The 72,089-nt window shown below is 39.3% G+C and overlaps 3 protein-coding genes across 4 annotated transcripts; 1 reads left to right on the top strand and 2 right to left on the bottom strand.

Moving 5' to 3' along the window:
- Nucleotides 1-17,481: 17,481 nt before the first annotated feature.
- On the bottom strand, nucleotides 17,482-43,432 carry nipal4 (NIPA like domain containing 4). Of its 2 annotated transcripts, XM_038707657.1 has the most exons (11): nucleotides 43,228-43,432; nucleotides 40,078-40,182; nucleotides 32,662-32,718; nucleotides 31,783-31,920; nucleotides 30,975-31,031; nucleotides 29,339-29,429; nucleotides 28,977-29,137; nucleotides 24,561-24,728; nucleotides 21,963-22,042; nucleotides 21,563-21,775; nucleotides 17,482-19,907 (listed from the first exon to the last, which is right to left on the bottom strand). In XM_038707657.1, exons 1-11 carry the CDS (start codon nucleotides 43,325-43,327, stop codon nucleotides 19,701-19,703), a joined length of 1,377 nt encoding a protein of 458 aa, XP_038563585.1. In that variant the 5' UTR covers nucleotides 43,328-43,432; the 3' UTR covers nucleotides 17,482-19,700. The 2 variants fall into 2 exon arrangements, with proteins under 2 accessions (XP_038563585.1, XP_038563586.1); XM_038707658.1 differs by lacking the exon at nucleotides 32,662-32,718 and having other exon boundaries at nucleotides 43,228-43,431.
- Nucleotides 43,433-45,175: 1,743 nt separating this feature from the next.
- ins (preproinsulin) lies at nucleotides 45,176-46,330 on the bottom strand. Its single transcript, XM_038707667.1, has 3 exons — nucleotides 46,193-46,330; nucleotides 45,720-45,912; nucleotides 45,176-45,531 (listed from the first exon to the last, which is right to left on the bottom strand). The coding sequence occupies exons 1-3, from the start codon at nucleotides 46,313-46,315 to the stop codon at nucleotides 45,365-45,367; spliced, it is 483 nt and encodes a 160-aa protein (XP_038563595.1). The 5' UTR covers nucleotides 46,316-46,330; the 3' UTR covers nucleotides 45,176-45,364.
- A 20,649-nt stretch (nucleotides 46,331-66,979) lies between these two features.
- On the top strand, nucleotides 66,980-69,246 carry LOC119894942 (complement C1q-like protein 4). Its single transcript, XM_038707663.1, has 4 exons — nucleotides 66,980-67,188; nucleotides 67,626-67,697; nucleotides 68,435-68,566; nucleotides 68,668-69,246. The coding sequence occupies exons 1-4, from the start codon at nucleotides 67,017-67,019 to the stop codon at nucleotides 68,949-68,951; spliced, it is 660 nt and encodes a 219-aa protein (XP_038563591.1). The 5' UTR covers nucleotides 66,980-67,016; the 3' UTR covers nucleotides 68,952-69,246.
- Nucleotides 69,247-72,089: the final 2,843 nt, after the last annotated feature.

Genomic DNA, 72,089 nt, shown 5'->3' with positions numbered 1-72,089 from the left:
GCAGTCTGAGTAGTTGGAAGCCACAGTTCATTTACCTACTGTGAGTGAATACTGAAGATGGAGATTTTAATTAAAAGGTTTCTTTGGTTTGGGGGAAATTACAAAGTAAACGAAGCAGATTTTGTGTGTGAATGTTTTATAGTTACAGACAAACTGGAGACTTTGTGGAGTACATGAGACATTTTCAAATGATTTGTTTCATGCTAGAAGGTTCAATACAATGAACATCTTTGTCTTTGCCTCCAGAGTCAGCTCAGTCCCCTATGGCTCTTTCACCTTTTCCTCTTTTTTATAGATCTTTCCTTCATCGATCCGTCTCTTGGTGCATTGGCTTAATTTCCGCTTCTGTCGGAAACTTCTGCTTCTTTCCTGCACACAGAGCCTTATTGCATTTGTCTTTATCGCACTTAAACCCCTTATCTTTCTACACCATTCTCTCTTATGACTTCGTCTTTTCGTCCTTGTTTCTCTTCATTAGCTTTTGCTCTTTTCCAAGCTCCCCGGACCTTTCATTGAATGGTTTGGTGTCCCGAGGGGGACATCATATCATGTAACGCCTCATTACTCCCCCGGCTGTGAGGGAGGACAGAGACAGACGCGGCCGAAACAAAGCCGACAATTAGCCCCAGAAAGGGCCTGATTAGGAGTTTGTGGCCCATTACCTTCCACTGCTCGCCCTCGTAGAAACTTCCAGATGAACAGCGAGGAGGAGGACTGGATCCCTGAGGGGCTGCCAACAAAACACCAGCCCATTTTTTCACTGCAAAGAAATAGACAAGTTTGAAATGAAACAAGTGAAAATGAGCGGAGGTTTTTCTGGCACTCAGAGAAACTTGTGTTAAAAAGAAGAACAAGAGTCAGTAGAAAGACCCTTTAGGCCTCTGACTGAAAACACCACATAAGTATAAAAGGCTTACATTCACTGTGTTTTCAACCCCCTTTTGCTCAGGACAAGAAGGTCATAGTACTGTATAGTAGGGGAGAGCTGGGAAGACACACTCACGCGTCAATACCAGGGACTATTTTGTACAAATATGGAACGACTTTGGAATAATTTGACTTAGAATGGAAGTTGTGCATTGTGTCTGTCCCAAATTACAATGATATGGATTCAAATTGTTGATGTTATTCTTGTTTTTATTTAAAACGTGTGACATTGCCATTATTAATGTGTGATTGCAAACATATTCGATCCTTTATCTAAAATAAATAAAATATATAAATCCTTTTTAGAACAGATAACCTAAAAATCTATGTGCATGTGGACCTATGTAGATCAGCCTAAATGTACTTTATCCTTAAATTCCTGCTTTGAATCATATTGAGTGATTTACTGTATATAAGTTATTATAAAAGACAAGCTAGTTACTTCCCCTCTCACACACAGTATGACTGCATTAGACAGTGACTCCTGACTGTTAAACTTGACCAGCTTTTAGACTGTTAAACTTTGACATGGCAAACGTCAGGTTGTATTAAAGTACTAACTAATCTGTCATATGACCATGAGAGTGGCACATGTCAACATGCTCATAATGACAATATTAACAGGCAGGGTTGTAGCACTGGGGGGGGGGTATATGTTGAGGAGGGCCGACAAACATACTAGAATGAATAGTTGTGGATGCAGGGAGGGGCCCATCGAGAATACTATGTTCATATTCTTAGTTTAGCATTTTAGCTAGCTAAAATTTGCTAAATAGCACTAAACAGAAAGTACAGCTGAGGCTGATGGGAAGTTTTGCGGGTCATGAAGTATTGGATAAAATTAAAATTTTGACTTTGAATAATCCTATTTGTTAAAAAAGCCTTCACACGCTGCTTGACAAATATGAACTTTAAAACTAACATTAGCATTTTAACATTAGCAATGCATGATAAAATGGCAACTATGCTCACGTAACTCAGCTAATGTGCAGAAACATTAGCTTGATGCATAAAGTGATATTGTGTTTGTTACCAGAATTATGTATCCATTCATTCTGAGCTTTATAGAGTTATTATTATTATTATTATCATTATTTTAACGTTTGTATGTCATGTGTTAACACAAGGGCAGTATGTGTTTAAGCATTCATAAATTCACTAAATCAAACTTTGATATTAACAACACAAAAAAGTTTATGTTTACAGTTTTGTTCCAGAGGATAGATTTTATTTATAGCCCTGCACTGACATAACATTAGCTAACTTCAATAAGGTAAAGCTTGTGTATTTGGGCCATTTAGCTGAGTATTTCTTTCACACCGAACACACTGCAAGGAAGGGAATGCAGAGGACGAAGATAGTGATAGTTAGGTCTGAAAAGCAAAAAGTCTCTGCAAACCTGCATTCTTTCTCACGGCCAGCAGGGGTTCAAAACGAAGTCCGGTTCCATTAGAAATAACGGTAAAATGAGGCTACTTCTCAGCTGATTTATTTAACACTTTCCTAATGAGTTTATGGTGTCAGTCGCCAGTTTGAAGTCTTCTTTAATACAGACTTCATTTAGTAAATTATGGCCCCATTTAGAAGAAAATAGACAATAAAGCAATGGATGTTTTAAGGCGGGACTTTCTTATGATTGACAAGTCGCTACCATGGTAACCTGCCAATCAGGCCAGAGTGACTCGTTGAACAAGCTTATTAGGAGTCAGCTGTAAAAAATTTTAAATCACAGTTGAATTACGGATGCATTTTGCTAACCAAGCCAGCTATAGGGAGGCAGATGGTAGAGGGAGGGGTTTTAGTTTGCGTGGTGTGTTTAAATAATGTTTAAATTCAGACGTTTGGACCATTAATTACCACCACAGGGTCCATCTACACATCTTTAGTCCTTGTGGAACCATCCAATTACACATGATTTATATCTGGGTTCAGTCATATTTATCTGGACAAAAACCTTTGCTTCATTAACGTCGGTTGTTATTGATCACACTTCTGATTCATGGGACTCATTGACTATATATGTGCACACGATCAGTTGTCCTTTGAAAACCAGGGCTTGCAATGTGTGCACTTTGGGAAATAAAATGCATGTACATTTTGGATACCATTGTATGGTGATACAGTAAAGTTCAACATAATATCATACAATGTTTTGGGCACTCTTGTGTTTTCCAATCATACTGTGACTTCTCTGTTTATACAGTAAATGCACATGCTTGTTTTTGAGTTCATAGCCATAATTTCAGTAGCAGAACGAAGAGAGACAGAGATAATACAGAGTAACACATTCAGCTCATCTGAAAGGCCAATTATTCAAACTATATTTTAAAAACTTAAATACCCCCGTCATTGTCTTAAGGCCATGTGTTAATGCAGTGAGTCGTCCCTGATAACAGACAGAAAGACAGTCTGAAGCTAAGCTGGTAAGAACAAACTGCCTTAAATATTCTGCAGAATTTAACCATCCTGACCTTCTTCTGGAAAAACGTCTCTCTGCAACAGTGGATCTGCTGTTTGTTTACATTCCAGAGACAAATCTATACAATTGCTAGAGGTTAGTGATTGTATAGATTATGACTCTTGTCCATTGGGAGCAAGAGAGTGTACAAAGAGGAGGTTTGTGAGGATGGGTCAACAGTCCTCCCAACCGCCATCATTAGTTTCTTTTTGCCATGATCACAATGTTTCCCTGGCCTAAACCTAACCAATTCTAAACTATAGAAAACACTTGTATGTAAAGTGGCTTGCAAAAGTGTTCATACCCCTTGAACTTTCCCACATTTTGCAAACACAAAGTGGCACATAAATGTGAAATGGAGTATGTATTCAGTCCCCGAGTCAATACTTTGTAGAACAACCTTTCGCTGCAATTACAGCTGCAAGTCTTTTAGGGTATGTCTACCAGCTTTGCACATCTAGAGACTGCAGTTTTTGCCCATTCTTCTTTGCAAAATAGCTCAAGCTCAGTCAGATTGGATGGAGAGCGTCTCTGATCAGCAATTTTCATGTCTTGCCACAGATTCTCAATTGGATTTAGGTCTGGACTTTGACTGGGCCACTCTAACACATGAATATGCTTTGATCTAAACCATTTCATCGAAAGTGAACCTCCGCCCCGGTCTCAGGTTTTCTTCCAAGATTGCCCTGTAATTGGCTCCATCCATCTTCCCATCAACTCTGACCAGCTTGCCTGTCCTTGCTGAAGAAAAGCGTCCCCACAGCATGATGCTGCCACCTCCATGTTTCACGGTGGGGATGGTGTGTTCGGGGTGATGTGCTGTGTTAGTTTTCCGCCACACATAGCGTCTTGCGTTTAGGCCAAAAGCTTAAATTTTGGTCTCATCTGGCCAGAGCACCTTCTTCCACATGGTTACCGTTTCCCCCACATGGCTTTCGGTAAACTACAAACGACCCTGGCTTACAACCCCACTGAGGTTAAATAGCTTACTTTCAGTCAGTCAGAACTGAAGAAGTCCTTTGGATGAGGGACGCAACGTCTTCTAGTATCTTCAACCAAGTCCAGTTGCCCTTGACTTTAACCTTCTTTGGATAACTATGACCTGGATGACTGAGAATCTTCAGACATCTTACAAACGGGACTCCTTATGGCTTCTTTTCAACAATGGCTTTCTTTTTGCCACTCTTCCATTAAGGCCAGATTTGTGGAGTGCATGACTAATAGTTGTCCTGTGGACAGATTCTCCCAGCTGAGCTGTGGATCTCTGCAGCTCCTCCAGAGTGACCATGGGCCTCTTGGCTACTTCTCTTACAGTCCTTGCCCGGCCTGTAAGTTTGACCTGCCATTTCTTGGTAGGTTTGTAGTTGTGCCATGCTCTTTTCATTTCCATTTTCGGATGATGGATTGAACAGTGCTCCGTGAGATGTTCAAAGCTTGGGATATTTTTATATAACCTAACCCTGCTTTAAACTTTATCTTTACTTTACCAGAACTTTATCCCTGACCTGTCTGGTGTGTTCCTTGGGCTTCACGGTGCTGTTTGTTCACAAATGTTCTCTAACAAACCCGAGGCCTTCGCAGGACAGCTGTATTTATACTGAGATTAGATTACACACAGGTGGACTCTATTTACTGTTACTATTGCTTTTGGTAGCCCTGGATTTTATTTAGGGGTATCAGAGTAAAGTTGGCTGACTGCTTTTACACGCCACACTTTTTAGGTTTTTATTTGTGAAAATTTTGAAAACCTTGTATCATTTTCCATTCACTTCACAACTATGCGCCACATTGTGTTGGTCTATCACATGAAATCCCAATAAAATACATTTATTTTTATGGAAATGTGGAAACGTCCAAGGGTTATGAATACTTTTGCAAGCCACTGTATCATTCTAGAGGGCAGTTACAAACAAGGTATTTTGTTGTTTAATGTGGACAACTTGTGGCTTTATTGACTGCATGCTAAATTATCTATAGATTGAAACCTCTCCTGCCTACGAGAAGCCTTTATTAACCAACTATGTGATGGTTAAGTTTAGGGAGGGATTGTGGTTACAACAAACCATCATGAAGGTATGATTTTATCATCGAGTCCTCCACCCTAAAAGACACCATAGGTTGTTTAACGCAAAACAACACATATGATATGAGCTTTAACTATGTTACCTAAGTCATGTAACCTACGTCACATGACGTTAAACACATGGTTTGGTTAGGTTTAGGCAACCAAAACTACTTGGGTTGGTTGAGGAAAATATTGTGATTTGGGTTAAAGTAAGTACATTACATAAGTCACGTGACGTAAGTCACTTTTCGTTTCCTTTACATTACGTGATGGAAGTCAGTAACGCTATTTAATTTAAAACTCAAAATAACTCAACATTTGCTTGGTTTCATGTGGGTCCCTAACGCTGTTCTACTGAGTGAACCCCCCCCTCCTGCATTCTTACGTGGACTTTCTGCCTATTTGTGCCTATATGTCACCTGACTTCCTCCTTTGCTACCGTTGTATGGCCAATAGAGGCCGTTGCCACAATAAATGTAAATAAGGGTTGTAATAATGTGCTGCAAAGATGACCTGCATTGGTGTTTTTCTGAGGACTGTCTCAGTTTTACTGCAAAGTTGAAGCCAGGGAAAGATTGGGGTTCTGATTTTTATAAATTGACACAGCTTCCTGTTGTTTTGGCACTGGATACATATATCAAGCAGTGCAGAATCGTCCATCCTCTATGATTAGTTAGCTCGTTGGCTAACTCCAAACTGAGCATTTTGGAAATCAATCTGGTGATCTTCTTCTCTACTTATCAACAAATCCCTTTAATAACAATGATAATAATATAAATGTATTTAATCATTTCGTCTCCCCGCTCTTGATTTCCATCTTCATCGTCCTACTTCCTTCAGAGTTAACAGCCCCGGGTCATAGGAGAGAGATCTAAAGGAATCTGATTAATGTAAGGTGGATTTTCAATTAAAAATAACACAGCACACCCCGGAGAAACTCCTTATTCCTCCCCCAGTCTCCCTCCTCTATCTGTGTTGGAGCCGGGTGTTTAAGGAGGCTTACACATTTCACACCCTCTCAATCCAGGCTCTGTCAATTTCTAGTAGCTTCCGTCACAGTCTGCCTGTTGGGGAAATAACGGCTACGCTCAAATCAAAACAAACCCTGCCTCCCCGTGGTTTTTAAATGGGCGGATATATGCGGCTATAAATGGAGCCAAACCAACCACCTTCTACCTTTCCCTTTTCCCCAGTGGTGTGAAATCGCAGAAGACACAGAGATGTCTGTCGTCGCTCTCGCGATGTAACAGGAGGCTGAATTTAACTCCTAACTCTGAATCAGACGGCGTATGTTTGATTATCTCGGTACTCACAGTTCAGCCTGCTCTTTCCTGTAAACGTTGTGAAATCACAGACTTTTATCCAAAGCACTTTCCAATGCAAGGTTTTTGCCGCTCATTCACCCATTCACATACTGATGAAGTTACCATGCGGGGTGCTGGCCAACCATCATTTCAGGTTCAGTGTCTTGCCTACTTCGACAGGTAGACAGGAGGAGGTGGGAATCAAACTGACAACCTTGTGATCAGTGGACGACCCGCTCTATCCCCTGAACAACACGTCTTACCAAAATCAGTGTCTCAGTTACTTTGGATAGTTTTCATCTGAGCTACTGATTCCCTGTTTCCCTCCTTATTACCTGCTTTTATTGGTAATAAACCGCCACAAGTGTTGGACAATATTAAAATTTAGACCTGAAGAGTCAGAGGATCATTAAAGTTATTAGGATTCATCCTCTAGGGACCACGAATGCCTGCACAATCAGTCCAGTAGTTGGTGAGATATTTCAGTTGGTAACTGTTAAGAATATTTCTTAGGTGTCTTAGTAGTAGTTCCATAGTTATGGAAGATACCAACTAAAATAATATAGTTAGTGACAAACTAAGACTGCTGAAGCCTCAAATTAGCTTTGCTTGAAGTTATTATGATAGATTTTGTCTCCCATCACCTACATTAAAATCCCATTAAGAAGGAATCTCTTAAGATGGTATAAGATAGAACTTCCAGAGAGAAACTGATGTGCAGTAGTTGCAGTACAACGTAGGAAAGAGTGAAAATATAAAAATATGCAAAATATATTTTAAAGAGGTGAAATTATTCTTTTTGGCTTTCTCCTCTCCTTTACTGAGTTAACTACCTTTTTTGTGCATGTAATAGGTCCAGCCCAAAGTTCCCATCTCCCACAGAAAACTCTGCTCTGAACTGCCTGAAAACAGCTCGTTTGTAGTCCAGCCGCTTCCCTTTCATCCCTGTGACGTGCATTTAGCTTTCATAGCTAAATGTGCCTCATATAACGCTCGCCAAGCTCGCTACTCCGACACGCCCTCAGAAACAGCGAGCTGCAGCACACAGCTCTCCTCTCCCTTCCAAACACTAGCTACCCTCCAGGCAGTCAGTGGACAGAAAGTTGTTCCTGTGATGTAGAGACAGAGCTCAGTTAAAACTTTATGGATACAGATTAATAACTCACCGCTCTGAAACTCTCGCTCCAGTCCATGTTGCCAAGCTGGTCGGCAACACGTACGGCTGAACCCGAGCTGTTTACCGGTTTCTCGCTGACCCGCCCTACTCTGCTTCTGATTGGCTAGTAGTCCTTAACTAGGAACTGAGCATGTGCGACTCCTAACAAAGATCTTGTAGAAGTGAAATGTATCACTCCATAGCTAAAACGAAACCTTCAACACAGGGTGAAAAGTTGAGCTGCAGCAACGTGCAGTATGACAAAAAATATGGTTAAAATGAAACCATGTAAACCTGTTCTGGGCCAGAAATTATAGTTATAACTCACAATACAAGCTCACAAGTGCATTAATGCTTTTTTACACACACACACACACACACACACACACACACAGACTCTGCAGCATGATGAAGCTCCAGTTTGTATTGAGGGATTAGAAAATCACACATGACACAACGTAATGACAAGTCATGGAAGCAGACGGACGATTTATGGAGGAATTATGGAAGAACATCTGTTGAAAACTGTCAGATAAGAAGAAAAGTACATAAACGCCACTGAAGCTGTCAGACTGCCACAGAAAGGAGAAAAAAAGATGCTTTTTGTGTTTTCGGTCCGCGAGGCAGCCGGTTTGACCTCTCAGAGAGGATTATGGGGGTTTAAAATGACCATCAAACATGGACGCAAGTTGAGCAACCCAGACAGAGGAGCCAAGCTGATTGGCTGTCAGGAATTAACGAAAGCCAATCAAAGCGTGCGAAATGTAATTATGGCTTTTGGTTGTTGGTTGTTACAGCGAGAGTCCTTATCAGCAGCAGCAGATAGAGCTGCGATTATTATTATCATCATCATGTGCTGATTAACTTGAATTATTGAGCAGCAGAGATGATGGGAGGCGCTGTGTGACGCTGATCATGAGCTGGAGAGAAAAGGACCACAAGACGGTCTGCATCACACACTTTACTGCAAAAAATTTAGTGAAAATTTAAAAATTTGGATTTTTTTTCCATCCTAAAGTGAAAGGATAAGTCCGGGGTTATTCTATATTTTTGCTGCCACTAACACATTTGATGAAAAGACCAAAACCAACGATGTGTTAAGGCGCCAATAGTGGGGATTCAGACCGAAAGACAGCGTAGTGTGAAGAATGATCCAGGGAGTCCAGATTGAATAACAGATTCATCAATTAATCATTCAATCTGGGACTCGGCTTGATCACCGGAAGGTGTCATTTCGAGTCCAGTACGGACCACTGCCGAAGGTGCTCCAAAGCCCTAAACCCCTAATTGCTCCCCGCCGATGCACAATAGCTGCCCACTGCTTCTGATTAGGATGGGCTAAATGCAGACGACAAATGGCGGATGCACTGCACTGTGTCTGAAACTGCATCTGGCCAAATAAAGTTGATTGATTGTTCAAGGTATCAGTGAAATACTATCCAGGAAGTCCACAGTAACAGATTAAAAAGGCTCATCTGAAGTCAAAACACTGCGCAATAGTTTGTAATACTCACAGACAGGATTTTTCAACTCTGGAACGAAAAAGAATAAATGTAAAGTTAAAATGTACAAATAAGCCGTTCAAGAAATCCACCAGGATTAGCCAACACGGCTCCTTGCAGGATGACATTGCTTTGCAGCAAAAGTTGAGCCTGGTTGAATTTTGGACAATACTGTGTTGTTTTACTGCAGTGTTTTGTTGTTGGTTTTGTTTTTGTAATTGGTTTATGTAACCTGGACAGTGCACAGTCATGACATTGCTTTAGTTCTTTCATCTGTAGTCCCTGAACAGATGTTATTGAGATTGTTTATAAGAATGCACAAGATAAAAATATTGTTAAAAAAAACATCATGCAGGACACCATTATAATACATTGTCAGGTACTCTTGAAAACTTGCAACATGTTCAATATACAAGACATGCAAATAGAAATATGGACCAAATAAACCAACGCTGTGTTGCATCATTGGACACTAATTAAAACATGCAAAGCAGAAACAGACAGAACACAGAACATAAAATCACCAGCACAATAAAAGGAAGATAAAATACTTTTTAACCCACTGTGCCATCGTATCGAGGACGGATCCTGACAAAAAGGAAAATAAATACAAAAATAAATAAATGCTCAATAAATATTTGGGTGGTGATGGGGCAGTGGAAAAGACACGTCTTGGGGTTCGAATCCACCGAGAGACACCATTGTGTCCCTGAGCAAGATACTTAACCCCTCGTTGCTCCAGAGGCGTGTGACCTCTGACATGTACAGCAATTGTAAGTCGTTTGGATAAAAAGTGTCAGCTAAATGAATAAATGTAAATAAATAAACATCCGATTAATGCACAAAAATACAATAAATAAATTAATGTAGGCAGTAATTAAATGATGCAATGAGACATAAATTTATTTTTATTAGCTTCTTTATTTACTAACATTTGTATTAATTACCTTATTTATTTATTGTCAGTTATTATCTTCAACTTTATTTATTAACTATTTCTTTTTTAAATGTATTTATTTAAGTGTGTGTTTTAATATCTTTGGCTGTTTTATTCTTCCTTTGCATTTTCTACCCTATTTATTTCCCCAATGGTATTTATTTCTCTCCCATTTTTACATTTCTCTTTGCATTTCTGCCTCGTTATGCAAATGAGGAGGGGCTGTGGTGGACCAGTCAGACGACAGAGGTCGACTCTACATGCACACATCAACAAGCCTTTCTCCCCACACAGTCACAAGAGACGGCTTCCTTCAGTGAACGGAAGTGATCAGCATCACTATCTGAAGACGACCAGTTCTACCAGCCATGTCTTCTTTTCACGTGGCCCTCTGACCTACAGTGTTGTCAGTTAGCTACATACATGGATATTTTTTGTGCATTTAATCGGATGTTTATTTATTTATTGAGCATTTATTTATTTATATACTTATTTCTGAATCAGTCAGGATCCGTCCTCCACACCATCTGACCGGTCTCAGTGAAATGAATGAGGGCGCTGCATTTTTCCACGCTGGACTGAAGACTGCAACAACGATTTGACCTCCAATCTTTCTTTAAAAAATGGTACCTATAAAATGTCACCCTGGTCAGCCAATTCTGCAGGTTTTCATGTGATTTTCTGATAGGGTGGTGTGTAGATTTTTGTGACAAGGCCACCATGACTAAAGATTTCCCCACGTTTCCCTCAAGATTGTTTGCTCACATAGTGTAAAGGGGACTCTATTAAATTCAAGCCCACTGTCACCTGCTAAAGATGTAAATCTTTGTTTGCTCACTGTAGTCTTTAGCAGACAAACAGGAGGAAATGGTGCATTTGCTAGGGACAATTTTCAGCGGTGGATTAATCCACATGGTGCCTTAGTCAGTATTAGTAAAAGTCATAATAAACTACAGTGTGTGTTCATGGTAATGAAGGAACGTGTCACAAAGTGCCACAGTGTGGCTCAGTGATGCTTTTTAATATTTTGGAGACAATAATTGGAGCTCTATAGCACAGAAGAATAAGACCCCAACAGAGGCATCATCATTATTAGTGATATAGAGCTCATGATATGCTGACTTAATGTGGATGTGATGATTTTAGGCTGCAGCTGGGAGCCTTGACACCTACTCAGCAGCCAACATTTACTGTCAGCCAGGGGACAACAAAAACCTTCCTTCACAGGGAAGCTGGGATTCAGCCTGCTGAATATTCAGGTCACTGTTCACAGCGCTCATGTTCACGAGGTGAGGTGAATCCAGGTATCAGACGTTTGACATTAATGAATTTCTGAACACCAGTTACCACACAGCAGAAGATAAAAGACATGCTTTAAAAAAGGCATCAGAAGTGTGTTTTTAAAAAGAGTGTCTGTTCACGGCTGCTGTGTGCTACCCAGCTGGCCGGTTAGTGGCTGATCTCTTGTATCACAGTGACACCAAGTGGACATCTAGAGAACATAAAGGAGGTAGGAAAAGGACAGGAGTGAATAATAAAATGCAATATGTCTGAATTCCATTTAGCTTCTTCAGTTTGTAGTCCAGGGTAGATCCCATGCCCTTATTTAGTTAAGAATCTATTAAGAATTAAAGGACTTACACTTTATAATACAGCCTGCGATTTGTAAATACTGCGCACCTGGGGGTTACAATATGGGGAAAACTTTACCTTACTGCACCACAAAATAGAAATGTAAATTATGTAAAACAACACTAACAACACACACATATCCTAGGTGAAATAAGCTGTGCAGTGTTTAAATGAAGATGATGGAATGTGCAAAGTACTGACACAGTATGAGGAAAACACAAAGCTTTGTGTTAATGTAACGTGTAGCGTCCATTGGTCAGTGTCAGTGGGAGTCCCGAGCCTCACTGAAGAGGCCAGCTGCCGTTGGGAAAGGTGCTAAACAAATAAATTTGCCTTGCCTTATTTGCTCGCTCCTCACTTGACCTGGAAGTTGATCCAGATCCGCCACCGTGAAGTACGTCTCAAGGAAACACGAGACCGTCCCTCCATCCTGTAAAGAAATTTGTGATGCACACACAGTATTGTTCATGCTGGCTCGCTGTCACAACTGTCACTCAGTGCTTACTGGAGCCGTTTTTTAACGTTATTAGTAACACCTGCGTTTTTCCTACTATGGCAGATCAAACAGTCTGCATACGCAGGAAGTTATTCTTACCGGAGAAAGAAAGAAGGCAAAGAGGATGAAGTAGTCATCTCACTTTTTCTTCAGTCCTTGGTCAACAGAACATGATATCCATGGTTGGTCCAGAGAGTGACTCACCACACCTGGAGCTAATCAGATGGACAGAAGAGCAGGTGCTTTAAGCTTAAGAGTATTTTTGCACAGAAGTTGTTAGTTAACTCTGTAGAGTTTATGTTTACTAAAAAAAATCCCTGCTGACTCATTCAAAGTGACAATCATACACCAAAAAACCCCACAATAAAAGCACCTTGTGACTCAGCATGACATGAAACTGACAATAAAGACTGTGCAGCTGAACCCAAAGTCTCTATATAAGTTCATTAAAGCTGCTACGGTCATCTTTTTAAATTTAACAATGGATCAGATGTGTACTGTAAAAGGTAGTGACTCAGAGTTATCGCCACCTCCCCTCGGCTTTATAGAGCTTTAACCTGATGAAAACAGGCCCCTTTTTCCCAGAAAAAATGCCTAAAATAACAAACCCAAAATGAATCAGGAATAACTCCTCAACCATTTGGCCTAGATGCATAATTCTGGTCTCCTTTGAAAAGTCAGAAGCTGAGGAATATGAATCCATTGTGTATTAATATATTTATTTTACTTTTACAGACTTTTACATGGAGATGCAATAAAGAAAAAATCTGAAATTTTTAGCCTCGCCTGGTAAAAAAAGCTATATTTTGATGCAATAAACCATCAAAACCATCCTGAGTTAGCTTTTAATGCAACTGAATATCTTCTAATACACCTTGTAACTGTAAATCTGATGAAAATAAACTAAAATACAACAGTTATCGTACAACATTTTCAAATATACCAGGCGAATTTCCATATTTTGGCAATATTTATCGTTAAAATGCTGACTTTTATTGATAGATATCTTTAAAACACTTTTTCAGTCCATACAACCTATTTCCAAATGACAAAACATTGAAATATTGATTAAAAACAGGAGTATTCATCAACATTCCTGTCACCAAAAGCACTCCCATGCTTTACAGGCCTGTAGATTTAGAACAGACGGGGTATCAATCGATCCGGCTCGAGCAGACCTTTCATTTGATACGCTTTGATGCATGTCTATATATCTCCAACGGATCGGCCACAAAATGGCAAAAAAACACCGTATGAGCACGACCTGCTCATCAGCAAACAGCAGACAGGCACAGTTAGAGACTATCTGGTGAACATAGTGGAGCATTTAGCAGCTAAAGATCCAGATAAGAGTTGGTGGAGACCTAAAACAGAGTGAATAGTTCATCAGATGACACAAACACAACTCCAAATTTATGATAATGTATGTTGCTCTGTAAAGGCTGGATTAGTGTTTGTTGCTTATATCAACTTTTAAAAGGTGCACAACTTGTTTCTGCTGAAAACAAGTGGAGGAAAACTCAGTTATTGCAGGTCTGGAGAGTTCAGGAACATCATGAGCACAAAACAAGTTAGAAATATAAAAACAGACTTACTGAATGACGCAAACTCCTTCACTAAGTCACACAGAGAGAGGTCAGAATTTAAAGATTAATCTCAGTGCACAGTAAAATTTTACCCGTTGAATTTTACTTACTGTTTTATGTTTGCTTTTCGCAATCGCTGACTTTGATAAGCACAATTAAAATAGTTATACATGTATATAAATATTACTACTAGAATATATGAATGATTTATACATTTTTAAACAAATATCCAGATAATAAAGCAAATGAAAATGTGAGTTAACTTGTCTTTTTATCTGCTACTGTTAATGTAAATAGAGCAGTTTAAATATAAGTTAATTGGTTGATGGAAAAAAAAAAAACAGTAGGTGGAACAGAAGAAGAGGAGATGACGTCATTAACACTGATCTGATGGTACCTGCTTCATTCGCATTATAATTTATTCACAAAGTCTAGAATATTCAAACCCTGTCTTTCACTTTGTCACTTTGTTTGTACCCTTCTGAAACTGTAGATCCAAAGTCCTTTAGATAAAACCTGGAAGTGAAGCTCCATCTGCTGGAAGAGTTGTCCTCACAGAATCTGTTTTTGGACTCTCACATCACAACACGTAGACTGATAACAACTCACATTTTGTTTTGCTGAGTGCTTTTGTTTTTAATAAGCTTTGGGTGAGGCGTTCAGTGACCAGCAGTTGGATCAACTCAGGCTCCAGTCCTGCTGGATGTCCCACTAGTTTGCAATTCAAATTTCTCTGCGGCACCGGCGGTGAATGTTTGAGCAGAGTCCTGATATCCAGAGACTCTCAGTAACTACCTGCAGGTTGTTGAGTTTCCTGTCTGACACTCTGTCTGTCTGTCGCTTGGTGATTCTGCTGCTGGATAATTAGTCCGCTGAGCTTACTGACAAAACACTTCACTACACGCTCACTCCTCTGTGAGAGTATGTTTCCCCACAGGAGTAGCTGCAGAGCCGGAACAGTGTGTTCACAGAGTGAACTGGGGTGTGTCTGGGGGGGCAACAGGTGGTGCAGGGCCGGCTGTGTGTCCAGCATGTATGCTTGAGAGTAGTGGAGGTTTTGTTTTCTTTCACAGATGTATGCAAATTCTGGTTTTATAGTTTAGTCTCAGGTTTCTTTAACATGCATAAACTAATGGAATTGTAACTAAGAGTCCTGGTTAAATAAACAGAGTAATAAGGAAACAATCAACAGATTTAAAGATAATTTAAACATACGAACATTTTGTTGAAATGCACCATACAAAATAAAACCACTCCCTCTCCTCTCCTAGTCAAGGCATAAGAATCAGTCAACCATAAATAATTGCATTTTGTTTGAGGCAGTTTAACTTCAAATCACACACACTTTGCATAACTGCTGCCTATATCCCAAAACATAATACAGTGTTTTTATTCCTTCATTGCAGGCAGCATGTGTGATGTATCGTATCGGCCCAAACATGAATGGGATTGGGAGTTGCATAATATTCAAGGACTAGATTTGCCGTAAAACTTTGATTAACAACCCGGGCTTTTATTTGCTAAAATCACCTTTAATTCCTCTCGCACAAAACTGAAATAAGCTACTATAAAACAGTTTATTTATTTCAAACAGAATATTACTTGTATAAAAATTATCCAATAATTTCAAATACACGTCATTCATTTGATCCAGCACTGACAGACGGCTTGCGTGCTTTTATTTTGAAGGCAGCAACGTAAGGAAAACAACAACAGGGTGCAGGATGAGAGAAGTTAGCAGACAGAGCGACGGACTTCACATGACAGGATTCACAACTTGGATTCATTTTTATGAAAAGCTGTTTTGATTCTTTTGATCGGTGGATCCTTACAGAGTAAAGGAAGATAAATAATCAAGGAACAGACACATTCAGACTTAATGAGCGCTTCAAAGGTAATGGGAGTTTGTGTTTTTCCTTGCTGCGAGACAAATTTCCCCTTCAGGAAAATAAAAGTTGAAATTTATTGTAAACATCTCACAGAAACAGTCACTGCTTCATAAACTCTGGTCATCAGCAGAGAGACAATCACGACATGAGGAGAAGACTGAACCATCCACTGTCTCACTCTGCTGGCTTGGCTTCTGTTAATAAAAGCAAACTCATCTGTCAGCTCTAGGCCTCTAGGGCCTGTAGTTTGACAGCGGTAAACACTAGTGGCTCAAAAATCCCCAAATCTAAAAATACGTCATAATTGGTTCGGTTAAACAGATACGAGATGAGCAAATATACCAGAAAGTAAACAAATAAAAAACACATATAAGTAAAGAGATTTACCAACAACAACAACAGAGTTAAACAACAACAGAGTTAAACAGAACTGGTGACAAATATTAAACTTTTTTAGAGTGGTGTCACAAATAAGATCATTTATATTATTATTATGAGTGTATTACTGAAGTTTGTTACTGAAGCGTCTAAGTTTAGTTAGTTTTTTTCTTTCAAGTCTTAATTTTTCTTGAGGTCAACAAATCCATGAAAAGATCTAAATCAACAATGAATAGATTGTTTAAAGCTCTCAGCTCTGAATATCTGGTGAATCTCTGAATATGGCGCAGTTCTCCACAGTCCCATGATGCGTCTGGATCATTTGTTCCGTTCCGACTTTACTAATAAGCTACGTCAGCTAGCCAGGTTGAATTAGCTTAGAACCAGGAGGTCTCTGACCAGGATTCAGTCAGTTCGGGTAGGGTAACAGTACAAAAGATACTGGAATGAATAGAAAACACCAGGGTTGTTAATTCACTTGTTAATATGTGAACATCTACCAGCCAGTGATAGTTAAATGTTCAAATTCACCAGAAATTCAATAGTAAATTATAGTTTTGTGTCTGAAGAGCTTGGCTGGTGCTAATTTCCCTAAACATGAGTTATTAAAACTAAAAGCCGCAACTCACAGATTAACTCTCCTGCTCAAGATCTGATCCAGCTCAGTAAGACATCTGAAACAAAGAGAGGATCATAATCTTGAAAACTGATTGGCCACATCTTCATCAATCTGCTTTTATATTGAGAATATACTTTACTGTAGCACATACTGCATGTGCTTAACTGTTGACAAAATTACTAGTATGGTTTTATTCCATTTGAGACAACTAATAAAGAGAAGTTTACTACCAAACAAACAAAAAGATTTTGGGTGTGGTTACTCTTGACCAAATGTTGTTGCAACCACGGCCACAAACATTGTCGTCATTGACGTGAGTAAAATGTAACCACACTGCAAAAGCGTGAAGTTACACTACTATCCGGTCTGAAAAAAACCCACTCCAGGATATTATTTATTTACTACTGATCCTCATTCAGAATAGGGTTTCAGGTGCCATCCCAAGATCGCAGCTACTGTGATCAGCAGCAGTATTTTTTTAAACTGGGTGAAGAACTAAGAAAGTATTGAGAGACAGTCTAACACATTGTTGGTTTTAGTTTTGGATGAGATTTGTTAACAGTAAAAAAAAAAAATACACATCCGGCTTATCCTTTAAAACCTGAATAGAGAAAATTCTCTCTTTAAATACAGGAAGCCGTTCACTAAGGTTACTGATGGGGAGTAAAATGAAAGTTTTCATATATGAAACACGTCTCTCGCCACCTTCAAGACCAAAGTAAATAAGGCAATCTGAAGGTGTAGCAGAGACATCTCCTTATTTTTTCAACTTATAATGGACAGCGGCCCCATGTACCCTCATTTAAAATGTCTTTTATCTGGACATTCGGATGTGATTTAATAGACTTTCACTTAATAAACTTTAATTCAAGGACCTTTGTGGTCGTTTTGAGTCTCTGTGATGTTTTAATTCTCTTTGTAGTTATTTTACATCAGTTTGTGGTCGTTTTGCATCAGTTTGCAGTCATTTTGCATCAGTTTGTAGTCGCGTTGCATCTATTTGTAGTTGTTTTGCATGTTTTTGTAGTTGTTTCGCATCAGTTTGCAGTCATTTTGCATCTTTTTGTAGTCATTTTACATCAGTTTGTGGTCATTATGTATTAGTTTGTAGTCATTTTGCATCAGTTTGTAGTCATTATGTATTAGTTTGTAGTCGTTTTGCATCAGTTTGTGGTCATTATGCATCAGTGGTCGTTTTTCATCAGTTTGTGGTCATTTTACATTAGTTTGTAGTCATTTTGCATCAGTGGTCGTTTTTCATCAGTTTGTGGTCATTTTACATTAGTTTGTAGTCATTTTACATCAGTTTGTGGTCATTATGCATCAGTGGTCGTTTTTCATCAGTTTGTGGTCATTTTACATTAGTTTGTAGTCATTTTGCATCAGTGGTCGTTTTTCATCAGTTTGTGGTCATTTTGCATCAGTGGTCGTTTTTCATCAGTTTGTAGTCATTTTGCATCAGTGGTCGTTTTTCATCAGTTTGTAGTCATTTTGCATCAGTTTGTGGTCATTATGCATCAGTGGTCGTTTTTCATCAGTTTGTAGTCATTTTACATCAGTTTGTGGTCATTATGCATCAGTGGTCGTTTTTCATCAGTTTGTGGTCATTTTACATTAGTTTGTAGTCATTTTGCATCAGTGGTCGTTTTTCATCAGTTTGTGGTCATTTTGCATCAGTTTGTAGTCATTTTGCATCAGTGGTCGTTTTTCATCAGTTTGTAGTTGTTTTGCATCAGTTTGTAGTCATTTTTCATCAGTTTGTAGTCATTTTACATCAGTTTGTGGTCATTATGCATCAGTGGTCGTTTTTCATCAGTTTGTGGTCATTTTACATTAGTTTGTAGTCATTTTGCATCAGTGGTCGTTTTTCATCAGTTTGTGGTCATTTTGCATCAGTTTGTAGTCGTTTTGTATCAGTGGTCGTTTTTCATCAGTTTGTAGTTGTTTTGCATCAGTTTGTAGTCATTTTGCATCAGTTTGTAGTCATTTTGCATCAGTTTGTAGTCGTTTTGTATCAGTGGTCGTTTTTCATCAGTTTGTGGTCATTTTGCATCAGTTTGTAGTCATTTTGCATCAGTGGTCGTTTTTCATCAGTTTGTAGTCATTTTGCATCAGTTTGTAGTCATTTTGCATCAGTTTGTAGTCGTTTTGTATCAGTGGTCGTTTTTCATCAGTTTGTAGTTGTTTTGCATCTTTCTGTAGTCGTTTTGCATCAGTTTGTAGTCGTTTTGCATCAGTGGTCGTTTTTCATCAGTTTGTGATCATTTTTCATATCTTTGTAACCATTTTGTTGTCATTTTGCACCTATTGGTCTCAGTTTGCATCTCTGTTGTCATTTTATGTGTATTTGTGGTTATTTAAATTATTTTTCTAGTCGCTTTGTATCTTTTGTGGTCATTTTGTCTCCTTGTAGATATTGTTTGTCCCTTTGTTGTTCTAATTCTCTGTGTAGTAATTTGTTTGTAGATTGTAATCTGTCCTGAAAGCTTTGTGGATATATTTACATTTAGCTTTTTGGATATCCAGTAGTTCTCCAATCTGCCGATGATGCATAAAGTGAGGACGTGTAAATGGGGTCAGATTTTCCCTCAGATTTATCTCCAGGACTTGCACAGTGTGTTCAGGGTTAACTGTAACAAACAAGAGGCTCGGACTTAAAAAAAAAAGAATATCAGTCAGAGAGAGGACTACAGCACTGACCAGTCCAGAAAGGAAACACAAAGCTGTGTCTCCGTCTTTCTTCTGTCTCTTTCAGCTAATGATGAAGACTCTCGGTCCCTCCTCTCTCATAGGAGGCAGACTCTCTATCACTATGTTGTCCATCAGTCCATATTTATCCTCTTTTATATTCCCTCTTCCTCCTATCCCTCCTGCTCGTCCATTGGCTGAAAGCTCCTCTGCAAGCCCCTCCCTCTCCACTGGCAGAGATAGCTGATTGGTCAGCTGTCTCATCGTCACCTGCAAGACATCAAAAACACATTTTATTCTTTTGTCCAATCTACAATTCATCCATGAATGTCTGAACCAAATCATATGGAAATCCATCCAATGGCTCTATTTTGTTACAAACCACAAACGTCGACCTCATGGTGGCGCTAGAGGGAAAGTCAGGGGATCACTAAACTCATTAGATTTCCTCCTCTAGGGACCATAAATGTCTTCACATTTCATTACAAACCACGTTGTGTCCGTGCACTTTCTCAAGGATGCACACACACGGACATGGGTGACACGTTACACAGTACAGCCAATGGTTTTAAACTATTCCACTGATCTACAAGCTGAAGTAATGTTCTAAAATATGCTGCAATGCACTAACAAAGGCAGGGAAGAAGAAGACTGGTAGGTAGTAAACATGAGTGTAAACAATGCATGTGGCCTTGAAAATGTTTTATGAGGAGAGAAATACATTCAACACTTTTATTAGACCACAAGGATACACACATTACATTGTGGTGAGTAACACTCAGCGAAGAGATAACTTTTGTTTGTTTATAAGAAACGTCCACAGAGCACCTTCAATGATGAAGTATCGTGTCATGAACTGAAGTACAGTATCTCACAAAAGTGAGTTCACCCCTCACATTTTTGTAAATACTTGATTATATCTTTTCATGTGACCACACTGAAGAAATGACACTTTGCTACAGTGTAAAGTAGTGAGTGTGCAGCTGGTATAACAGTGTAAATTTGCCGTCCCCTCAAAATAACACATCACACAGCCATTAATGTCTAAACCGCTGGCAACAAAAGTGAGGACACCCCTAAGTGAAAATGTCCACATTCGGCCCAATTAGCCAGTTTCCCTCCCCGGTGTCATGTGACTCATTGATGTTACAAGGTCTCAAGTGTGAATGGGGAGCAGCAGCCAACATGTACTGTGACATACTGAAGCAGAGCAGGATCCCCTCCCTTCAGAGACTGGGCTGCAGGACAGTATTCCAACATGATAACTACCCCAAACACACCTCCAAGACGACCGCTGCCTCGCTAAAGAAGCTGAGGGTAAAGGTGATGGACTGGCCAACATGTCTCCAGACCTGAACCCTACTGAGCATCTGTGGGGCTCCTCAAACAGAAGGTGAAGGAGCACAAGGTCTCTAACATCCACCAGCTCTCTGATGTCGTCATGGAGGAGAGGAAGAGGACTCCAGAGGAAACCTGTGAAGCTCTGAACTCCAGGCCCAAGAGGGTTAAAGCAGCGCTGGAAAATAATGGTGGCCCCACAAAATATTGACACTTTGTGATGTGTTATTTTGAGGGGACAGTAAATTTACACTCACTACTTTACACTGTTGCAAAGTGTCATTTCTTCAGTGTTGTCACATGAAAAGATAGAATCAAATATTTACAAAAAGGTGAGGGGTGAACTCACTTTTGTGAGACACTGTACATGTTTTGACCATTTGATGGCACTAGATGTAAAGTCAGGGGATCACAAAAGTCATAGCCTTTAGCTTCTGGAGACTACAAATGTCTGAACCAAACTTTAGGAAATCTGTCCAATAGTTATGGAGTTACTGTTAAAAAAATCATCCGTCATTAGAAACTTTGAGTGGAGCTGCATGTTAACTACAAAAACAAATTTATATTGAGCGGCAGGGGCCACCAACCTGCAGGTCTTTGAAGAGGTGGAGCATGGTCACGCCCACCACGATGACCAGGAAAGATCCCAGCGTCGTGACCACGTCCACGGCCGCCATGCTCCTCCACTCCTGGAAGAGGATTATGGAGGTGGACAGAACCACGGTGGTGAAGAGGACATAGTAGATGGGGTAGACCATCAGGGTGTTGAAGGTGTCCAGAGACTTGTTCAGGTAGTTCACCTGCAGGGAACGACACAGACAGACAGGTGAGGGTAAGAAAAATCACCCCTGAAAACACACCGCTCTACATGGGTGGAATGACATTTGTGTGGCTACAGCATCACAGTGTTTTTGTCAATTAAGCAGAAATGTCAATGAGAAACATATTTTCCTATAAGGAGTGGATAAGTATAACTTGACAGCTCACCTGTGTTATTATGGAGACGATGAGAGTAAACAGCAGGATCCAGGTGAGAGGACTAGCAAGTACTGAGATATCATAAAACACTAGGCAGACAGAGAATGATGAATATTAAAAGAGCACTCCACTGATTTATCACTGTACAAAAAAAAAGTACCAGAGAGGTATAAAATTCTTTATCCACGGCTACTGTAGAGATGAGGAGAAGAGCGGGCTACAGAGATTTACTTTGTTCATTTTCAAACTTGTATTCATGATTGTAAAAATGTCTTCTCTAATGAATTAGTTCATCTCCTCTGTCCACAGATGTTGATACTGATAACATATTATTAATAACATAGTATATAACTGTAAGCTACTACTTAGTAGTATGTAAGTAAATTCACTTATTTTCTGATGTTTATATTTGGCTTGCTATGTCTTTTCTTGTTTAATTAATACTGTGTGATTTTAAATTGTTGTTTTTATGCGGACAGTCGGATTCAGCAAACGCTGCATCTACTAACAATAATTTTCATTATCAACTAAGTCTCTGGTCTATAAATTTTTTTTTACCTCCCTTTGCAATCCACAAATTGGACAACATAAGCCGCTTTAACAGTGCATTATTTTACGGGAGTATTACGCCAATATGCCGGCTCGCTGCACTGTATGAAAGGAGCCGGTCCGATTTGAAGCCACAGCCGGCATGCTGTTGTTTTTAGACGTAACAGTCTTTTTTTACGCCTCTGGTTCAGGATAGCCGGATCGCTATGTGAAAGCACACATGTCTGTGAAGATTCTCAGTCATCCAGGTCATAGTTATCCAAAGAAGGTTAAAGTCAAGGGCAGCTGGACTCGTCATTGAACAGAGGAGGGGGTCTACGCCACCACTTATCCCCCACTTACAATGCTGTCCTTTCATCACTTCCCAGGAAACTCAACAAACGTAACCTATTGGCCTCAGGTGAAGATACCAACGATGGTCGTTCAGTCTCGGCCACAGGTAGTCTTAACGACTGTAACGACTGTCGTCACAGCGACCAGGAACACTAACGAACCAGCGGTATCGATGACCCACGCTGGAAAATAATGGTGGCCACACAAAATATTGACACTTTGGGCCCAATTTGGACATTTTCACTCAGGGGTGTCCTCACTTTTGTTGCCAGCGCTTTAGTCATTAACGGCTGTGTGATGTGTTATTTTGAGGGGACAGTAAATTTACACTGTTATACAAGCTGCACGCTCACTACTTTACACTGTAGTAAAGTGTCATTTCTTCAGTGTGGTCACATGAAAAGATAGAATCAAATATTTACAAAAAGGTGAGGGGTGAACTCACTTTTGTGAGATACTCTACATGTTTTGAGCATTTGATGGCACTAGATGTAAAGTCAGGGGATCACAAAAGTCATAGCTTTTAGCTTCTGGAGACTACGAATGTCTGAACCAAACTTTAGGAAATCTGTCCAATAGTTATGGAGTTACTGTCCGTTAAAAAAATCCTGGCAAACGACCCCACTGAGGTTAAATAGCTGAGTTTCCCTGCCAGTCAGTCAGAACTGAAGAAGTCCTTTGGATGAGGGACGAAACGTCTTCCAGTATCTTCAACCAAGTCCAGTTGCCCTTGACTTTAACCTTCTTTGGAAAGCACACTTGGTTGCGGGATTATGCCACAAACTTTTTCGAATGCAGCATATTGGCGGATATTCTTTATTGGGAGATCTCTGTATGAAAGCTGCTACAGATTACGGTAGGCTCCTGGTTACTGGTTAAACTTAACTCAGGCTTACTGCTGAGTGGAAGCAAACCAGAACTGTATGTTATCTATGTATGTTAGCTAATCGTGTTGTTCATGTCAATCTATTCTCTCTGTCACAGTGCAGCTCTGACGTCGTTGGCAGCTGTATTATTAATCATTTCTAATTATTACTGCTGACACAGCTAAACTTGTCTGCTGATTTCTGACAGCATGACCTTGAAACTGTGCATAGTGAAATTATTCTTGTTACTCTTCTGTTACATTTTTGTGAATAAAACGCGTTGACAAATAGAGCAGAACAGGAGGCCTATGTGGCTGAAACAATTTGACAGCTGCAATGATTCAATTGTTTGATTAATTTCTCATCAGAAAATAATTAGGTACTATTTTGACAACCAGTGGATAATATCTGTCACTTTTCAAGTAACAATGATAACAGAATTACCTGGTTGCAGTCTCTCTAATGTGAGAATTTGCTCTTGGAAATTGTAAGAAATTTGATTTTTAGTAGACTTTTATAGCCCAAATAATTATTGATTAATCGATAATGAAAATAATCATTAGTTGCAGCATTAGCTGAAAAGTAGGTTAAGATTTAAGATAAAACAAGTATATAAACAGCTGCCATTTATATTCTTTGTTTTTGTTCGTTCAGGCGATCTGAAGGAAGCAGAAAGTTGATGCAAAAGAAGAGGCGTGAATCAGAGCCTCACGTCTGTAATTACATCTGTTCTTTACCAGCTCCCCATCTCAGCACATATAAAATGTTTAGCAATACTTTAGCTTTTCTTTTCATTTCTATGCTTTAACAATCAATTTTTGTAATGCGTAAAAACATGGTAATGTATTATGTCTCTCACAGGTGTTGATGGCGATGGCGAGGCCCTTCACGGAGGAGACGGTGAAGGCTCCGAGCAATGAGCAGATGCTGATGTACACGAGGATGTTAGAGCGACCGACCCGAGGAGAGAAATACCCCATGAGCACCGCACACAGCAGCAACACCGCCGACATGTACACCAGGAAACCTAAGACGGTTACATAAAGAGTTATTACTGAAAACACACAACACATGAACACTAAACATCCTATTTAACTGAAATAACATTTCTTTAGTAACCAAATGTATTTATACAACAGCCAGTGAACTTTTGGAGGGCAGGTCAAGTGTCTCTGTTTGTTTCTCTATCGTGTTGTAGGCAAACAGCCAGAATCACATTTCAGCTGCTCTACATTTTCAGTGTATTACAGAAGTCCAGCTGTGTTGACCTGGTTTCTCTCAGGCACCATCCACACTACTACGAGTTTTAAAACAAATACGATCTCCGTCCACAGCAGCGTTTTAGCTGCGTATCAGAGTTGATCTACGTCTGTATTAAAACGACTGAAAACGCACATCTGGTGGCCGTTCACGTACGCTGGGCGTGTGCGTGCCAGTGTAAACATGAAGCAGATGGTTTGGCGAAAGAATAAAGTACTGCAGACGAAAATAACCAAACCAATAACGAGCTGGGACTGTTACTGAATGCAAGGGCGTCACTTTGTGTTGAAAAGTGGTGGGAACATAGGGGTCAGATTAGGGGTGTGAAGAGACACAAGGATATTAGTCCACGAGAAATAGACGAAAACATCCTTAAACAGTGTTTTAAAAATATCCTCAAAGCTGAGATATATTTCCCCAGGAAATTTTGATCTTTCCACACTTAATTTCCTGCATTCTGGTGAAAGTTTCTGCACCAATTTATGGTGGAAATGTTTTTATTTATGTAAAAAGAAACTCAATTCAAGCAGCACATTACATTTCAAAATATATAAATATAATATAATGCTCTCAGCCCTCCTCTTTTGTGAAAAAGAACTTGGACAAAAAGAAATTGTTAAAGTTACTGACTGGTGCATGCATGTTTTTGGGTCATTTTATAATCAGTAGCCTGTTTTGTTCACACTTAAGTTACTTTTTTTGGATAATGCAAAATTGTTTATTCTATATTTTAATCGCATTGCATGTTTTCTTATTGTGCATATAAACATTTCTAAAGGCATTTTCATTTGTTATTTAACTGCAAGCAAAACGTTTTCAGAAAGTTTTCACACAAATTTTGCTTTAAAAAAGTGGTGGGGACATGTCCCCGCGTCCCCACTGTAAATGACACCTATGACTGAATGTAACACGGGAGTTAAAAGCGGCTGTGGCGGCGGAAAACAGACTGGGAGTTGTCACAAAGTAAACGGCGACATGCACAGTGCAAGTGTAGGCTTTAAGTGTTGTTTGCACGGTACAAGATATTTTAATAAAAATACCAAATCAAAAACTCTGTCAGCAGCATCGTGTTTCTACTTTGCATGACTTATAAGACCCAATCAGAGAGCCTAACGTGAGCGTCTGCGTCGTTTCTAAAGTCTTCTGTTTTTGCCGTTCTTCACTAAAACGCCCTCCGGAGTTTTAAAATGAAACGGTGTCAGCAGCTTTTTCAAACTTCTCCGTTTTCCCCGGTTTAGTCTGGACGGGAGGTGCAAACGTAGCAAAAGGTCTCTGCATTAAAACAAAAATGTAGTAGTGTGAATGGGGCCTGAAATGAGTACTTGAAATAAGAACATTTTAGGAAAGGCACGTATTCCCTTTATATGCCAAAAGATTAATACCACTCTAACGTCTGCACGGTGAATGTCAGCCAGCAGCACATTAGCTTAGCTGAGTCTAAAGAGTGGACACAGGGTGAAACAGATACCCTGGCTCTGTCCAAAGCTAATAAAATCCACCTACCAGCACCTCTGAAACTCGTTCACACGCTTTCTAAAAATCATTAACATGTTGAAACACGTGTAAAGGGGACATTTCACCTTTTTAAATGGAGGTTATGTGCCAGACATTTGACTTCAGGAAGTTACTGAGCATGTCCAAGAAATAGTCCAGCTAAACACTGCAGCTGTGTCATTTTTACCCTTTGTTTTTTGTACGGATTAAACACATGTGATGTTTTAATCAGTGAGCTTTAGAGGTGCTGGTAGGTGGCTTGTGATATATTTGGACAGAACCAGGAAAGCTGTTTCCCCTGTTTTTAGTCTTTATACGAAGCTGAACTAAATTCATTTCCCTGAAATCACCTGTGTGTGATGACACCAAAACAGAAACAGACCTCCATGAGAAACTTTGTTAAGGTCAATAATTCTGCAATAAGTTGAAAGGCAACATCTGGATGACTGAAGTTTGGCTGTGACCTGAATCCTCATCCGTTGGATTATTAAATCATTCCACTCATGAGAAACATTTAGCCATTTTTAACTTGTGATTTCAACGTTACGATCCTGACTCCAGTTATGAACACTGAACACAGATCCATCTCACCCCGGACACAACCTGTTCCAGCTCCTCCCCTCTGGGAGGCGCTACAGAGCGCTGTACGCCAAAACCAACAGACACAGGAACAGTTTCTTCCCACAAGCCATCACTCTGATGAACAGCTGATTTCTGCCTCACAGTGTCAGGAACAAATCCTGTGCAATAACCCAGTAACTCTGCCTCTAATCAGCAGCTGTTTACTGGTTACCACTTATTACCTCATGTACATAACACCTGCCCATAATACTTATTTATTCCTGCATCCTTTGCACTGTTGTCTCAATCTGTCTATATTGTTTCTGTTTATAGTGTGTATATATGTGTTCTCTCTACTGTAGCCTGTGTTTGATGTTATTATTGTGTTATTGTATAAGTAAGCACATTGTGAGTAATGTACATAAAGCTCATTCTGATATTTAAGACAAGACTACGTGTTTACAGCCATGCTAGGGGCTGTATGAGGCTGTGAAGCTCACTGCAAAGAAAACCAAACTGTGAGATAAAAGTTGAGGTCCTAAGTTAGATTTTGTTGTTCAGCAGTTGTGGTGAAGTAAATGTAATATTTGGCCAAAGGGTGGTGTCAGATAAAGGACTCTGACAGCTGATATTGGAAAGGTTTATTGTGTTGTGAGTAACCAAGTGCTGGGAGAGGTGCGAGAAGGGCGTGAGCTGAAAGGCTGACATAATCACAGATTTAATGATACCATATCCAGTGCTGTGTGAGCAAAGAGCATAAACTGTTTAACATGGTATTGCAGGGTACCCCCAGGATTAAGACCTTTTGAATACCACCTAGGATGAAATTTAATGCCAACTTCTCAACATATATCTAAGTGTTATCTACTGTGAGATGCATGCAATTCTCAGCAGGCATGCAGAACTCTGCACAACACCGGCACATCTTTGAGATGTAAGTTATTTGAATGTGTGTTAGCATTTTGGATGTTTCCATCTACATAACTAACGTTACAACAGTGGATCAACGCCGACACACAGACAACGTCCTCGTCTTACACAACTTTCTGCTGTTGTTAACGTTAACTGACGAGGAACCTGCAGGCGGTCTTTCGGCTATGGCGTTTTGCTGGCGCTGACTCGCACGCAGATCCGCCTGTTGTGCTAACCTCAGCACCAGTGCCCAACTTGTCCACATGTCTGACCTTCTGAGGCAACGAGCTAACGTTAGCTTGTTAGTAGCACGGTGCGAAACGTTTTGTTTTCTTTCCTAACAACTGACTGACTCACAGCGGAGCTCGTGCACCTAAACACTGACGTATAACATCCATGTCCGAACAGTTAAAACATCATCATTTCCATCAGATTCATTGTCAAGTTGGCTTGATCAGATAGTTCCTGATTTAAACAAAAAATACTTTAGAAAGTTTTATTTTGTACGGCTGGTTGTCTTTAGAAAATGTAAAACATTTCATGGCCCCGATCAGACAGAAAGCGTTTTGCAGATTGGAAAACATGGAGGAGCCCAGCAGTGCCTTTTTTGGTTGAATTTGGAAAAGATCAATGAACTGCGTTTTATTATGTTGCTAGGCAACCACCGAATCAGCTGTCCTGTCAGTCTAATTAAAGACTATAGCGCCAGCGATCAAATCGACGCATTATTATTAGACTTTGTCTGTTCATTTAGACGTTCACACTGTCGGCAATTTTCTTTCTCCCTGCATGTGTCAGATGCAGGAGTGCTAACATGTTTCCTTGAAACTCTGCGCAGCGTTCGAGGTATTTCTCCCATTTGGTGGACGTGTTAGAGGAGTTACCCAGTCAGCTACGTAAACACAGCCATATTGAAAAGGCAGTAAAGTGCAGTGCGCTTGCGTACAAGGCACCACCGTTTCCGATGAAATAAACGTTTGCTCCGTTTTGTCGGCGCTGAACTCAGCCCAGGTTAACTGCATTTAAATGCACTGACTGACAGAATCACCAGGTTTCAGCAACTTATTGGTCATGTCATGTAGTGATGTCACTTCCTGTTCCTGTGGGGCATGGAGAACCAACAAGATGCTTCCCAGCACACACAGCAGACAGCCGAGCTTCCCCACTACGTTCAATACCTCCCCCAGCAGGTGGGAGGACAGAACTGCACTGAAACACACACACTGCAAGTCAGTTTATCCGTTATTCACAAGAAACTGAACCATCATTCATTTTGTTTTTAGCTCCAGGAAAAAAATCTGTTTTTGCTTTAGCTGTTTTTGTATTTACCTTTAAGCTTTCCAAATACTTCTGTACTGACAAAGTGCAGTTAAACGGAAACTTTACTTGACCTTTGAGAAATACAGCTACCTGATGAGGACGCTCAGAGCGCCCAGCGGAGTCACCAGTGTCGCCGGAGCACACATGTAGGCGGCAAAGTTGCAGCCCTCCCCTGCTCCCACTGCAGAGGTGGAGTACAGTCAAATGAAAAGGCCTCTGCTAAATAATCCACATACACACGATGAAAAACATCTCAAAACAACTTCTTATTTTGTGTCTTCCCCGGAGTCAGAGATGGACCTTCATAGGTCCAGGATGTGTTTAGCCTAGCTTAGCAGGGAGAAAATCACACCAGCATTTAAAAAACAGCAAAACAAATTTATCTAAATTGTATTTAAATACATTTTTGTAGTTAAACTTTATCATTCTATTTTGGTACACACTATGATAGACATGTGTCGGCTCTGGCTAGCCAACATGAAACACACTGATACAGTAAGAAACAGCAGCTAGTACCATTAATAACGGTACCTAAACTGCATTGAACCTAAATAGCAAATAATCCAAACTGAACGGCTGTTTACTTTATAGGATGATGAGCATTTTTCACACATTACTTTTGTGATGTGTGCAGCTCAGAAACCCGTCCGTAAACTACTCCAAAAAAGGAGCGATGGTTTGCAGACAGTTAAGAGATAGGAGTCGATGGTACATCTTGTATAAACTGTGTGAACTGATTGTCCTGTTAGTGATTAACTCTGTCACATTAGCTCAACAGCTAGAATAGTTCCCCAAGTCTGATGAGCCGTCCTCCTGTCATTTTCCTGTTATACCCGATGATAGTTTAACTTATTTTGTGTGCATATCGGAAACATCGAACATTCGTAAAAAGACACTTGAAGTAAAGCAAAAAAGTGTTAGTTGGTGTGTGGATAAAAAACAAACGTACAAATTATGACTTAAATGAAAACCTCATGTGTGTTTGGAGAAATGAGACTACTGTAACTTTCCTCATATTAATACATGAAATGAACACAAATGCCATATTTCCATCATGTTTTCCATTGTTTGAGCTTTGACTGGAGCTCTTGTAATGACCTCAACTTGTCGTGCCCTCTTCTTCTGCAGGAGTTTAGCAGCACAGACCGGAGAAGCAGCTCCGCCAACTGTTTATCTCCATCAATCAAAAACCTAATTTTAACAGACATTAATTCGCATTTTCTTTTGTGGATTTTCTGAAAATTAAATTCAAGGTTTGGATGGAAACTTGGCGACATTGTGGTTGCTGCTGTGGCCTCTATAGTTTCCAGTGTAAACACGACGGCGGCTGAAGCAGCAGAAAGTAGAGAGTTGGCGGCTGTTGCTGGTAACAGCAGTGGAAATCTGTGCCTTCCAGTCAAAAAAACAGGACACAGAGCAAACCGTAACATGAATCTCTGACAGCCATGGAGCCGTTACAACATGTGATCTGAAGTTAAGTCTTAAGATGTTGAGACACACTTGCCGGATGGTTAGCTGCTGATGGAGCTAGGCTAGCAGTTTCCCCCTGCTTACAGTCTTTGTGCTAAGCTAGGCTAAACAAGTTCTGGACCAACGAATCTCTGTACTGGACAGAGATTAAACTGATATTCATCTTCCTCTGGGTAACAAAGCACTCAAGATGAGAGTTTAGCCAGATGGACACAGAGCTGTGGATTATACACTCAGATAGAAATACAATTCTTACTGGTTAACAGGCCTCCCCACCACAGCCAGTCCTTTAGGTAGCCATGACCTCCATCACCTACACACACACACAAATATATACAGTACACAGTGTCATATTTAATGTAGAAACACTACAGTTTAGTTCCCTGTAAGGGAGCTCTGTGACATGTGAAGTGCAAAGAAAAAACTGGTTTGACCAAGTTGGGCAACTCTCTGTTTGACCAAATGTTTCATAACACGCAGGCTATATTCAGGAGTCCAAACGGTCTCTTTCAAGTTCAGGTTCAAACAACTTTATTAATCTCACTAGAGCCAATTAGTTAAGTCTCTGACTTTCTACTTCCAACCATTTAAAAAAAAAAAATCCGTTGTAGAAAGGATTATAAGTATAACTACACATTTTAGCAAACTGGCAACTAATCGTTTGACCTTTCACATTCCTGTTGACCATTTTTAGATTTATTTTTTTCCTGGCTGTGTCAGTCATTCGTTTCAATTTATTTCCTTAAAAAAAAACAGCTTACAGATGGATGTTTTCTCACATGAGAAACAACCAAATGCACATTATCTTTTTTTGTCATTTATTGTCCATGTTTGCTTTTTGTTTGTCATCTTGATTTTTTACTGCAGCAGTTCTGCATGACACGTAATGATGATCCAAATACATTTGTTTTGTTCTTTCAGAAACCTTCCTGATTCATGTCAGTGCACCAGAGTTTCACTAAAAAGACGCTCACCTTCAGTTTCAACACATAAGTAATAAAAAAAACTCTTTTTATGTCCGCTTAAAATGTAACATGAAATAATATGCATCCACCTCTGCTCACCTGCTCTCGTGTGTCCATTGCGGGCCAATCGAAGGAGAGCTTTCTTCTTTAGAATGACGCTCCCACCAATCAGGAAGGCGGACAGCAGGGCCAGAATCAGGCCCAGCCACGGGTTGTAGGTACTGTTTGTCTGTAAGTCTGAAAACAAACATTCAGTGTATGTTTAGGAGGGTGTGTAGCTGCAGGATGTGTGTTTAATAACTTTATCAGACCCGGAAAAAAATCTAAAGAATTCACGATGTCAAGACACTGACCAATCAGATGTTTTGTTTGTGGACGTGTAGTATTTTTCACATGGCACTATGGTCCTGTATATACACTCACCTAAAGGATTATTGGGAACACCTGTTCAATTTCTCATGAATGCAATTATCTAATCAACCAATCACATGGCAGTTGCTTCAATGCATTTAGGGGTGTGGTCAAGACAATCTCCTGAACTCCAAACTGAATGTCAGAATGGGAAAGAAAGGTGATTTAAGCCATTTTGAGCGTGGCATGGTTGTTGGTGCCAGACGGGCCGGTCTGAGTATTTCACAATCTGCTCAGTTACTGGGATTTTCATGCACAACCATTTCTAGGGTTTACAAAGAATGGTGTGAAAAGGGAAAAACATCCAGTATGCGGCAGTCCTGTGGGCGAAAATGCCTCGTTGATGCTAGAGGTCAGAGGAGAACGGGCCGACCGATTCAAGCTGATAGAAGAGCAACTTTGACTGAAATAACCACTCGTTACGACCGAGGTATGCGGCAAAGCATTTGTGAAGCCACAACACGCACAACCTTGAGGCGGATGGGCTACAACAGCAGAAGACCCCACCGGGTACCACTCATCTCCACTACAAATAGGAAAAAGAGGCTACAATTTGCAAGAGCTCACCAAAATTGGACAGTTGAAGACTGGAAAAATGTTGCCTGGTCTGATGAGTCTCGATTTCTGTTGAGACATTCAGATGGTAGAGTCAGAATTTGGCGTAAACAGAATGAGAACATGGATCCATCATGCCTTGTTACCACTGTGCAGGCTGGTGGTGGTGGTGTAATGGTGTGGGGGATGTTTTCTTGGCACACTTTAGGCCCCTTAGTGCCAATTGGGCATGGTTTAAATGCCACGGCCTACCTGAGCATTGTTTCTGACCATGTCCATCCCTTTATGGCCACCATGTACCCATCCTCTGATGGCTACTTCCAGCAGGATAATGCACCATGTCACAAAGCTCCAATCATTTCAAATTGGTTTCTTGAACATGACAATGAGTTCACTGTACTAAAATGGCCCCCACAGTCACCAGATCTCAACCCAATAGAGCATCTTTGGGATGTGGTGGAACGGGAGCTTCGTGCCCTGGATGTGCATCCCACAAATCTCCATCAACTGCAAGATGCTGTCCATCAATATGGGCCAACATTTCTAAAGAATGCTTTCAGCACCTTGTTGAATCAATGCCACGTAGAATTAAGGCAGTTCTGAAGGCGAAAGGGGGTCAAACACAGTATTAGTATGGTGTTCCTAATAATCGTTTAGGGGTGTGTAAACCTAGCAGCTTCACGTGTAAACAGTATTTTAATTTAAATGTAATATTTCTATTTAGTTGCTGGTTATGAGGTCGGAGTAATTATACACTTTTCCTTATCAATAAATCTGCAATCAGGGGGGACTTTCATCTTATTTTTGTCCTTTTGTTGTCTGTGTCAGCGCAAACCTCTGGTGAACTTCATGTTACACACGATCTGCCCTCCAGATAAATGAATAATTAAAGTCCCATGTACATTCCTCTTTACATATTAACTCACTTTCACCCACTCTTGATGTTTTCACAGTGATTGTTATCACTTTGTTCTCTCTATTGTAACAAATCAGAGCAAAGAATTGGCCCCAAGTGGAAAGAAATTTGATAGTCTGCCCACCTGTGCGAGAAAAATGCTCTACATGGTAGTTAGTCTTTGATTTATTCACCATTCATGCAGAACAAGTTCAACATTTAAAAACACTGGGTGATTGTGTCACTTTGTGTTGTAAAGTGGTGAATAGATATAACAAAGGGCTCAGATAAGGCGCGTCATGACTCTGAGCATTAAACACTTAATTTGGAGACATTTTCTGCACCTATTAATGGAAAGTCTTTATTTATATGAAGGAAAACAAAATTAAGGAGGCAGGTAACAATTCAAAATATAAAAACATAATGGAATATAATGCAGTAATCAGCTTTTGGACAAAGCATTTGTTTCTTCTATATTTCAGTTGCATTGTTTTCTTATTGTGCCTTCTTTCATTTCTCGTTGCAAGTTGTTTTTCAGAACATTTTTAACAAAAGCTTTCAAACCGTGACGGAGACATTCTGAGCGTCCCCAGTGAAAATGACACCTATCTGTCAATATTTGTCCCGCCCCATCCAGGCTGTGATTGGTCGGTTCACCAAAACCACGTAGCGCCCAGAGAACCTGATCTGGAGAGGGCAGAGGAGATAGTACCGGCAGATTGGGAGAAGTCCCGGTACGCCAAAGAGTAAAATGTGGACGTGCGTACCAGCTCACTTCAAGCAGAAGTCCAAGAAGAAGAGAGTGCTCTTCAGTGAAGCCTTCTCTCTTGTAGAAGTGAATGTTACGGCTGGAGTGTCGTGTGTCTCTTGTTGTTGTGTTTCATTCTCTCCTCCTGCAGGTATTTCCCTTCCCCCTCCTGCACGGGTGGGTGTTGCTAACTCCAGTTGTACTGGGATCAGTGCTCTCCCTTGTAGGAGGGAGGTTGTTTATAAGTTTATGTATGTACATTTTCCTTGTAATTATAGGAAGCTAGATTAATATTGTTTTTTCCTTTTGATCCAAGTTGTTAATACATTTCTTATTTGTGCTTACTTGGATTTCCTTGATTCCTGCGTTAATCTTTATTGTTCCTCCCCTCATTCCCTGGACATTTTCAGGGAACGTAACAGTGAAACATGAAATACTTCCATTAAGTGTAACCGCAGATTATTTGTTCACCCTAGTCACACACTCTCCTGTCAGGCTCTTAAAGTACTTTTCAGTCATCATGACATCCAGTGACGCAGATGAAAGAAGTTTTCAGCTTGTTTTTACTTGTCAGGACTGTATTTCCTCTGTAGCGGCAAAAGAGCAACATTAAAGAGGAAATCCAAACTATTTAATTATTACTGTTTATAGATTCTTTTCGGCACATTACATTTATACAGCAGATTTTTCCAGCGCTTTTGTTTTGCTCAGAACTAGCTTGGATTTGGATGTGCAGTTCAGCCAAATTCCTCTCTAAAAGCAAAACTCTGATATATTATTACGTACATTAACCCCCACCCAGAAACTGTGTAGTAGCTGATGCACCGTGGATAAATACTGGCTGACCATAGCCGCCCCCAGTTTGTCTCCACGGCACATTTACAGTAACATTAAGAGGAAAAGACAGCAACTTCAACTTCCATGTTTTAAAATTCAATCTACTGGAGTACAAAACAATGTGTCACTATTCTTCTCCTTTCTGACTGCATTGTGTGTGTTGAGGAAGTATGGAGACATTTTCCTCTTCTTAACAATGGATCTTATTATCTTATCTTTTCAGCAGGGCAAAAACAACAACAAAACACATAGATATATCATTTTTATTACGTTCATGCAGTTCTTTTTTTCTACAGTGAGAACTTAACGACTGTTCCCCAAAACTTTAACTTTAAAGTTGACCTGTAGTAAATCCTTCATGAAGGTTATAATGTATTTATTGAGATTGTTTTATAGAGGTGTTTATTCCGCTGTATGATCATTTTTTAAGGATGTAGTTTGTGGTGATGGTGACTGCTTTGCACTATAAGGACAGGTGTTTTCATTATCCTGTCCACCCCATTTATATAAGGCAAGGCAAGTTTCTTTGTATCGCACATTTCAACAACAAGGCAATTCAAAGTGCTTTACTTCAAACATAAAAGCAACACAGGGAAATGAAAAAGAAACACATTAAAATATAATTTTGAAAAGGGTGAAATAGAAAATAAAAACAGGATAATAAAAAAAAAAACAGGGTAACACGGGACAGTAAAAGTTTCAGTGCAGTGTACGATCAGGCTTAAAAAAGTTAAATAGAAAATAAAAACAGGCTGAGGGTTTTTTGTCTTTGAAAGAGAATAAACAGAGAAGTATCTACTCTCTCTAGCTAGTCTGTACTCCACTGAGTTTGGTTATGTTTGAGGCTACGTGCTGCAAACCCAACTTATCAGCTGGAAACCCCAAAAACCTTCGGACACTACAGAGAAACCAGGACACGTCTGTTTGCAGGCCACTTTGATCCAGTTATACTCTGGACCCACAGGTGGGCAGAGGGTCCTGCAAATCACTCAGGTGCGATAAGCGATGGTAGGCTAAATAACAGAAACACATCTCTGTATAACAGCATCCAAAATGTTGTAGGAAAAAAAAGGCGACAGATGAAAAGCCAGAGGATCACGAAAGGGAGACTTGAAAGTCCTGGTGAGATGAAACTCAAGGAAGAAATCTGATGTTGCTAGATGGTAACGCAAAAAGTGTGTTAGAATTTAATCTTCTGGGGGACCCTGAATATCTGGCCGTCGTCCCCGTAGAGCAGGCTGATAGCAGCTGCTACACTAACTGTGTGTTACTGAGAAAGGCAGTAGTAGTAAACGCCCACAACTGACAGGGACTAACGCAAAACACTGCAGCAAAATACTCACTTCCTTACAGGAATGAGCTAAACACATGTCCTGCGTTGTTAATACCGTTTGCTGTGCTGCAAACGAGCTGCTGCTTTGCATGTCCCCCAGTGAGTACCTGATCTACTATCACCTCCTGGAAATGGAGTTTCAGGAACTCATCCTCTCAGTGGAAACAAAAGAACCAGTGACAATGGATACTCGCTGGAAGGTGTGACATGCAATTCTAATCCAACACACAAATATCTCCTGTGTCCACAGCCCTCTCTGTATAACACATGCTGTTGTTGTGATGTTAGCTTTAGCAGCAGGAGAGTATTACTGTCTGGGGCTGGTGTGCTGGCATATTCTTTGTCTTTATTTAATTTAATTGCTACAATTTATAATAACAAACAACAGCTGTTTCCTGTGAAGGTTCGCGTCATTTCCCGTTTCACATTTTACATGTGTTTTCTTGACAAAACGTGGTTTGGAGACCAGCGTCGGCTGACAGAGCCGCTATCAGCTCGTGTAGCGTGTGACCCCCTGTCACCGATCAGTCACATAGTGTGAACGCCACAACGACTTCAAGACTCCCGTCACATGACGGCAAGTTGCGTAGTCTGAACAGCACGCTGAATGTCGTGTAGTCTGCTCGAGCCTTTACCGTCGCAGCAACTTAGCTAACGTTAGTAACATTACTTGCTGTGTCTTTGTCAGCTCTATCTCATGGTATTTGTCATGATATAAGATTTCCCCAGTCCCACCTTTGAATGTCCGACAGTTAACTTCCTGTAGTGGAAAAGGCCTCATACGATCCTCAATGTTCACCTCCCCATGGTGAATACGCCGTGTGCTAATGTGTGATTTATACTTCTACGTCGAATTGACGGCATAGCCTACGTGTGGCCTACGCGTAACCCCGTACCCTACGCAGTCGCCTTCACCATAACCTACCGTGCACCTCCTTAAAAAAATGTAACTACGCGTCGGGGCGGCATGGACCGTGAGAACTGTGAGCCGACAGGAAGTGCCCCGTGCTTTGAAGTGAATTTTACTAGCACAGGGTTTATACAGGAATCCAGAAGTGAAATTCAAAACCTTTTAAGACCTTTTAAGACCTTTTCAACATAATTTAAAGACTGCCGCGCCACTTTGAGCTGTAACCAGTTAAGTCAGCCTCACAACTTTAAAAGGGGAATTGTGGAGTTTTTAAAAGGAATTTAAACATATTTATAACATTTTATTGCCTATACGTGACCAGGTTGTAACCTCACCTAAAAATTGTTAGCTTGCCTGCAAACGCCAACCAGTTGATAACTAGCTGACATAATTGTAACTTATTTTCAGTCACAAATATGTAAAGCGTGTGCTGTTGGTTTCAATCTGAAACCTTCCTGCTAGAAGCCACTAAAAACCACACAGCCCACCTTTAACTTACATTTACTATAAATAGATTTTGAGACTGTAAAACTAAAGACTCTTTTTGTGATAACTTTCATCGACCATTGTATCAATACAACATAATTCAAATAGGCCAGAAAGGAACAAAGGTGAAGAGAATAAAGCGAGTGATGGATAACGTCGGTAGTGTAGGCAGTGCAGCACTCAACGATCAACAGCTGCTGTCTGCATCCTAAAGCCGATTTGTGTAAACTTTAGTAAAACAGATTTAAAATAGAACAAGGGGAACATGTTGCTGTCAGGAGGAGGTTAGAAGCAGCACATATTGGCACAATGGCATCCTGGCTCTGGCTAAATCTTTCCACTACACTCGATCCACAACCTGGAGGAGGAACTAGTACAAATGAGTGTATTAGTATAATATTATAACATTATATTAAAAGTACATTGTTAATATAATAGTAAACTGTTAGTTTTATATTAATATGTTAATTATATGTTGTTACTATATTCATTATAATTATAATCATTATAATCTATATTCTATAATAGTTTACCACTATTATTATATTAATTCCAGTTACAGCTGAATCATTTCAGGGTTGTTTTTTATTCATTAACTTTGTGAAAGAAAAATATTCTACAGTTAGTCTCTAACTTTAATTTTAAGTAGGCTACTAACTCGTCAATAATCAACTATTTAGGCAGAACGATTAGTTCAACATTTGGAAAGTTTGCTGTAGCAAACTTTGTAATTAAATGCAGCTCCGTCCAGGCTGTGATTAATCTGCTCACGAAAAGTGACGATGACGAGCGCATCGGCTTAATGAACAGTTGAACGTGTTTTAATAAAAAGGCACCGATGTAGCTAAATAGCCAGCAAACGTTAGCCAAACCAATATGCTGCTTATATTTTCCCTGTTGTCTGCTGTCTTATCGCTTCACCTGCTGACGGCGCATCTTGCTCTTGTTTGTGAGTAACGGGGCTGTTCAAGCGGCCACAGAGCTCAGTCCGACCATGTTTTGAACAATTAGCATTGGGGATCCGGCGTGGTGGAAGGTTACGGTCTGTTGTGCTCGTAAATCAGTTTTCCGGTTCGCACGGATCTTTTTTTAGGGGCGTATGAGAGTGAAAGTCTCGCACGGTTGATCCTAGATCCCTGCGCCTAACGTTACACAGAATAATAACTCGCTACGTTCTGCCTGTCTAGTAATTTTGGCTATGCAATATAAATAAATACGTTCACCCACACTTTTACCAAACAAACTCTTTGGACAAAAAGGATGTTCACACTGACAAAAATATCTACAAAATTTAATACCCTGTTAAAAGACCTTTTAATACTTTTTAATGGCCTTAATTTTCACAAAATTGATTTATTACTTTTTAAGACTTTTTAAGACCCCGCAGACACCCTGTAGCAGGCAAACCAGGGGCTGTAAAACGGTGGATTAATATATCTGACCGTCACAACCCGAGCGTAATGAGTCGTTTCACTATCAGAACGTGATCCATTCGGTCGATAACATTTTAAAAGGCTATACCAGCCGCACGTATACAAATTTACCCTCATTCAAGTTAGCGGAGGGCTAAACCAGAGATAGCCTGCTCAACCTGCAACAGTCAACACAGTGGATGCTGTAGCGCTATTTGGCGGTGTAATTGCAGAACGACACAGACACACAAGTATAAATGCACGGCTATGCGAGTAGCTGACGCCGTAGGCTACAGCGTAGACTTGACGCAGAAGTATAAATAACACTTGTGAGTTAAGGTTACAACACCGACCAGGCTGATATTATCAGCCAAAATTAGCATGTCAACGTAATGGCGGCCATGAACAAGAAATTTCAAAGATACGTATGAGGTCATTGACCCTGTAAAATGTCACTCACTGCATAATGAGTCACTTTTCTTTAATAACTAAATTTAAGAAATCCTTATAAATAAATTGTTTATCCACGTATGATATTATTATTATTATTAAAAAAAAAGAATATCTGCTGATATATTATTTAGAGCTAAGACCATTATTCAATGAGTTGACTGATCATAATTAAACACTGTAAAGTGACACTACAGACTCCTAAATAAACACAGAGAGGTTATCTTTAAATAAGATACTTAAAAACCCATTAACAAGGATGTTTACTCACAAGCAAACACCCCTCGTAAGCAGTAAACACTAAGTGCATTAACACAGATATGTAAACGGTGTGTGTGTCTGTGTGAGGGGATATACCTGTTGTTTGGGTGCTGTTGTCGAGGTGTGTTTCAAACAGTGTTTGATTTCCACTGACCAAACATACTGCAGACTCAGAGCCGCACCACAGCCTGACCACAGACCCTGCAGGGACAGAGAGCATAAAAAACACTTAGCTCCTGGTAAACCGACCTTAATACCACAACACCGCCCGAGCCTAAAAGGCAGCGTAACATTGCGCAATTCAGCTATGAACAGAAAGTCCATCCATCCATCTTCACAGGAGGGGCGGGATGTTGATCAGCCCGCAAATCAGCCGCCCAAACAAGCAGCGGACGGAGGCTTCGCTGGATGCACGGAAGACATAAGACAAGCGATCAAACGCCACAGCGAAGTGGAGAGCTGCACACTGCATGCTGGTTAGTGTTGGGGAAGATGTCGGTCTTAGGAACGTTCTCTAAATCACAACGTCTACATCACTTCACCTGACAGGCCTTCATCTAGTTTTGCGGGGACGCTCTGCCGTGTGAATTCCCTCCTGTTGATGTCCTATTTAGTAAAACAGAAAGAGATTCTGGAAACTCACAAACAGCGAGGATCAGTCTCTCTTCCAATCATTTCTGCTGCACGCTGCGTACAAAACGTTCAAGACAATTCAGCTTTGGCAGCGGGCGGCGTGTGCGTGAGGCGACCACTTCAGCTCACTGTAACAGGGACACTTGCTGCTGAACACAGACTGTTTCTGCTGCTCCCTGATAAAAGAAAAATGTTTCTGCTGATCCCTGAAAACAGATTTATAAATGTGAACTTGTTGCTCAGAAGGAGCCTGTTATGATGTTCTGACTTGTTTGAACAAGCTAGATAAAAGGTAACGCCCTGGAAGTGGCAAACAGCTTCGGTTTTATATTTGATTTGATTACATTAATGTTTAAGTTGAGATTTACAGGAAATATTTTATTGCTACTGTGTAAAGGGAACACTGCTGGGAAAAAGCACCTTATTTGTTTAAAGTGTTTGCAAACCACATGTTATTGCACATTTGTGTTTATAGCAGTACATTTAAATTAAAAGTGCCCAATACACTACTTTAGAATTCATTATAAAATCTTGCACAATGCAATTAATCGCAATTAAAAATTTTAATGGTTGTCCAGCACTAGTAATAGGCCTAATGTTAAATATCAAAATATTGATGAGCAGCTCTTTTAGTGTGAGTCAGTGTTTGCTGACTGAGTTTCTGCTCTCTGTGAACCTTTTTATGTGACGGGTGAAGGAGTGTGTAATACTGGTTTGACTGCTATGATGACTAGAGTAACATGAGGAAAGCAGACCGCTAGCATACCCAGGCACAGCAGTTCAATATTTACACAGTCCACACTGAGGCCTCAGTATACACAAGTAACAATGTCTGTGTAACCTATTCTGAGAAGTGGAAACTATTTCAGATCTAATATACGATTTCATATTAATGTCATAGGCTTAAATTTCTTGTTAACCAAAATTATTGGGAAGCAAAAAAAAAAAAAATGGAAGTGAACATCAGAAGCTATAAAAGGAAGAAAACAGTTATAAATGTTATTTATTTTATGTCTCCTTTCTAACAGATTTCCTAATAATTTCCTTGAGGTTTCCTGGAAAGAATTAATTAATTTGGTACAAATTAGGAGGAAAGACAGTTCAGTTTGTTCACCTCATATAAACTAATTCCAGTTACATGCTTTCAGTCAGTGCGGAGTGTAAAAATGTGACATTTCTATGCAAGCAAGCATTCAGTTAACCAAATACAGAGAGAACAATGTTTCTAACAATCCATTAAAAATAGATTAATTTTTACTTAAATTGTACTTTAGAGCTTCTATTTTCTGTGTCGTTTCCAAATGACATACATCTTTCCAGAAAATTAGAAGCCTGTTAAAAAAGCAGTCCACTGTTTTACTACAGTACCCATAATGCTTGAGGGATGTAAACAGGAAGCACAGTTGACACGATTCAGAGAGCTTATACTTCTCCTCCACTACAGGTTGGAGGTAAATGTAAGTGAGTTATTGATTGATTAAAATATTGACTTTGAAAAAAGTACGTAGATGATTTAGACACTAAGCTTTTTGATAAAATGTTAACCTGTGTCCCTACAACGTTACCAAAACTTCAACTCAATCTGAACAATGTAAAATAGTCCCGTGTGCAATAAATATATGTATTAAATACTTTAATTGTGATCTTGGTGCAATAGGGCAATGTGCAATAAACATACTAGCACCTTAACACTTTACACAAACTTCAGTTCAATGAAGCAAAGTGCAACAACCACACGAGCACTTTAGTCCACGGAACTATGTTGTCAACAATGTCCTTTTTCTTCTGTGTTTATATTTTCCTCTTGTGAAGTAAAACACGTCGATGCTTCTCCGGTACTTGTTGATGTCTTTTGTGATGTTTTTCTATGAAGCAACACTGCACCAAGTTAACCTAACCTAATCGTTTTCCAGCAAAAAATCACAGGTTTCAGCTTCTCAAATGTGAATATTTGGTGGGGTTTTTTTGTTTTTTTTAGATCCATAGAATTGAGCACATATATGTGTGTATATATATATATATATATATATATATATATATACACACATATACACATATATATATATATATATATATATATATATATATATATATATATGTGTGTGTGTGTGTGTGTGTATATGTATATAAATAGCCTATAAACGTATTTGCTCAGATATTTTACTTAAGTAAAAGTAGCAATGCAGCAGTGTAGAAATACTCAGTTATAAGTGAAAGTCCTGCCTTCAAGATTGAGCATCACAATATACTTAAGTAAAAAAGCACTTATTTATGCAGTAAGGCCCATTTCAGAATAATATGTAGGCTATTTAATTGTAATTATGGATATGTTAATGAAGGAGGTGATTTTAATTTCTTTATATCCACTGCTGGGTAGCTTAATTTATTATACCATGATATTTTATTTATTGATAATATTTTGTATTCTCAATCTAGAAGGCAAACTAAATTTAGCTAATAAACAGTGGAGTAAAAATAATGTAATAATGTGATACAGCTGCCCGATAAACGCAGTGAAATCAAAGTACTCAGGTGTGGTAGCTACGCAGAAATACTGCTTTTTGTACTTTACAGCATCAGGCAGAGACAGACAGACAGACAAGATGTCCTTACCGATCCAGCACGTCTCATTACTCAGGTGAACATCTCGCATGGTGCTGTTTTGTTGAGGAAACAATCCCACAGCACCGAACTGGGAGTTCAGTGAATTCATTCACCAAAATGTCTTTAAACCGAACAACGCCTTTTCTCGGTACATCGGGCCGGTTGTCACGACAAAACAACGCATTCAGGATACTTCACGGACAACGCCGAGCGAACACACCTGCGGAGGAGGAGGAGGTAAACACGTCGACACCTGACCCCGCCCCTCCGGGCTGAGCCGGTGTCACACGGCAGGTATCACCTTTCCCGCCCACAAGTAAAGGAAAGACAAGTGGAAAAACTACCGAAACTCTCTTTTAAACACTGGAGATTTACAAACTAAAGAATGACTGAAATGAATCACAAACTACGAAACTAACCACATTTACTCAAACAGGCCACTGCAGTCTACTTCTGTTGTGTCACTGACACCCTTCACTTTTTGAAAGCATTTGTTAAAAATGTTCTGAAAATACCTTGCACCAAAAAAATGTTGTGCTTTCAGAGAGGTTTATTTGCACAACAAGAAAACCCGCAATGCAATTTAAATGTAGAAGAAACAAATGTGCAAAAGTAACTTAAGCTAAAAAAAACAAACAAACAGGCTGCTGATTTATATTATATTCTGTTATATGTTTATATTAACAGCCAGCTAAATTTTTTGTTTCCCTTTATATGAATAAAGACAGTTCCACCATAAACTGGAGCAGAAAATGTCTCCTTAATGCAGGAAATTAAGTGTTTAATGCTCAAATTTTCTGGGTGAGGAGTTCTTCAAAATAATGTTAAAAATCTTCTCGTCTTGTTCTCGTGCATCAAGTCTCGTGATCCAAGTGTATCATCTCGCCCCTGATCTGAGACCTTGTGTCCCCACCGCCTTTTCAACACAAAGTGGCGCCCTTGCCTGCGACACATTTGAGGTAGGCCTGTCTTTTCATCAACATTTTTTTTCTTCTCAGTGGTGGAGGAATTAACTTAGTCTACTCACATCTTTCTCTAAAGTAAAAGTCGGTTACATGTCCTTCAAGATTTAAAAAAAAAAAAGGAGCCCACATAGGTATTAAAAGCAAAATGCACTTTATATCTCTTTTACTTTCAGTTTTTTTAATCCGTAACAAAAACCTGTAATAACTTAAAGATTTACTGTTATAATTAACATTTGGTGTTATTCACAGAGCAGTAGGAGTAACACACTTAAATGTTAATGTTGCCCGGATGAGGAGTTGGAGTAGAGGAGGAGAGCGGCTCACCTTGAAGACAGATGGAGGAAAAGGAGGTGTAGAAAGACGGTGAGATAGTCAGTGGAGAAGAGGAGGACGAGATTTTAGGAGTAGCCTAGTGGAAGATGACTAGAACAACTCGCCTGTAGAGGAGAAGGAGGAGGAAGACATTAGATTTGAGATGAAGGAGTAACTCGCCTGTAAAGTTGCAGGAGATGGATCAGTGATTAGAGGAGGAGTTGAGCTGCTGAGGTTTTACGGAACTCGCTATGTTATAATTACATTTTCTGTAACTTCTTGCACATAACTTGTAAATACAGTAACTTTGCACGCGTTTCCGTACCAGTTTGACATTTTTTATTTTTTATTCTTTGAACCAAGTGCTGCTGCTGTGACATGCAATACTGTGTCCTACGGGTGCCGCGTGCAGCATGAAATCAGATGTTATATTAATTACTAACTTTTTTTATTAAAACAACCTGAGTCTGTTTGGCTGCACCGTAAACAAACCATATACACTGGCTAATTTAACGTTTCTGACAAAGTAGCTAAACTACACCTACACGGTGACGCCAAATCAACCAGGGCTGAAATCTTAAAGGTTGCAAGTGGTTTAGTTAATAATGTAACATCATTTTGACTTTAGTTAATTAACTGAACTTGTGACAATAAAGTAAGTAATAATGAGCACACGTATCTTGATATTTACTCAATACACAAAACTTTATTTTCTAGGAAAAATAATTTCATTTTTCAGCACTTCATTAGACAGCAGTTGGTTTTTCTGAGAGAGGACAGCACTGCCGCTCTTCTGATTCTGGTGGGGTTGTAGTGGCGGGGGCAGAGGCTTCAGGCCAAGTTAGCTAAGAAGCTAAGCTAAGCGCCGTTCAGTTGCAGTAGTTCTGCAGGACGGGGATGTTGCAGGGCTTGTGGCAGCACTGCTCCACGATGCCTCGCTTCACCATCATTTCCATCTGGTCCTTGAAGGCGAACTCGGCCACCTCGTTCTCGCCACCCGCTCCCGCTGCTCCATCCGCCTTCGGAGGGAGGAAACCTGATAGGACAAACAGGCAGATGTTCAGAGGGGAAGTCATCATCACCCAATAAACATTTTCCTCAAAAGACTAAAACAAAATCAGGTGCCAACATTAACACCGGCTAATCTTTGGGATCCATGCCGAGTTCAGAAGAATCGTATTTCTGTTTAATGATGACATGCAGGTTTGAAGTTGATGCTCTCACCCATCAGAGGGTCGACATCTCTCTTGGGGTTGTAGAAGAAGCCTCTGTCCCCGCAGACCAGGTAGAGGGCGTCGACCAGGTGAGAGCCGCACAGGTGCTGTGGAGGTGTGAAGGCCTGGGAGCCCGGCCACGATACGATCAGTAAGACCAGCAGAGAGACAGACTGGAGCCACAGCGCCGCCATGCTGGAGATCTGAACACACAGAGACGCTTTTTATCTTTAGATACTAACAACTATAACAGATACTGTAAAAGTGAAGATAATACGCAGTGACTGGGACAACTTGTGAGTCCAATCAGCTGGACAAAGTTTGTATTTTGGAGAAAGTTTCTAGGATAGAGGAGAAGATACAGAAGGAAGTGGAGGTGTAGAAGGAGAAGGAAAGCTCACCTTTAGATTTAGAGGGGGGAGGATGAGGAGTAGATAGATGAGGGAGCGTAGAATAAAGTTGGAGGAGGTGGATATAACTCACCTGAGGAGGAGGAGATGGACGGAGTAGCTCTGTGATGAAGAGTAGTATCAGTAGCAGGGCAGCTGATTGAGAGCTGGTTGGTGTGAGGCAGAACAGAAGAGCTCCTCTCCATTTATACTCCATCACCACCGCCTGGACACGCCCACTGCTGTTTGTGTTTGTGTTTGTGCAAACAGATGAGCTGCCAGCCAGCACACATGAAGTCACACTGTTTACTTCTGATTGACCGGTTACAGCACTTAGTAAAACAAACTGAGCTAATGAGCCGACATGATCTGATGACCTCTTACTGACAAATACTGATCACCGATCATCCTGAACTGATCAGACACAGTTCTCTGCTCAAGACTTTAAGTATTGTTGTCAGCTAAATATTCTTTCTTGTAGTTTGTTAGCTGTGAGATAAATGTTTGAGAGGTTTATGTGTGTAGAAAAACATATAAAAAATACATTTTCCACTTTTTCCCCATCCGCTCAAGATAGAAAGGTAACGATAAGTTAATTAACAAACACAGGCTAATCTTAAACAGCACATTAGATGACGTTTAATGTATAGTATGATGCTACGTCCTTTCACACCTTGCTCAGGTTAATATAATAATGTTACTTACTGACGTTTTTATAAAAGAGGGAAGATGAAGTGATAGCCGCTTATAACATTTAGCTTTTCTTGGATTAAGGATGGGGACTCTTTGCACTCTCGCTGTTGCAGGTTTAAAGATTTATAAAGGAACCAATTTGGGGTTGAAGCTGAGAACCACACACAAGGGAGGGAAGTCAGAAAGTAATGAGAAACAGACTAACACGCTGTTGGTTTTGCTATTTTTTATGGGACAATGTCGACAATGAGAAAATTAAAGAATAAAACCAGACTCAACTTTTAATCTGCATGGATCTGTAATGTTGTTAACATGCTAACATCAGTTAAATCCTTTTGCTTTAGGTAACAGCGTGGCCTTTCCTCCACAACAACAGTGTGGAAACACCGGAAATGATTTACTGAAACTGTCGCAAAAAGGTGTTTCCTCTCTTTCCTCTGAGGTGAGAAGGTTTGTGTCTGGATAAAAACAAAACGGAAACAGACTTAGTGAATTAATGACGTATGAAGCGTCACTGAAGCTTCCAGTGAAGAGCTGAAAACATCAGATCTGTGTGGTATGATGAGGAGACTGGAGCCTTCTTCACATTAATACATGACATGTCATATTTCCATCATGTTTTTACACTGAGCTTAGCCACGACTCCTTTCTCCTGCTGTTATTATAGTTATTAAGTCCAACTATATCTCTAATCAGAGTGAAACATGAAACGTCATTTTTAGCTATAAGTGTTATTACAAAAGTACATTTACTGAAGTAGTGTACTAGAACTAAGGTGCAGTACTTTATGTGAGCGTTTGAATATTTAAAATACATCTACTTTACTACATTCCAGAGGCAAATATTGCTCTTTTTACACCATTACATTTATTTGATAACTTTCGTTTCTTTGTTGATGTAAATTTATAATACAAAATATTATGAACAAATAAAAGGTAAAACTATATTGATGTTGATACTCACAAGCTACCCACAGGATAAAGTAGGCCAATATAAACTGATTTAAATTAAACTCAGCTTCACCAGCTGCAACAGTAAATATGTGATTCTGAAATCGACCATTTTGCTAAATATTTGGAGCTCTAGTATATTTCATGCTAACACTTGTTCGCTTTTAGTTATGTAAAAAAAAAAAAAAAGTAATGCGTGACTTTATAGTATTGCTACTTTTACCCAAGTAAAAGATCTGAGTACTTCTTCCACCACTGCCCCCCCACTGAGAAAAAGCCTGACAACACGGAAACCCCGAGCCTTAACTGACCACTTCAACACATCCAGAGTGCTTAATGGGTGGCTGTGTGCTGACAGAGCTCTTGTTGCAGCCTGTTTGTCACGTAAGTGGGAAAAACTCAACTAACCGTGACGAGCGTCACCATGACAAACATTCATGATGGAGGAGAAGGCAAAACAAAAAGTGTCTCTGAGAACTCAGAATCTCATCTGTCGTCAATGTCTCATTTCCACAGACCTCCCAGAAACCAGGTCTGCTGCCTCTCGCCGACAGAAAAACTCCATCTTAATCACCTAATAGTTCAACTGAGTGGCTAAATCTAACTGTCTAGTACACTTGTGTGTCTTTTAATACATTTTATGCACAGCACTTTTACTTGTGTCAAATCTGGGGCTGTTATACCTCAGTGCAACTGCTACTTGTTTTTTTAATTCTTTGTCTATTATTCTTTTATCAATTTTCAACTTATTTTGTTTTATTTAATTGAATTTCACTTCTTTAAAAGTGTTGTTTTGATTCATATGTCAATGTAGTTATTGAATGCCGTTGCTGTGGTCGCAGCTAACTTCCTTTCTGAATAACTAAAAATAAAGTCTGAAACTAAAACTGTCACACAGAAAAACATTTTTGTGAAATGAAGTGCAAACACTCAGAGGCATTTGCACAATGGAAACCAAAAAAAGAGGAAGAATTTTGATGGAATCAGTAAAGTTTAAGTAATACTACTACTAATACTATTAGTACATAAATAATAAACGCTACTTATAGGGCACTTTTTCAGAATTGCAATGAAATAAAAATTATTTTCAATTACAATAATTAAAATAATACAAGAATAAAATGGAAATAAAAATATCCAATATAAATGTAAAAAATAAAAAGCCCTAACATAAAATTGTAAAAATAATAATTACGGCCGCAACTACCTACTGTTTTTCTGTGAACTAGCTGGTTGTTCTATGATTTAAATCCCATCTGCAACGACATCCTTGTATTTTAAAGTGGTTTTAAAGTATTTTTTCTTTGATTTGATAAACACAAACATAAATTTATAGGACTATTTGGAAACTGATATGATCATTACTACAGATAGGTACTGGTATTCTCTATGGAGCCCTGTGTTTTTAGCCTGTATTTGTTTACATTTTGGCAAATTAGCACAATTAAAATTAATAGTAGTAGTGGTTGCATTAAAAGTAAGGCAACTATCAATAGATATCTACAAAACCTTAAAAATGTAATAATCCTCAGGCAAATTCTGAAGTATCTTTTCTTCCTGTGATTTCTAAGTGGATTTATTGACGTACTTTGTAAGTGTAAGTCACACTGAATAACATCAACATGTGTTTAATGTCTGTGTGTTCAGATTTCACTCAGAGGAGTGTGATTTTCACTTCACACAGCGTCATTTCCCATTCAACTCTTCGGCGCCTCCCTGTGGCCGATTTTGGGTTTTTAGGCTTTGTCCTTCTCTTAATGTTCTGTTGAAGACCACATCCTGTAATTTCCCGATGTTTGAAATGCCGTCCCACACAATGTTGAACCAGAACCAAAGACACTATCATAAAATACAGTCTGTGTTATCATCTCTAATTCCTAATTCTTATCATTCTCATCAAGTTTAAAGTTTCAATTTACTGCTTTTTAGCAAATATCTCTTTTCCTCTTGCTCATGTTGACTGTGAATGATGTAATCTGCGTCCAATAAAGCAGCAGTCAGACACTGTTGTTGGGGAATTGGGAATTTGTGGGAAGTCCAGAGTTGAAACAAACGCCATGAAAGGACTCACACAAGACTTCAAATGAAATAATAAACTCCATATTGATGTAAAAATGTATCTCTACAATAACTAATCCCCGATTTCACTGCTCATGCCTGAGCACCATGTGTTAGCTGACAATTACATAAAATATGAAATTACATAGTTATAATAAAATGACAGTGTGGGCTCTCAGCTAGCTAACATCAGATAAACTCTGAAGATAGGAAAGAAAAGTGTATTAAAGCAGCTGGATAGTTAACTACTGACATTAACCTGCAGCGTCTCCAAGTCATTACTTCAAAATCATGTTTAGCCTGTATACAATTGTCATAAGATTAGAAAAAGTCAAAGTATTACAGTGATGAAACAACAGTGGGGTAGAGTTAGACTTTTAGTGAAGTTGCTGGAACTTCGTTAGCAGAAATTCTGAGGTAAAATATGTGCTTACCTCAGACTTTTCCCTGAGACTGAGGCTGGTTGGCTAACAGGCCAGTCTTTAAATAACATCTAACTTAAAAACGATCAACCATAAAGGGGCACTGCGACGGGGATGTGTTATTTTTGGCCAATGATGGACTCTAATCTGCCCATACTCCACTGTCTCTGCAGTTTTTAGTTTCCTGCTTGATCTTACCCATCTTTATCTTCACATCCATGTACACAGCTTCGGGAGGAAGGGAGAAAGGGAGGAACTTAATTGTATTAACAGTTTATTATGTAAAGGCATCATTATTTTCTTACTTGGAATCAACATACTTTTCTTCAGCTGCCCATTCCACACCTGCGTAGTGTGTACCACAGTCACTATTATTATTAGCTACTAATCCAAGTAATGCTGCGCTACTGAACGGCTGCGGTCTGAGAGCACTTTCTAGTTAAGCAGGCCTGTGTAGATTTATCATTATGGATTTAGGCCTACCATGTTTTTAAGGTTTCTGTTCACGCTGATATAGGCTAAGCTAATAAAAAGTTTAATTTTGCGAAAGTTGAAAATATTAAGCAGTAGGCCTAATATGGCAATTAATTTTGAAAGTCCGGCCCCCAAAGTGTCTGCGAAGAACAAATGTAACTACATTGTGATGAAGAGGACAGTTAAATAATTGCCTATTTGGTTAAAAATAAATTTTCATAGTTTGGTAAGATGCTTTGCTCCAAATAGCCAACCAACATTGTCAGTGCATGACAATGCAACAGAGAGTTTTTCTAAGTTTTTAAAAGGAATTTAAACATATTTATAACATTTTATTGCCTATACGTGACCTAAAAATTGAGGCATTCACCAACTCTCTCAGTTGCCTATAACAGCCTGTTCAGGCCTGCTGTTTTCTTTGTGAAGGACTCGTCTCACACAGGCTGTGATGTTTATGTGCGCAACATTACTGCAAAACATGTGAAACAGTGTGATTTTGTGTTTTAGTTGGTTCAAACTAGATAACGTTAGCTTGCCTGCAAACGCCGACCAGTTGATAACTAGCTGACGTAGTTGTAACTTATTTTCAGTCACAAATATGTAAAGCGTGTGCTGTTGGTTGCAATCTGAAACCTTCCTGCTAGAAGCCACTAAAAACCACACAGCCCACCTTTAACTTACATTTACTATAAATAGATTTTGAGACTGTAAAACTAAACACTCGTTTTGTGATAACTTTCATCGACCATTGTATCAATACAACATAATTCAAATAGGCCAGAAAGGAACAAAGGTGAAGAGAATAAAGCGAGTGATGGATAACGTCGGTAGTGTAGGCACAGTACAGCACAGACATTTGCGATCAACAGCTGCTGTCTGCATCACATATTGGCACAATGGCGTCCTGGCTCTGGCTAAATCTTTCCACTACACTCGATCCACAACCTGGAGGAGGAACTAGTACAAATGAGTGTATTAGTATAATATTATAACATTATATTAAAAGTACATTGTTAATATAATAGTAAACTGTTAGTTTTATATTAATATGTTAATTATATGTTGTTACTATATTCATTATAATTATAATCATTATAATCTATATTCTATAATAGTTTACCACTATTATTATATTAATTCCAGTTACAGCTGAATCATTTCAGGGTTGTTTTTTATTCATTAACTTTGTGAAAGAAAAATATTGTACAGTTAGTTAGTCTCTAACTTTAATTTTAAGTAGGCTACTAACTCGTCAATAATCAACTATTTAGGCAGAACGATTAGTTCAACATTTGGAAAGTTTGCTGTAGCAAACTTTTTTTTTAAATGCAGCTCCGTCCAGGCTGTGATTAATATGCTCACGAAAAGTGACGATGACGAGCGCATCGGCTTAATGAACAGTTGAACGTGTTTCATTAAAAAGGCACCGATGTAGCTAAATAGCCAGCAAACGTTAGCCAAACCAATATGCTGCTTATATTTTCCCTGTTGTCTGCCGTCTTATCGCTTCACCTGCTGACGGCGCATCTTGCTCTTGTTTTTGAGTAACAGGGCTGTTCAAGCGGCCACAGAGCTCAGTCCGACCATGTTTTGAACAATTAGCATTGGGGATCCGGCGTGGTGGAAGGTTACGGTCGGTTGTGCTCGTAAATCAGTTTTCCGGTTCGCACGGATCTTTTTTTAGGGGCGTATGAGAGTGAAAGTCTCGCACGGTTGATCCTAGATCCCTGCGCCTAACGTTACACAGAATAATAACTCGCTACGTTCTGCCTGTCTAGTAATTTTGGCTATGCAATATAAATAAATACGTTCACCCACACTTTTACCAAACAAACTCTTTGGACAAAAAGGATGTTCACACTGACAAAAATGTCTACAAAATTTAATACCCTGTTAAATGGCGATCAAAGTAATCGTACTTTTACTTAAGTAGAATATTTTTATACTCTTTACACATCTGCTTATCACCCTTAAACTGGTACTTTAACTTCACTCAGTGCTTTCACTGAAAATGACACTTTAAAGGGGCTATATGTAAGTTTTTATTTTAATAAATCAAATTTTCATTGCTTTATTGTCAGTGGGCTCAAAACTCACTTAGAAATGAAGCACACGCCTGTTTTCTCCGTTGCTTGCATCAGCCACTATTCTGCTTTTAATGTGAGGTCTCTGGATTCAGCCCTGTGCGCTCCCGAGCCTCTCGTACTACAGCGACAACACGTTAGCTAAGACATGCAGTCCACTAACACCATAAAAGAACCGGCTCACAGCAAAACACAGGCTTCACGTAAGGATACAAAACAACAATAAAGGTTTATGTGCTGACGCCCATCAGACCAAACAGGTTCAGATGATGTCGAGTAAGAACAAAGTGAGCTTTAGTAAAGCTGGAGAAACACAGAGAAAGTCGCGTTAGCTCGCCGGCTAACGCCGAGCAGTTGCTAATGTTATCCAGTGCAAAGTTATATCGCTTTCCACATTACTTCACCAACTAAACGCGACCCATGTTACTATCCTGTGTACCACTGTTGATTTAGCCTTTGTTTACTAACGTTAGCCTACAGTGATGCAGCCAGGAGCAGCCAGCTAACGCTACAGTAGCTCGGACCTGCCGCTGTTTTCTTCGTAACATTCAGTTTATGTTTATTGTGGTTTTACCAATACTCAGATACACAGCTTCTCCACCTCTCACAGAGGAAGAGCCATCCACTAACCCTAGTTACAGTAAAGTTACTTACTAGCTGTTATAAAGTGTGACACAATCTGATAATATCCATTACAGCTCACTAACCGTTTAATTATCATCCAATACATGTAGCTGTGCTGACATTGCTGAGCCTCCGTTGAAAGATACACAGATAGTAAAGATAGTTACTGAAAAGCAGCAGGCGAGCTAATGATGTAGCATATCGGCTAAATGCAGTAAATTTACCGTGACCAAGTAACGAGCATGGATAAGTTCAACCTACAGTTGATAAAATTATTACTGTAACGTTGCAGTGGGAGTTTACCTGAGTTTCCAGTCTGTTCTCCCTGTCTGTCTATAGCCGCTGTCACTCTACCTTTTTTCGGGAGTATTGAGCCGATATGCGTCCCGCTGCGCTGAATGAAAGGTACGGCGCCGGTGTTGATCTGCCTCTGAGACGGGAACATTGAAGTAACATGTCTGGAGGAAAGCCACAGCCTGCATGTTGGTGTTCCTGCGTTTATTGTGGTATTTCTGTATGAAAGTGGTTGTGTTTTGGATTATGCTCGCTCATGAGTTCAAGCGAGCACACACCTGGTTGCAATCTTAGTGGCTGCTGGAAACTCCATAATGCCCCTTTAATCACTGCTAATGTATTTAGCCCAAGTTGTGCCGCACGGTCCTGACTTGAACCGGCGACCTCCGTTCGGGAGGCAGACGCACTGACAATAAGGCTAAAACCCCTGGACACTAGCGTCGGTCACCAGTTCGTTTCTTACTACAGAGCCTGACTGACTTCCGTCACGCTTCCACTGAAATTTGGATTTCTTTCAGTCCTTCCATTTTAACCACCATTTCAACTTTTCTGAGTGATTATATTTCAACTGCCACTTCAATGTTTAAACTGCAAAAACAAAAATTCTGCCATTCGCCTCAGATGTGAATGGAGGTTAGACAGAGAACTGTTAAAAGGGTCAGTTCAACAAAATAACAATGTCGCATTAATAATCCTTTAATTAAACAAATAAACAATAGAACAATAACAAAAAAGGTGTTCCGTAGTACGAGTTAGAAATCTGAAATATACCATCACCCTCAAAACTGAAAGGAGAATTTCCTCCACATTCTCTATGAAGATGTGCTCAGACAGTATCTACAAAGAAATTTCATTTCAAGATATTTTTAACTTGAGTCTTCGCAGAAGCCTAAAGCAATAATATTCAGCCTTTATGTGTTTATATTTTGTCCAGCAGATGGCAGCATAAGACTCTATAAATGAGCTTGGAGTTAGCTTTAGGTGATGCAGGTAGAAGGTAGATTTAGTCATCTAAATGCATATAGTTTTTTCTATTCTTCTTTTTGTACCACACTGGGACACACCAAGGAGTGCTTCTCCTTCACAAACCACCATGTCAGTGCCACCTTGCTGCAGGGGGGCAGGTTTGACAAGTAGGCTACAAGATGTAATTTCCTGAAAATGCTTGAGCAATACCTTGAAGGCCAATGGAAGCAAGCTGAAGACAGACCTTAGTCTCATCTACAGGAAGGAAGAGTTCAAATCCTGTTATGGTGCTGTGGACCTATGCCAGTTATTCATGCAGAGTAACCTTGAAGTTGTCTTTTCAGAGGCTGTCACTCTCCTGAAGATCCTAATCACCACTCCTCCTCCTATGAACATGGCAGATGCTGAGAGGTGCTTCTGAAGCTTGAAACAAAACAAAAAAACTCCACGACCCAGAGAGAACCTGGCACACCACAGGGACAGAAGGCCAAAATGTATGTTGAAGTGGTGCTGCTGGTCAGTGTTTAGGCAGCATTAAAGTCTGTTGTGTTGTTTTTAGAATTTTGTTTTTGCTAAGCTATGAAGCTACTAAGCTACTCCCACAACTGCGCCGCACAACATTTATTAGCACCAGCTACCTGAGCGTCTCTGACTAGAATCTATGTTGCTTGTATTGTACATTGTGTACAATACATTGTATTGTGTGCACAAATACACAATGTGTATCAGGCCAAACAACAATCAGATTGACTTGGTGAAAACAGAGTCAACATCAGGAAGTATTGAGTCATGGAGAGACCTCCACTTTGTTTTATAACCGACACAAAGTTGGCTTTTGTCCTGTTGGAGAGGTGAACTAATGTACCTGCAAAGCATGTGAAATATATTTTGAGTTTGTGCTTTAGCTCAAGTTAGATAACGTTAGCTTGCCGACTAACGCTGACCAGTTGCTAACGTTATCTGGTGCAAAACCCTACAGTTGTTTTGCTTTTTACATGACTTCACCAGCTAAGGCGACACATATTACTATCCTGTGTACCACCGGTGTTATGTCAAAGTGTTTATTTTAGCCTTCAAGAAATATTGTAACGGTACAAAGCAAATGTGGAGCGATATGTTTACCAGCCCGTAGTGATGCAAGGCAGGGACAACCAGCTAACGTTACATTAGCAAGGATACGCCCTTCTTTGCTTCCTAATCATGGCTCTCAAGTCTCACGCATTCACTGTGAGACACACACATTTCAGCCATTTCACACGCTCACACGCCACACCTTGAATTTCTCACACTGAGAAGTTAAGAGATAACGTCTTCAAAGTTGTCCCGCTACATTGAATTAATGGCTGATCATTTTTTTGTGCCGAGTTCATAGCTTTCTCTGTTGTCTACTAAATGCTAGAGCTGTTAAGCTGATCAGAAATTAAAGTGTGTTGTCAAAAACTCTCCCACCTATTTGCAACAAGAAGCTTTGGCTTTTTTAGCCAGTGGTGAGCAAAGTAACTCAGGCCTATTCAGATCCCTTAAATAAAAGTACCAATATCTCACTGTAAAAACACTCTGCAAGTAGGCCTACTGCACTCAAAAAGTTAAGTAAAAGTATGTAAGTAGGCTATAAGCTTGTAAATGTAGAAGTGGCCAATTAAGTGGCCTACTCAAAGCAGAAAGAAAAATTTCCCATATGACTGTATACTATTATATATTATATCAATAGATTATTATTCCTCATGCATTAATGTAGTTGGTTGTGGTTGAACTATTTTGTATCAGACTGCAATTAATGATTATTTTTATTTTAATCAGCTGATTATTTTCTCCATTAATCGACTGTAACAGATTCTTAAAATAGTGAGAAATGCTGTCACAGTTCCCTGAGTGACACCTTCACAATGCTAGTTTTGTCAGTCCAAACCTCAAAATGATTAAAAATAGGTCTACATTAAAATAATTAAGTAAAAGCAGCAAATCTTCATGTTTGTGAAGCTGGAACCATGAAATGTTTTTACATGAAAAATGATTAATACCAGTTAAGTTTCTGTCAATTAGCCTAACTGATGTAGTTCTACTAGCTGGACTTCTATAAACTGTTGAGTAATTTAATTTATATCAAAACATCCTATTTTTAAACTCTTCATACATTTTGTCTTAGTTACTGTTGCTAAGTCCGACAAACTGTTGGCGCTACCACTTTCTATTGCAGCACTCCCCGGAGAAATATTGTCAAATATGTTGGAAAAAGCAATCTCAGAAAGAAGCAGACAGTTTTGCCGTTGCATTATACATAAGGTTGTATTCAGGCTGTCACAATGACGTGAAAAAAACAAAAGATAGAAGCTAAAGCTTACCAATCGAACCATCGCATCCCCTGACGATTGAGACAAAAGACAACGATATTAAGGATCAACACTGTTCCTGTAAAGCTGGGTAGGCCCCTATTCATTATGACAATCATTAAAAAGCAGAACAGCAGGGCTTTATAACGTTACATCCAGTAGGAAGTTAGCTAGCGTTAGCTAACTAACATTACATTAGGAACAACCCACAGGTTTTGGAAAGAGAATAAATCGTACTTCTCCTTTCAACCTCTCTGGGTAGTGACTGTAACTATTACAAGTGCCCCAGGAACAGCGTTTGAACATATCTTGGAAAAATACAGCCAAAAAAAAGCTAGAAAACGACTCTTTTTGCATTAGATGGAAAGTAGTGCAGCCATGAAAGTGTCGGACCTCAGTTAGAGCGAGTCCTATACTGCGCTGTGATTGGCCAGCTGTGTATTCGGGGCGTGGCTTAGCGGAGGGTCAATTCTCCCAAGCTTTTACTAGCAGTTTGACTTTACCTATAATTAATTACTTAATAACTACCTGAACATATTATAACAATAGGTAGATCTGATAAAAGACTATATATATATATATATATACTTATATTTCAACAATAAAATTTGGCCCCAAAGGAGCCCACTCAAAAGCAGTACACATAGACCTAAAGTAGGATGGCAGAACTTGCCCTACGTATGTATGTCAAGTTGTGTGTATGTACACATTTCAGCTTATAATTGGTGTTTTGTGTTGTTATTGTTTGTTGCCTTGATGACAGGTGTAGGGGGCTTCCACTTAAAGCCCTGTGCATCAAGGCCAGCCATTTACACCATCATGATGGATAATAGCTTTCTGTCCAGAGCCAATATATCTCTAGTCTTTTCCTTAGTTTCAAGTAGCCAAAGCTAAGCCCAGTGGTGGACAGTCACAATGTAGTACTGTACTTAAGTACATAAGGTGTTTGTACTGAACTTGAGTATTTTCTTCTACAGCTTCACCACATCTCAAAGGGATGATAATACCTATTACTAGCACTTACACTCGCGCCTGATAAGTGTAGAAGCAGGGGTGGACTGCTAATCTGGCATACTGGGGAAATGCCCAGTGGGCCGATGCACCTTTGGGGCCGGTGTAACGTAAATTATTTATTTATTTAACTGTTTTTTAACTGTAAAAAATGGGCCAACGACCGGCCCATAGAGCATGGACAGCGGCCCACTGGGTAATTTTCTATACTGACACGAGGCTGGCCCAATCACATCTCTTACTGGCCCCAACTCCCTCCCTCTGTGGCCTCTGTTTCTTGCATTGCAGGTAAAAAAAAAAAAAAAAGTCTTCAGACGGAGACTTCCAAATGCGAAAATAACTGATATGTCTGCTACCAGGGCAGCAGTAGTAGTAGCACCTTCTGCTGGTGATCACTCACTGTCATGCAGCGCTGCATAAGCTATTAGACATTGTTTTTGTAGCTAGCATTGTTTCCTAATGCAGTCTTAACTGTGGCTTGCTTGAAATTATCACTAAACATGAGTTACTTTACTGGAATATGTGTCTCATTGAAAAGAATATCAATTATCTTGAAAGGACCACAAATCATCTTAGTCTAAGTTACAGTTAAATCCAAGCGTAGAGAGTGTGTGAGTGAGGCCCGGTAGGCCTCTGGCCTGCTCTGAGGGTTTTATCTCCCATAGAATAAATATTGATTTATTGATTTACCATCTGAATCATCAGCATGGTTGAGAAATGCTGATTCGTCATTGCAATACCAATGAAACACGACCGTATATGAGAGTGACATTCGAATAACATTGATTTATAGTTGTCCTGATTATAATCGATTAAGCATTGCTTTGTAGTTGAATGGGAAATTTGATTTAAAAGTCAGTCCATTATACATTATATATTTTGTGGCAAAAACATGCATGTACAAAGAAAACTTTTAAAAAAATTAAATCATCATACAAAAAAAATTGTTTTGCTTTTTTCCCATAAATCGCTTAAACAACTTCAAACTTGCTCAAAACTACCAAAAATTCATCATTTTAAAATTTAAGTGCCAGTTTAAATGTTTTATCAATTATGTATTACAAAAGAACACAAAAATTGAATTATTTTCCATATTATATCTAGTACGGACGATGGTCAAAGAGGGGTCCGCCTCCTACAGCTGTAGATGGTGACCACCTACAAACGACCAAGAATATAAATAAATAAATGTCCTTCCTCATCATTCACAAGTATCTTATATAATTAATTCTTATTATAAATGCAAGAGTCTTATCAATTCTAAGCAATCATAATAAATACATATTTATCTCAAACAAACACATGAAATCAGTGAGAATAAATAGACTAAGTCTAGAATCCGTTCATATAGTAATAAAAGCAGACAATCACATACCTTGCAGCGATTGTACCAGTGGATTTTCCAGTACATACCTGGCACCTCCAGGCAGATGATTTGGCAACGTCTGCTATGACCCAGATGTTCAGCTTGATCTTTGCTGGCTTGCTGGGCATGTTCTGTCAGAAACTCAGCAGCCTCTGAGGGGTACGAGCTGCTCATTAATACTGATGTGCTGTGTCCACTCCTTCCACATATTCCAGAAAGCAGAAAGCTTGTCCTCTGTGTGGTGAGAAGGACGGGTGAGTTGGTCATCGAATCGGAGGCTTCACTTATCATTTGAAATCGTTTGTAGGACATGGTGGCCCTGAAGACTAGTCTCCCACTCTGGTCATCCCACAGGCTGCGGTTAGATTCCCCTTTGGACCGGTACATACCTGCCAGGATGTGCATCCACATCACTCCATCCTGACACTGAATGCTTTCCGTATAAGTTTGTCATTTCCAAAATCGGCTGACTCAGGAAAGGTCAAAAGAGGATGCCACATCGTGGATTCTTGATATGGCATATCACATGGGCCCTGACTAGACCAGACTAGGATTATAGATTTTGTTGGTAAAATTATAGTCAGAGGAATAATTGCGGTTTCACGATTTTTACAATTATTATGCATTAATTAATTTAATAACACCAGTAAGTACTTAAATTACATTAACAATTATATGTCTATAATATTTAAGTGTTATTATTACTATAAGACGAATATTAACTTTATTTATCCCCCAGGGGCAAGTTTTAGTGAAAATTATGAAATGCAGGTATTTGGAAGTCCTGGAAGTTTATAAGGTCCTGATGTTATGTTAGTGTTTTACACACTTTCTCAACAGACAGGAGGAGGCAACAGGATGTAACGTTAAATGTTCGTTGACTAAAGGTCTTGAGAGGACTACGTTCTTCCATAAAAGCCCTTTCAGAAAAGAAGCGATTTGCGCTGCACTGGAAGCTTAGTTCAGCGCATAAGTTCAGCTACTTTGACAGTGTTGTGCATGCGAGCTCGCAAAGCGATGTGGTGCGTGTTGTTCGATGCAGCAACAAACTGCCTTTGCACAAGTCATTGAAAATAATGGCCCCATTGAGCAGCGGTGCTGTTGTTGCGCTGGGTCTGAAAGGTTACGCGCTGCCCTCTTGCACTGAAAGCTCAACTTTCACTGCTACAGCATTGATGTTTACATTTAATTCCCTAACAACTTGCCAGGTTATTTAGCTCAGTTAATAATTATTACCTTTACTTGGGCGTGCAAAGTTGGTTGGTGATCCCGCAGGTGCTGCATCAAATTTGATGTAGGTATTCGCTCCTTTAGCAGCAACCTTTTAAACGGCAAGTTTTTGAACAGGTGATCCGTCATCTTCAATAACGCCCTGGTCACCTAAAATGCTCCCACACTGCCAACTTCTGCTGTTTTTTGGTGGAAATAAAGCTTCACAGTTTGGTCCCTCTGCCAGAGTTTAGTGAGTGAACAGCAGGCTAGTAGCCTCCATGTCTCTGATAAGCACAGCACTTTAAGCTTTTACACCGCTCGTTGAACTTTGTTTTCGTTTTGTGCAAGTTGCCCAACAGAAACACCCTGCAACAGAAACACTATGTGTAGCGAAGCCTTTACGATTAATTAACCGTGACGTTTTAAAGCACGATTAATCTCAAAGTGTCTTCTTTGGGAGGCAGCAAAAGCTGTCGTGAGAGGTAAAATCATCTCCTCATCGTTCCAAAAAAGACATTTAGACTTGTTAGATGATGAACATATCACGGCTCTGGATTTACCCGTTTCAATGGCTGAATTCTAATAAGCTCTTTCACATATGCTGAATAAAAAGGCCAGATGGTTTCCTTGCTGAGTTCTACAAGGAATTCTGGGAAACGATTGCGCCCACATTTTAAAGGATGGTTAATGCAACTTTAGAGGTAATTTTGTCCCCAACAATGAACTCTGCCAATACCAGTCTGCTCCTTAAACCAGACAAAGATCCCACACTCCCATCTAGTTATCGTCCAGTATCATTTATTAACGCAGATCTTAAAATCATCTGCAAAGCCCAAGCCAAAAAGGTTACAGAAGGTCACGCCTTGTATAATGTACCCCGACCAAACAAGATTTATTAAGAGTAGACACTCCACTAACAATACACACAGGCCACTTAATGTTATAGACTACGCCACTATTGATAACCTGGAAACTAAAGTCGTCTCTTTAGATTCAGAGAAAGCTTTTGATAGACTAAATTGGAAATTTCTATTCGCTGCTTTACATAAAGTTGGATTTGGACACTCCTTCATAGACTGGATTAAAACATTATACAGTTCCCCAAGAGCTTCTGTCTTCAGAGGGGCACCAGGCAGGGTTGCCCACTCTCACCCTCGCATTTTGCCGTATTTATAGAACCATGAGCAGCTGCTATCAGACAAAATAAAAATATTGGAAGGAATTCAAACAGGAAATGTACTACACAAGATAAGCCTTTATGCTGATGATGTATTCCTTTACCTCCCAAACTTCTCTTTCTGAGACAGTCATACCCATTGATTATCTCAGACTACTCCACTGTAGTAAATCCATAGCTTTACGTGTAATGTGTGATATCCAGAGTACATCTAATGTACCGCTACAGTCAGGGAATATTAAATATCTAGGTGTACGTATTTCCTCCAGAGTCTGACGTTGATTTAATAAAATTAGAGTTGACAGCGTAATGTTGATTCAGTGTAGTTTCAATGATGATTGCTAACTGGGTGTCTGTGTAAATGTTTTTCTTAAGCTTAACCCTGTTTTTACCTGTAATGAGTGATATCCAGAGTATCTCTAACGCAACGCTAAGGTCAGGGAATATTAAATATCAGGGTGTCAGTATTTCCTTCAGAGTCTGACGTTGATTTAATGAAATTAGAGTTGACAGCGTAATGTTGATTCAGTGTAGTTTCAATGATGATTGCTATCTGGGTGTGTCTGCAAGTGTTTTCTGAAGCTACCAATTATACTTTAAACCTTCCATACATTTAATGTGACTTTCAGATGATTATGTATGGGAATATTAAAAATGTGTCAGTCTCCTATTCCCACGGGGGAAAAAAACGTTGATCCAGTGGTTAGACAGATGTGAAAGACAGAGATGCCGAAATCTGGAATTTTAAAACCCCAAGGTTTTTCCCGAAGTAACCTAAGTAGCATCCTGGTGTCAGACACACATCCTAGATGCTAGAATTGAAAAAGTGAAACCATTCCCATGAAAAACAATGCTCTTTGATCCAGATAGACTAATGGTATGTGAACACAGTTTGGTCATTTAAAAATATGTTCAGAGATCATTTTATCGCAATAGTAAAATAATTTCTTAACTTTTTATTTTTTTTAGAATGCGACATTGCATGAGCAGAACGATGCATTGTGTAGGCTATTTGAACAATAATAACATTATGTTTTTTTCTCCTTTCATGCGGCTTTAAAACTGTCAGCAGAAAATATTATAGCCTACTTTTTACTATATATAATTTTTTTTATTACGTAAACTTGTTCTTTTAACTAATGTAATTTGTATCCTCTCCTTGAATGTTGATTCAAGGCCAGGAGAGGATCTCTGTTCCCCAAAACATAGAAACCTAGACCGTGTAAATGATGATGCATCCCTTTGCTCGGGGCCAGACGGCCGAAGATGCCCTGGGCAGCAGGTCTCTGGACCATCTGTATATGTGTTTTACTACTTCACTGTTTATTCTCTTTTATTAATAAATTCTTCAAAGACAACTTAATCCCTCACCAGCAATATACAATTTCCACGACAACAGCGTAATGTTTATTCAGTGTAGTTTCAATGATGTTTGCTAACTGGGTGTGTGTGCAAATGTTTTTCTTAAGCTTAAGTGTTTTATACTTAAGCTGTAGCCTATATTTTTAGTAATACCAATAACAGTTTAAACTTTTCATACATTTTATGTGACTTTTAGAACAATACCAAATATGATCACCTATAGGAACTTAAAAAATGCGACAGTGTCCTTTTCCTACGAATAAAACCTTTGATACAGTGGTTACACATATGAAAGTTAGAGGAGCCGAAAATTTGAATTTTTCCTGCAGTAACCTAAGTAGCATCCTGGTGTCAGACACACATCCTAGAGGCTAGAAATGCTCTTTGATCCAGATACACTAATGGCATGTGAACACCAGATTTTATTTTTATTTTGTACACACACACACACACACACATATATATATATTAGATAAAACCTAATATTTAGAATGGTAATCATAATATTTTTATTATGTAAATAAAGCAGGACTTATTTTTCAATTAAGTAGTCTATTTCTTATGGTTTAATATTGATTGAAATAGCATTGACATCACGCTGATTTTGTTGTTTCAATAGTAATATTGGTTGAAATAGCATTGAAATTCCACTGATTTTTCATTGTGATTTCAATGTTTCAATATTAATGCAAAATGATGATGAATCAACATCAGAGTCTGGCGTTGATTCAATGAAATTAGAGTTGACAGAGTAATGTTGATTCAGTGTAGTTTCAGTGATGTTAGCTATCTGGGTGTGTTTGTTTTCATGAGCTGTAGCCTATTGTTTTGTTACTTACAACACTTTGATCCAGTGGTAACACTGACATGAAATATAGAGGTGCCAAATATCTGGAATTTTTCCCGCAGTAGACTAAGGCCCCATCCACACTACTGTGTTTTGGTTTTGAAACGGAGATCTTTTGCTACATTTGCACCTCCAGTCCAGACTAAAACAGTGAAAACGAAGACCTAAAACGGAGAAGTTTGATAACGCTGCCGACCCTGTTTTTACATTGATGATGATGAAGTAAACGCTCACGTTTGGCTCTCTGATTGGGTCACGATGCCGCTGACAGAGTCTTTGACTTGGTATTTTTATTTAAAAATGTGTAAATTACACTTATAGCCAACACTTGTACTGTGCATGTCGCCGTTTACTGTGTGACGACTCCCAGTATTTTTTAAACATCTCTGTTACAACAGTTCCAGCTTGTTACTGGTCCAAAATAAAATCTGGTGTGATTCTTCGTCTGTAGTACTTTACTCTATCACCAAATCTTCTGTAACTGCGGAGTAGACCATCATGTTTAAATCGGAATGCGCACACCCAGTGTACGAGAACGGCCACTAGCTGTGCATTTTCAGAAGTTTTAATATAGAATATACAAATGGAGTTTTAAAACAAATACGATGTCTGGTGTAGACAGAGAACGTATTTGTTTTTAAGGTCCATTTTGAAACAAAAACAGAGTGTAGTGTAGCATCCTAGTGTCAGACACACATCCTAGAGGCTAAAACTGAGAATGAGCGGAGTATTTTCATCCAGCCAGCCCATCAGTCAGTGGACCAGGCGTCTTGGCGTGTGGTGTGCCTCTGGTGATCGACTTTTACTGTAGGCGGACGGAAATCATTTCAATATAAAGTACCATGTGATTGGAATAATCTTCATCCATCCCCAAGATCTAGCAGCACTTCTTGCTTCTTCTTGTTGTCTTTAGCTCTGTCTCTTAAAACAGGATGTTCATGTTATTAATACTATCAGGTATAACTATGTTGGTTTGTCATACATAAGCCTTACACTTGGAGTAATTAATAATTTGATTTGTTTTTGTGTTGAATGTTATAGGCTTGTTTAACTTATTTTTCCTTGTATTAACTGAGGGTGTTGGGTGTGCGTGTCTGTATATGTGTAATATATGTAGTTTTGTGAGGTTGTGTTTTGTATTTGTTCATTATTTATTTGCGTTATAGGACCCCCTTGAATTGAGATGCTGCATCTCCAGGGGTTATCCTTCAATACATTCAATCCACATTCAAATACTGCGTTGATTGCTATGTAGGCCCAGCTCCATGAGTGAAGAGCCATGTGTCTGGGTTAGCCTTCTCAGTGGAGGGAGGATTTTAATTGCTTACTTATTAATTGCTTACTAGCCTATGTGCTCAAACTGAAACTAAGATTCACACAACAGCCACCAGGGGCAACTCGGGGTTCAGTATCTTGCCTAAGGACACTTTGACATGCAGCCTGGAGGAGCCGGGGATTGAAACTTTCCAATTAACGGGCAACCCGCAGTCGCCCGCCGTGGCCGGTGTTGATTATTGCCTTACCTGTTTGATTGCGGAGGAACGTAACAAAACCTTTTCAAGTCATTAAAGTAAAAAGTAAAAGCAATTACAACTGTGACTTGAGTGCGACGTCGAGCCCCAAGTCAAGTGGTTCAAGTCCCCACCTCTGCATCATAATCATCAGAGCTGTTGTCACGTTGCCAGTTCATTTCTTCCTCCGTTTCCCCTTCCTCACCTGTACGCGCACATGCTGCAGTCTGCTGCGAGTGCAACCAAATGTTTCAGCATGTCATCAGAGCAATGCAACTTGTCTTGCACCTTCTTCAGGCTCTCTGTTACATCCCAGGTCTTTTCTGCTGTCTGCTAAACAGCAACTGCAAGCCTCATACATCTTTCTGTTTTTTTCATCAATAAATCATTTAATTGTATCTGTTGATTGTGGTCCTTGCTAGTGAAAAACAGTGTAGATAAGAGGGTGATTAATATTGATGGATGCCCCAAAGGCAAGAGCTGTAGAGGACAGTCCATATGGGCTCAAGTTCAGCTCAGAACCCGCTCTTGTGTTGAGGTTTGGGTCACATTGTCACTCATTGTGGCATTTTACAATCACTGTTGGCTACGTCATACTCAAAACGTCATACTAAAACTCAAGATCAAGGACACCTGATCAAAGACTCCCTCATCCAAACAACTACGAAGGCAACAGTGATTCCAAATTTAACTCCAATTAGTTATAAAATAAGCCAGAGATACCTGTTGCTCAGCCTGAACTTACACTCTTGACAGCTCCCCGGACTTCTTAGAGTCTTGGGCTATAAAAACTCCATCAAAGAACCCTGGCTCTTCACTCCTACAAGAAAATGTATTCTGGATAACCACTGTAGAAAGACGTTTTACACAACAACAATAATAATAATAGCCTGCATGTTTGGATGGTGGGAGGAAGCCGGAGAGAACCCACACGGACACGGGTAGAACATGCAAATCCGCACAGAAAGGCCGGGGCAACCGGGGTTTGAACCCACAACCTTCTTGCTGTGAGGTGACAGTGCTAACATAGTGAGCTAAGAGTATGCTGATTTTCATAACAAGAATGATATTTCTGTATTCATTTATTTGTTTTACCAAGTCTACAATTATGTCCCCTAACCTATTCGCTATCATCAACTACAGATTCAAGTTTTTTCTAAGCTGTCTCGGTTGCCTAGTATTATCCATGTCACAGCTGTTGTGGCTGGAGACAAAAACATAATTTTCCTTTAGGTAAAATGCACTATATATGATGAAATTAGAAAAACAAATATCCTGACAACAGTACCTTAATCCAACCCTACTCCTAATCCTTCCACTGCCTGGTTCCAACATGTATCATGCATCTGCTAGAAACTTGCAACGTGCAACTTGTAACGTGCAACTTGTAACGTGCAAGTTATTTGAACAGATCTCAGATGTCGTTATGGTTGTTAGAGCCACCACCCACACAGTCACGCTTCTTTTTGGCATACTATATAAATCACACACCTTTACATTGATAGACAGTTCAACTGTGTAAATTGCCAGTGAGAGAATGAAGATTGTGACCGTGATTGTGCCGTTGTTGCTGCTGGTCTGCAAGACTAAGGCAGGAAATGTTCCTGCGTATACTTGTCTTCAAGACGTCGGTGCTGCTCTGAAAGAGTTGACTGCCTCGTTGGCTCAGCAAGCGGTGGAAATAAGATCCTTGAAAGAAGAAAATAAAGGTATGGTATTAAATTAAACTCAAATGACTGTAATTGAATAATGAGTAACAGTAACAGAATCCATTCACTAAGAACCACTGTTGTTTTAAAAGGCTAACAATGTTGTGTCATAGAAAGTCATACATTTCAAAAAGGATAAAAATGTGATGTTTTTTTGTCTGTGAAGGTTCTCAGTCATCCAGGTCATAGTTATCCAAAGAAGGTTTAAAAACAAGGGCAACTGGAACTACAGTTTCCATACTGGCCATTTCAGAACTGAAAAAGTCTCTTGGATGAGGGACGAAACATCTTCTAATATCTTCAACAAGTCCAGTTGCCCTTGACATTAAACTTTCTTTGGATAAGTATTTTCTTTCACAAATATATTGGAGAAATTTACCAAGAAATTGATGCTGCAGTGAAATGAACCTGTCAGTTATTTATCTTCTTTTTGTCAGCACAAGCAGCAAAGGTTGAACAACTGGGGAAGCAGAAGACTGATATTGACAAGCTGAAGCAACAGCTGCAAGGTATTGTCTGTTAATCATCATGGCTTTGATCATTTTATAATGTAAAAAAATATATATATTTATTTTTTTTCTTTTCAATTGTGTGGCATAAAGTAGAATTTAAACGACCATTATGTATTCTAAAATACCATAATATTCAGTGCTTAAAATGAAAACTGCTGTGGTTGCGATAATTTAGTAATGTGCATTTCTTGGATAAAGCAGCTGCTCTATTCATTTTTATAAAGCAGAGCACATGTTCTGTGGAAATGTAGGTACCGAGTATAATTTCTCTAGTGTGTACTATTTGAGATATTGATGTTTTTATGCACACTCCCATAGAGAGCCATTCAAGGAAATATTCATAAAGTATTTATTATTCAAACATTGTAGCCTACAATATATCACCAAGTTTTAATAGATGCAGTAATCTCCTGATAATGCTGGAACCATGTTTTTGCCTGTAGAGAGAGTTTGGTTCTTAACTAAAGATAATAACGTTTGCGTTCTCAATAAAACTGCTACGCAGTGTTACTGTGTGAGAAAACAAGACAGGTAGCCTGCAATCCCAAAAATAAAAATGTTGGCAACCACTGTTTTTGGTTTCTGTAACAGTTAAATGCTTTTAAACGTCAAACTATTTATTTATAAAAAAAATCTACTGAAAGTGGTGGATAGCAGAAAAATACAAAGAATATTGGTCACATGGGTGTATCTACAGACAGTTTAAAATATTTACATTTCTCTCTCTCTCTCAGTCAAACAGGTGGCTTTCTCAGCCTCTCTGTTGGCTAACGGCGCCGCCACTGTCGGACCCTTTCCTGGATTCACTACCATGGTCTTTAAAAATGTCGTCACAAACATTGGAAATGCCTACAACCCAAACACAGGTACCTGAACTCTGAAATCTTAACAACAAATTTCACTTTTTATTGTCAGTCTGATTGACAGTTGATTTTCCATTTAAAATGACAAATAAAATGCCCAACAGGTATGTTCACCCCGCCAGTGAAAGGAGCCTACCACTTCCAGTTTTACATAGGAGGTGCGTTTACAGGTTCCCACGGTACAGCTGCTGTGTTGGTCAAGAACAAACAGCGCACTTTTGCCACGTACGAGCAGCAGACGTCTGGGTTTGGAACTGCTACTAATGGCATTACACTGCTTCTGAACGTCGGAGATGTTGTGTTTATGCAACTGTGGTTTAATTCTGTCGTGTATGACAATGAAAATCACCATACCACCTTCAGTGGTCACCTGCTTTTCACTATGTAAGATGCAAACAGGTCTTCTTTCTCTTAACCTCTTTGGTATTCATGCAGGTTTTCTTGAAATGAATAAATCTGAATCACTGTAGCAATGAATACTCAACTTGTAATTTTCCTTTAAATAAAAGCTAGATGACAGAGCAGTGCAACAACATTTACATAAAATGTTGAGATATTTTCCATCTGTATCTGAGGCCGGATCTGCATACATAGTAATAATCTTCTTTTTTCTTCAGCTTCAAAGTGATTAATGTTTCTGATTCTCTTGTGATTTGAATTAAAGAATAAGCATAGCATCAATACTATCTGTGGACATTTCTTTATTATTTTTGTTTCAACTTTATTAACCATATTAATGTATGGAAACCAGAAAATCATGAAAAAAAGTTTAGTTAGTCGGTCATACCTTGAGCTGCTAATGTTACCATCAAAGCAGTGATGGTGATTCGAGGTTCGATGTAACCTTTTTATCCCCAAGGGGGATAATTTGGTACTATAATTATCAGTACCATTATTCACTTTCAGTCGGTACCACTACAACATTTACTGTCTGTATTTCTGCGTGGATCTGCACATTTCAATAAGTAGTAAACTGCAGTTGCAAGATGGTGAAGCAAGAAAGAAAACTGCTCATTTTGCCAGTTCACCTGACATTTTTCAGTGTTTCAGGTGTGTGAAATCAGTTGTGTCACGTGATGAACAGGCAAGTAATTACCATGATCAGTAGTGCTGAGAGAAAATAGTCTGGTGCATCTGTAATGTCAGAGAAACATGTCAAAAATCACCCTCAATACAATTGAACAGTCAAATTTAAATGATGCACAAAACACTCAAGATTTTGAGAAAAACAACCACACATATAGATTTGAAGAAGCTGCAAGTTACAGCGAAGCAAATCTTATTCAGCACTTAATTCCTGATTCAACAATTATCTTGTAAATGATTTGTCTTGTGTGTGATTGTTTTTCCCAAAATGCAAAAAATACAGCATGATACCGTTATCAAAGTATTCAGAATACATTATAGTTCTCTTAAAGAAAACGTTAATGGAGCTTAATTTAACAGATTTTCATTTGTATTAACAGTAAAGGGCTTTATTTAAGAAAAACAGGCTAATACTGTTCAAATCTTGCTGTAAATTTACACCAGTTATTTAAAGTGCATCGCTGTAAAAATTTTGTTTGTGAAATTACAGTAATTTAATGTAGTAAGGATACTGTAAATTTACAGGAATTTACTGGCTACTGAGTTGCGGTAATAATACAGTAAAAATGGTAAATTACAAGAAATTACTGTGATTAGATTATAATATCATATTGTGATTTTACAGTCTGGTTATGGTAAATACATTACTGTGAATTTCATTTGTATTACTGTAAAATAATCACTGTGCAGTACTGTGAATTTACTGCAAATATTAGCCAATAATGTAGTGTAAAATTACAATAATATATTTTACAGTGTGGGTAAATGTGAGGAAAGTTGGAAAAAAAACACTTAGTCGGGCCTGATGTCCCTGTGATGCAGATTCCCACTCCTCATTGGACTCTTGGTCCCCATCTTATTATAGACAAAATAAATAAATTGCAGATATTGTTACTACTGTTTCTTGTGTTCTTCTCTAAGCTCCATTCCCCTTTACTTTAGTGTTGTTTAACAGGGATATTCTCGCTTTTGACTTGACACTGCCTTTTAGTATACAGTGTATATTATACTACATGTAGAAATTTCACAGTACGACATAGCTTTTTACCTGAGGTAATAAACCAGCAGATTTTATATCACTGCACTCTCTCTGCTCATATATATATATTTTTTTTTTGGAGAAACAAAACACATTAAGTTGAGTTCAAGAGTTAAAAAGTGTTAACACACATAAATCTTATGTTTCAATGCGTCTATAGTCACCCAAGAAAATCTGAAGTCGGTCAGACTAATTCTCTAATTCTCTAGATGCAAACACAAGTTTTACATCATGGCTTCATCAATGTGTTAAGGGACAGTTTTGAGGTTGTAAAGTCCAACCTGCTAGGAGTAGTACATTACAGCGTAAATGGTGTCATTTCCTGTTGCCAGCAGGTGGTGCTATGACTTTGAGGGAATATTGGCACATGGATGTGTTCAGGGTGGGACTCTTATTATACATATTGAAGTTATAACAACTTCCTTTTTCATGGCGAATCATCGATTTTTGACAGCACGCCACGGGCCAACTGGTCAACTGGTAATAACTGTTTGTACAACTTTTAATCGTCAACGGGTTTAGACTGCACAACAAAAATTTTAAGTTGATTGGATTAATTCCCTAGGAGGAGTTCGTTAAAGTATAAAGTGTGTAAATCTCCAAAAATGACCAATAAATCCAAAATAGCCAACTTTCTGTTTGGGTTTAGGCTATGGCTCCAAGAGGCTTTTTTGTAAGTCTGTACATGATACATGTGCCACAGAAATTTTGTGCACGTAGCTGAAACTTTGTCCAGGGACATTGAATTTGAAATGAAACAGTTATAATGTGATAAAGTACAGACTCTCAGCTTTAATATAAGGGCATTCACTATGTTGAATGAATATATTTTGGAGTCATGTGTGGATGCCACCTTTGATAAACTCACCTGTAGCAGAAATGGAGGTCTGGACAGATGGAGCTGCTGCATAAAGATAGTTTTCTCCTTCTTCCTCCTGCAGGCCATTCTTGATTGTGTCAAGTGCAGACGAGGGTGGATAACCTTTCTCACAAAGCTCTGTCAGTTTTATGATGGTGGCAGCTGACAATTGTGCGCAGAGCATCAGCACATGCCAACCTGCCAATTCTATAAGCATTGTTCTTAACGTTGGAAAAACTATTTACATGTTTCTGGTCTTTGGGCAAACAAATTCAAGCCAGAAACAGCCAGTACAGAAAAAAATCTTTGCTCCTCTGCCCGCCTACAATGACTTTGGCTGAGTTCAGACCCAATTGGCCACCCTGCCGGTGTGGCCTGAAGTGGACCGGCTGTTCGGGAAACTCCCCGAACTTCCTGATGGCCAGTCCGCCTCTGGCCACAACAACCGTTCATCTGTCTCTGCAAATATATCAGCTTCCAACAGCCTGACATGCTCAGGCATCCATTACATATCCAGCTGCTCTTATTATATATTACATCAG

Source organism: Micropterus salmoides, unplaced genomic scaffold (assembly GCF_014851395.1).
Source record: "Micropterus salmoides isolate LMB-PRFRI ecotype aquatic unplaced genomic scaffold, ASM1485139v1 Ms_hic_scaffold_9, whole genome shotgun sequence".
In the NCBI taxonomy this organism is placed as follows: Eukaryota; Metazoa; Chordata; class Actinopteri; order Centrarchiformes; family Centrarchidae; genus Micropterus; species Micropterus salmoides.
This window is presented reverse-complemented; position numbering and strand designations above follow the sequence as displayed.

Bases quoted from the DNA above. Each gene is read 5' to 3' on its own strand.
- nipal4 (XM_038707657.1), bottom strand. From the start codon at position 43,327: ATGAATTCACTGAACTCCCAGTTCGGTGCTGTGGGATTGTTTCCTCAA. The intron at 31,921-32,661 runs GTGAGCTCTTGC...GTTTGTTTTCAG, and splicing joins TCTTCAACTGTCCAATTTTG to ACTTACAGACAAACAGTACC. The intron at 24,729-28,976 runs GTGATTCTGTCA...TAACCGTCTTAG, and splicing joins CAATAAGTTGCTGAAACCTG to GTTTCCTGGTGTACATGTCG.
- ins (XM_038707667.1), bottom strand. From the start codon at position 46,315: ATGGAGTATAAATGGAGAGGAGCTCTTCTGTTCTGCCTCACACCAACC. The intron at 45,913-46,192 runs GTGAGTTATATC...CTGTGTGTTCAG, and splicing joins GTCCATCTCCTCCTCCTCAG to ATCTCCAGCATGGCGGCGCT. The intron at 45,532-45,719 runs GTGAGAGCATCA...TTGTCCTATCAG, and splicing joins AGATGTCGACCCTCTGATGG to GTTTCCTCCCTCCGAAGGCG.
- LOC119894942 (XM_038707663.1), top strand. From the start codon at position 67,017: ATGAAGATTGTGACCGTGATTGTGCCGTTGTTGCTGCTGGTCTGCAAG. The intron at 67,189-67,625 runs GTATGGTATTAA...TCTTTTTGTCAG, and splicing joins CTTGAAAGAAGAAAATAAAG to CACAAGCAGCAAAGGTTGAA. The intron at 67,698-68,434 runs GTATTGTCTGTT...TCTCTCTCTCAG, and splicing joins GCTGAAGCAACAGCTGCAAG to TCAAACAGGTGGCTTTCTCA.